The sequence below is a fragment of the Ricinus communis genome, chromosome 9 (assembly GCF_019578655.1).
Source record: "Ricinus communis isolate WT05 ecotype wild-type chromosome 9, ASM1957865v1, whole genome shotgun sequence".
Lineage (NCBI taxonomy): Eukaryota > Viridiplantae > Streptophyta > Magnoliopsida > Malpighiales > Euphorbiaceae > Ricinus > Ricinus communis.
Genome location: NC_063264.1, coordinates 21,165,283 through 21,237,371, shown reverse-complemented (window position 1 = coordinate 21,237,371; position 72,089 = coordinate 21,165,283). Strand labels below are relative to the sequence as shown.

At 34.5% G+C, this 72,089-nt stretch overlaps 4 protein-coding genes, 1 long non-coding RNA gene and 1 other non-coding gene across 12 annotated transcripts; 5 read left to right on the top strand and 1 right to left on the bottom strand.

The window, feature by feature from the left end:
• Positions 1–17,636: 17,636 nt before the first annotated feature.
• Positions 17,637–17,743, top strand: LOC125371238. The gene has a single exon (XR_007217535.1). It is a non-coding gene; the product is annotated as a small nucleolar RNA R71 (small nucleolar RNA).
• Positions 17,744–22,377: 4,634 nt separating this feature from the next.
• On the top strand, positions 22,378–23,013 carry LOC125371214. Its single transcript, XM_048379748.1, has 2 exons — positions 22,378–22,686; positions 22,783–23,013. The coding sequence occupies exons 1-2, from the start codon at positions 22,378–22,380 to the stop codon at positions 23,011–23,013; spliced, it is 540 nt and encodes a 179-aa protein (XP_048235705.1).
• A 15,886-nt stretch (positions 23,014–38,899) lies between these two features.
• LOC125371147 lies at positions 38,900–40,348 on the top strand. The gene is made up of 2 exons (XR_007217437.1): positions 38,900–39,651; positions 39,732–40,348. It is a non-coding gene; the product is annotated as an uncharacterized LOC125371147 (long non-coding RNA).
• Positions 40,349–40,973: 625 nt separating this feature from the next.
• Positions 40,974–44,098, bottom strand: LOC125371159. 7 transcript variants are annotated; one of them, XR_007217478.1, is made up of 6 exons: positions 43,970–44,098; positions 43,741–43,899; positions 43,154–43,661; positions 42,938–43,021; positions 41,800–42,831; positions 40,974–41,330 (listed from the first exon to the last, which is right to left on the bottom strand). XR_007217478.1 is itself a non-coding variant. In XM_048379655.1 (3 exons), the coding sequence occupies exons 2-3, from the start codon at positions 43,497–43,499 to the stop codon at positions 42,660–42,662; spliced, it is 708 nt and encodes a 235-aa protein (XP_048235612.1). In that variant the 5' UTR covers positions 43,500–43,661; positions 43,741–43,882; the 3' UTR covers positions 41,794–42,659. The 7 variants fall into 7 exon arrangements, 1 of the variants encoding a protein (XP_048235612.1); XR_007217476.1 differs by having other exon boundaries at positions 40,974–41,333; positions 41,800–43,021; XR_007217474.1 differs by having other exon boundaries at positions 41,800–43,021.
• Positions 44,099–44,117: 19 nt separating this feature from the next.
• Positions 44,118–54,386, top strand: LOC125371160. The gene is made up of 2 exons (XM_048379656.1): positions 44,118–44,544; positions 54,162–54,386. Exons 1-2 carry the CDS (start codon positions 44,118–44,120, stop codon positions 54,173–54,175), a joined length of 441 nt encoding a protein of 146 aa, XP_048235613.1. The 3' UTR covers positions 54,176–54,386.
• Positions 54,387–62,229: 7,843 nt separating this feature from the next.
• On the top strand, positions 62,230–62,706 carry LOC107261489. The gene has a single exon (XM_048379747.1). It carries the CDS (start codon positions 62,230–62,232, stop codon positions 62,704–62,706), a length of 477 nt encoding a protein of 158 aa, XP_048235704.1.
• The last annotated feature ends 9,383 nt before the right edge of the window (positions 62,707–72,089 follow it).

Sequence of the window (72,089 nt, the reverse complement as noted above, 5' to 3'; positions counted from 1 at the left end):
GATATCACTGACTCTTCCAAAGAGGTCGTGTTCATAGCCTGCCTAATTTCCGATGAGAATAATAAAAATAATAATATATAATAAATAAATTAAGAGATGTAATTGCCTTTGCTTGATTATGAAATATACCTAGACTAACCCAATGCTAATCCACCGATGTGCCATGATAGTTGAGCAAAAAAGGACTCAAACCAAACAAGCACAAATAAGTAGAAATGAAGACCCAAGCTAGCCAATGTGGTTCTGATCCAAAAAAATGGAAAGAAAAAAAAAAGGTGTAGATCTAATGGGAAACCCCCCTCGTCATCAAGAAATTTTTTTATTAGACTGCTTAGCTAAGCTAAAAGGATTAGATGAATGATGAAATGATTGAAATGAAAAGACAAAAGAAAAGAGAGTAAAAACCGCTATGCTAAATAATCCAACACAAGAAGATGACCTAGGCAAAAGTTAGGGCATTTAAGAGAGAAAATAGTCAGTCAGAAAACCTGAATAGGCTGACTGACGACGGGAGTTCAGTCAGGTGCTTGGACACGACAACAAATCTATTTGAATTTAATTGTTTGATGACAACACATTGAATAACAACATGCTTACTGTATGATCTTTCAAAATGTTAAATTAATAAAAGTGCAAAATATCTTACAAGCAAACGCAATAAGAAACCGTAACCATCAACTAAGAAGTCATCATTATCAAAAGTAATAAGGGGGTAAGTAACTCCTACTCCTCTTGCACCATACTCTCAAAAAAAAAAGAAAAAAAAAATAAGTAATAACAAAAAGAGAAAATCACTAAAATAGATATCTGCTAAGTCGAAAACCCCTAAAGGGGCGGCTTAGGCAAAAATTAAGGCATGCATTCTAGATTGAAAACCCACAAAGGGCGATCTAAACAAAAATAAAGGCAATACTAGCTTACTAAATCAAAAAACCCAAAAAGGGTGGTTTAAGAAAAAATTAGAGCATGAATAAAGAAAAGAGAAATGAAAAAATAATAAAACAAAATAAAAAGGATATGGGAGCAATAAAAACTTGATGAATGAGCAATTCACATTAGAGACAGTCACTCTCTTCTCCACAAATTTTGGCTAGGACAAATATGAGCTTAGCTAAAATCAAACGGGCAATGGTAGAAGAATCTAATATCGCGCATGCTTGAAGAATCTTGGCACATTTTCTGGACTTAACTAGCTCGCATAAGAGAGGCTATATCTCATATTTGGACTACCGATCATAATAGTATTTCTGATGACAACATATGCATCTCTATACATGATGTATGTTCACTGCTACTAACTAAGCAATAATCCAAAAACCAATACAAGTAAGGATATCCGTTTAAGGCAATAGAGAGCCAAACACCTAGTAGATAAAAACAACAGTAGAAAGATTAGACAGAGGTGACGTTGCCATTATCAAGCAGTTCTTCTTGTCGTCTGACCAAGCCAACACATATACACATATATTAACTAAGATATCATTGCACATCATGCATACATGCATTTATGAATAAATAAGACTTGATACGAAGCACCTTATAAGCACAACTTAAATAGTCCACTACCTCTTAGGTAATCAAATCATCACCTCCCAGGCCAAATTCATATTGTTCATTCATTCCAGCTAACCTAAACCCATGATACCACTCTTGAGGCCAAGTTTTGCAGACAATTGCTTTGTTCAACTTCACTTTGTTCACTTTCCAAAGCAAGGGGGCAAAGCCTTCATCATCTATAAACAATCACACAAACAATGAGATGGTGTCTCCCACAATAAATTCTTCATCCATTAATAATCACACTAACAGCAAGATGGTGTCTCCCACAATAAATTTTTCATCCATTAATAATCACACTAACAGCAGGATGGTGTCTTCCGTAATAAATTCTTCATCCAAAAGCAATACAAATGGTAAGATGGTGTCTCCCACAATAAGTGTAGATAGTGAGGTGGTGCCTCCTATTCTACTAAGCAGATATCATTCATAAACAATCACAAAAACGGTGAGATGGTGTCTCTCATAATAAGGAAAGACAGTGGGGTGGTTCCTCATGTTCTACTAAGCAACTCGAGCAAATAGCAAGATGGTGCCTTCTATCTTAGCAGCAAGATGGTGTCCTCTCTAACAAGGGCTCATTTATCAATGCAGTAGCGAAATGGTGTGTCCTATAATTTTAACAATATCGGCGAGATGGTGTCTCTTGTAATCCGAGCAAATAGCAATATGGTGCCTTCTATCCTAGGAGCAAGATGGTGCCTTCTTTAATGGGGACTCATTTATCAATGCAATAATGAGACGGTATCTCCTACAGTTTTAATAAAATCAGCAAGATGGTGTCTCTTGTTATCAGAGCAACTAGCAATATGATGCCTTCTATCCTAGAGGCAAGATGGTGTCTTCCCTACAAGGGCTCATTTGTCAGCAGCGAGTGGTGCATCCTGCTTCAATTAAAGTAATGAGATTATGCTCCTACAACTCCAACAAACAACAAGATGATGTCTCCCGTAATAAATTTAGGCAGTGAGATGGTGCTTCCTATCCTACCAACCAATCAAAGTGCCAAGATGGTGTATTCCATAGCAAAATGTTAATTTCCACAATATGCATGACATGGTAAGGTAGTGCCTCCTATCTTGAGGTAAGATGGTGTCTTCCCCATAGAACAATGTACATTGCAACAGTGAAGTAGTGCTTCCTGCCTTGGCAAGTGAAACTTCAAATCGAAAGATTATCATTGGGTAATATCTAGCCCATTATTGCTTTGATTCAAACTCATTCTATAAAAAACTAATTTTACATGCAAAACTAATTTTCATAAGAACTCATTTTCTAAAGCAGGGGGCAAACTGTTATTACCTAACTTTTTCCTTTCCGTTATGTAAGCCTGATGACGAGACTAGGACAAGTCCAATATAGTGAAATTTGAGTAGTGAAGGGAAGAAAGCTCTGAAAGACACCTAAGCACACTAGAATTCTTTATAATAGACCTTCAAAATAAAAAGAATCTTAAAAGAAATCCCTTAACCTTCAAAAGCATAAAACCGAAACTCGAAAACCTCACCTAACTCAAAACCCTAGTGGACTAGTTTGAACCCACGTAGGGTAAGGCCAAATCCACGTAGGTTTAGCTAAGCCCATGTGGCCTAGGCGATAAGCTCACATAGGCTAGCCTTCATAATGTAATATTCCTTAAAGTTTATGCATTTTGGTGGTGGTATCCATATAGGGATAGGTGCCATCATCTAAAAACATTCTTTAACTCTTAAAAATTGATCTTTACCATCCATTTCATCAACCAATCACCAACCACCTCTCTAAACCCTAAAAACCCTCACTTTATCATATATAACCATCTTATTCTTTACACAAAAACCATATGACAACTAGTCATATACTCTCTCAAAAAAGGAGCAAAAACTTAAAAAAGAAGACCTAATATCTACTACCCACCTTCTTCCTAAAAAAATCCTAAAAGACCCAACTCAAATCTCTATTACAACATCAAGAAGACATTTTCCATAACCCACATACACTACACCATCTAAATACTCTTTACCACCTTTAAACCGTCTCCTTTAAGCTTTTCCAGTAACTCCCAAAGCACTAGAGAACCCCAAGTCTCCATTTTACTCCTTAAACACCAAATACAATCCATTTCATATCTTCTCCATCTTTTATCCTTTATTCAAAAGAAAGTCTCCAAAAATCCATTTTAAATCCCTAATAGTTTCAGTTTTATAGGTCCTTCTATCAACTCTAGAAGTATTAAGTGTCCTTTAGTGTTCTTAGGAGCTTAGAAGTCCTTTCTCCTACTCAAAGTCACTTTTCCTTTGAAAATCATCAAAGGTAATACCCCGAGGGCCTAATCTATAGAGTTTACGCTGCTTTTGTGCATATTAATCACCAATTTCATTATAGACATCATCTTTATTGAGTTTTGGGGGGTTTTCCATTGAAAACCAGATAAAAAAAATGGAAGTTTTAGGGCTTCTGCAAGCTTTACCCTATGTGGGCTTTCACTTAGCCTATGTGGGTTAAGCTTACCCTACGCAGGGTAAGCTCACAGAATGTTTGAACTAACTTCTTACCTTCATAGTATAGGTGTGGGCCCTTTGGAGTTGGCTTGATCCTCTCTAATAAGGATCCTTTAAGTCTAGGGTTAAATTGGGATTAAATAAATGTTACATGCTTATATGATTTTGTGTTAGAATTTGATTAGGATATTAGTTCCCCCATTATATTTGATTATCTGTTTTGTACCCCATTAATGTCTTCCTTCCCCTTCTTTATATTTTTTTTATTTATTACTCTAGTATATTTAGATTTCATCTTGCATGGTAAAAGTAAATCGAACTTAAGTTGATTGCTTGTATTACTATTTACTACTTTCAACAACTTTTCCAATCCTTTTACCCTACTCAGCTTCAGGATGTCACAATATGTATGCTTTCTAGAGTTAATGTGGATGACAACAATATATTAACTCAACCTACTAATGGATTAGAAATTAATTTTGTGATGTATTTTATTTATACTGATAAGGCCCCATGTTAGGATGGATTTATATGCAGGTTTTCTTAACAATATTGGATACTATTGGTTCGAATATGCTGGTTTATTTCATGTTTCTTTGCAGAGGGCACTTACTCTGGCGCATCAATCATATTGCAATCTCATTTGTTCTTAAAATTTCAAATCCAACTGGTATTTCTCACTCTCAACCTATGAGCATTTATATAGTCTACTATAAAATTATCTTGAAGATCTTAGTTCATTTTCTTTAACAAATTATATCCTACTTGATTAGTCATTCCCAGAGTGTCGTTCAATTACAAATAACATTATTATTAGGGATGAAGTGATGCATCATCTTAAAGGAAGATGAAATGGTAAAACATGTTGATAAGATATGAAAGCAGACATGGCGAAGACTTATGATAAGCTGGAATGGAGCTATATATGCCATATTCTATAGGTCTTTAGTTTTTGAATTGCTGGATTGAATGAATTATGGAATGTGTGACCATCATATTATACTCTATCAATATTAATAGTTCTTCTTAGGATTATTTTCGACCTTCTTGTAGGTTATGTCAGAGGACCCTCTATCCCGTTTTTGTTTCTCCTTTATGCGGAAGTTCTTTTACATCTTTATGCTTAAGCTCAATTGTCAAGCTCTCTTGGAGGTATTCACGTTGTCTGAGTTAGTCCACTCATTAATCACTTGATCTTTGTAGATGACTCCTTATTCTTTTCCACGATATCCATAAATAATGTTGCATGTTTATAATCCATTTTAACAATTTATGCTCAAGTTAATGGTGAAAAGATTAATCCTTCAAAATCGGCTATTTATTTTAGTTCAAACACTCTGCTCACTCTACAGCTTCATTTGGTTAGGTTTCTTCATACCTCATATATTGGGACACAAAAGATCTTGTGTTTTCCTTACTCATGGACACATCCAGAATATTTTTTCTAATGTTAATAGGAAGTGCAAGGCTAGAAAGAATGCTTTTTATCTCCTACAAGCAAAGAAATTCTAATTGAAGTTGGTATTTGTTTTAAGATCCCAATTGGAGTATGCAAGGAAATAATTAGTTGATGGCTAGTTTCTGATAAGACCAACAGTTTTTAGGTTTCTTAGTCCTTTCTATGTGGAAGTAAGTATCCTAGCAGTCTGGGATTCAAGGTTTGTATGGATTTAATTTAACATTCTTTACCAAATAAGGGTCCTAAAATAGTCTGTTTATTAATCACTTGCTCTTCGCAGAGGATTCTTTATTCTTTCGCAAGGCAACCATGGATAATGTCGTGTGTTTACAATCCATTTTGACAATTTATGCTCAGGCTAGTGGTTTAGAGATCAATCCTTCCAAATTTACTATTTATATTAGTTAGAACATTCCACCACTCTACAATCCATTTTGACAATTTATGCTCAGGCTAGTGGTTTAGAGATAAATCCTTGTCATAACCGAATTTATTTTATTTTTTAATTAATAATTAATATTCATTAGCATGTCATTAAACATGTCATTTGCATCATAATTATATATGACCTATTTTATTTTATTATGTGGTAGATAAATAAATTATTTAGTTACAAATTTGATTTAATTGAAAAGTAATGATTTTGGACTAAATTGGAAAGTTAGAAAGAAAGAGGATTAAATTGTAAAATTTCCAATGTTTACACCAATTTACCACCTCTTCATTTCTTCATTTCTACATAGACTTCCTATTGCCTCTTCTTCTTTGTCTCTCTCATTCTTCTCCTTTTCTTCTTCAAACCTTGATTTCCTAATCAAACTCTACAAACTTTTAGTAAGTGAGAATCTATTTCTTCTTATAAGTTTGAAAGATTTGGGCTTTCATAATCAAGGGAAACAAAGGTGAGTAATTTTAATTTCTTTGTTTTGCTGTAAATTAGGATCAATGATATGAAATTATTGATGATTATGTGTTTTAGAATTGTTTAATCAAGAGTGAACATGCTATTACTTGTGATCTTGAAGCTGAAATTTCTAGGCAGAATTTTTCACCTATGATTTCGTGACCTTAGAGGCTTAATCTCAAAAATTTCCAAATATGAAAGTTGTAGGTATATGTTTCAGGAATATTTTGTAAAATGGTTTTGCAAAACGTTGAGTGAGTATGAACTTATAAGGTGACGATTTGCTGCTGCTCTGTTTGTGGTTCAATAGGTGACCTGGTTTTTGTGATGACATTTTGAGGCATTTAGAGGCTGAACCAAGCAAAGAGTTACACATGAAAGTTGTGCATTTATATATCTAGTATATTTCTGTAAAATTTCATAATTTTTGGTTGAGTATAATGTGAGATATATTGAACTTAATATGGCCTGCTCGAAACTGTTTTAAGCAGAAATCGGACTTAGGATTCAGAAATTTGTTACTAATTATGTGTTTCTGATGGGCTACTTATGCAACCTACACTTAAGGCAGTGAAACTATCGATGCGGTCTAGCACTAGTGAGTATCAAGGTCGTATCCCTAGAGATCGGGTAAACCTAAAGTTACTATTGTTCGTTATGTTATTTAATCTGAAATAAGGTGTGAGAAGTCTAAATTAATTAACTAATGCTTATGAATGCAAATAAAGGAACAACAGCAACTGACAATCGAAAGACAACCGTAACAAAGAAGCAAACCTAAAGGGGACCTAAGTGATGGAATTCTAAGGTTGATTTTATAAACTGCCAATCTTGTTACCCGTGCCTAAATCCTGAATCGAACTCCGCTCCTCTCTCGAGCTCACTGAGTTCCTAAATCTGCACTAACCTAATGGAATCTCTTCCTATCAGATTATTACAAATTAGCATTAACCGTGATTTAGAACTATTAAGAGTTGTTAATTCTTAATCCGGCGAGTGAATTAACCTTATCTCTAAGTGTTAACTACTAGTTCTTACTATTTAATTTCCAGTTGTAAAAAGCATTTCTCAATGTCAAGGAACAACCCAAAAGATAATTAATTTAACGTCTCAAATTAATTGAATCAAATTATATTACTAAACAGTAAGAAGATTACAAAAATGGCAGATAAAAATCTAATATTTAAACACAGACCATCAACAAAGATGAACCCCAATAGGTTCGGCAGTCCTAGCTACTCATAATGAAAGAAACAAATACAAAAGGAAATAAATAATAGAAAAGAAAATGGAACATATAACCGCTCTTCTATCGAATCGGAGTGGGAATGTCGCAAGTGCCAATTCTGAAACCAGCCTCAAGTATGGATCTCAGATGTCTCGGTCAATCGTCTAGAAACTTCAATCTTTGCTTGAATCCTCCAAATCAATCCTTTGAACTGACGCTGGTCTCCCAAAATGTCAAGAACAGAGGTGCAGAAGTGAGGGTCGCGGGCGTAGAGAAGTCTAGAAATCAGAAGCGGAACCATGTCTCATTTTACGTGCGCCTATTTATAGGCAGAAGTGCCATAGCCGTGCCATGGCTAGTGTAAATATGCACGGCCCGTGCCACGGCTCGTGCCATGGTCCATGCATATATGCACGGCCAGTGCAGATATGCACGGCCAGGGCAACGGGCATCAACCTCCATGAAATGCCAAATTTCCAAAATTGTCCAAGGTCGTGCAAAAGCCTCGAAATGCACGTTAACAAGAAATCGACTCTGATAATATCTAATATGCATAAATCATCCAAATAGCTTTATTTCTACCCGTAAATCAATCAATCTCTATCAAAGAGTCTGAAAACCTGAAAAATTCATAAACATACCAAAATGCAATCAAACAGGAATAAATATGACTTAAATACGCGAATAAACGACTGATAAACAGTCAATAAACATGCATAGAATCATCTATATCAAACTACCCCACACTTGAAAGTTTGCTTGTCCTCAAGCAATCAACAACTCTCTCCTCAAACAGATACCAAATGACTCGATCAAATATATTGCAGAAGGTTAGCTCAAAACAAGTCTCAAAACTCCGTAACGAATTTCCTCAAAATCCCCAAATCACTAAATCTTTGAAAAAGAGAACAAAGTTAACAAAGCTGCTAAAATTAAAATGATAAACTATCTAAGCTGAGAATTTGAGAGCCATGCCTTCCAAGATGTCACTCAAAACACACAAGTGTATATAGGTGAAAGAATATCGGTAAGCTCTCAACACAAAAATACAGAAAAATGTGTTTACCATAAGCTTGCTCATAGATACAATCTCCACTACTGTGAAATAATCAATAATCATAATCAAAGGGTCTCGAGCCAGGTTGTAATGGGGTTAAGGTAAGGTATGGAGAAATATGGAAAGTAGGTTAAAAGTTGTTGGAAAATTATGCAAGTAATGCAAGAAAACAACCAAGAATCAAATGTTGTACAACACTAAGTTGCTCCCATAATAAGATGATGCTCGAAATGAACTAAGAGAAAATTATATATACATACATTATTTTTATTAATATATTTTTTTTCTTTTTTTTCTTTTTTCTTCTGTTTTTCTTTTTTTTCTTTTTTTTTTTCTTTTTTTTGCAATAGCAGGATGAAGTAATACAATACTCAATCAAAAGTGGTAAAATGATAATGTACCATTTGGATTAAAGGGAGCATCTACGAAAATAATTCTAGGAACTTAATGAATATATGCAAATTGATCCAAAATGAAATGCAGCATAAACTTATATAATATCCAACAACAATGGTAGAAAGAATGGTGGAATGAATAGAAGTGATAAAATGAGTGTCAATGTGAATTACAATGGAAGAAAAGGCTAAGGCTCAAAATTGGTTTACTAATGGAGAAACAGGCTTAAGCTTTTGGCCAGATTGTGTAAATCCTAAGTGCCCATATCATCTCATGACTGTTAAAAATTCATGTAATCTCAAAAGAAATCACAGAGCAAGTTCTAGAAACAAAGATTTTGTGCAATGCTCACTCAACAAAAAGAAAAGGAGCATAAAAATAATGATGCCCAATTTGGCTCAAAACCTCTCCATTTGAGTAGGTAAAAATTGCATGTGCTGTCAAACCAAAGTTTAAACAATCAATCATAATAATAAGCATCAATATTAACAATGTTCTATATCTAAAGATAAAGTAAAATGAAAAAGGAAAAACACCAGTTTTACCTGGCTTGAATGAAACTAAGAGATTCGTTCATCGCCTTCTTCCCAACAAGATTCGATAAAAGCTATAAGGGTCCATTCAAAAGAAGAAAAAAAATCAACTACTCAATTAAAACAAAACTCAAGATAAAAATAATAAGAATGAATGGACTCGATCAGTTAAAACAAATAAAATTAAAATAGCAAAATACCATCCTTCCAGAAATTCGAGATAACAAAATAAGTACCTGCACAAAACTCAAATACCTACCCAACACTTGAGAAAAACACTGTCCTCAGTGTAAAACAGGTATAATACCCCACATGATCCAAAATAACGTTCAATAATTACAATTAGAACAGGATTAATACCATCCATAAATAAAAAGAATAAATAAATAAATAAAAAGAAATTAAACTGTCCAATAAAAAAACTAGAATCCTCAATCCTCAACATGATCAGCCCGACCACCCTAGTCCTGCTGGGTGAAATCCGGAGTGAACAAAGGATCATCAAGCTGAGGAGACATCGGGACATCAGCTCTGGTAGAAATACTCGGAACTAGGACTGGAGTAGGCGGCAGTGGAGGAGAAGAAACGGACAAGTGGGTATCACCAAAACTGTCAAAGAAACCCTCAAGGTCAAAGGGTGATACCGGCACAGACGGTGGTCGAGGCGTAGGCCGCATGTGCTGGCACATGAGAACTAGATACTCGCATCCAAACCAACTGCTGAGAGATATCCTGTAAAGAAAAATGAAAACTGTTATGGTCTTATCTCATCTCGGTGCGCAAGGCCACAAGGTCATCTCGAAGAAGTTGGGTGGCATGCAATTGTGTCTGAAGCATCTCACGCAAGACTCTCACTGAATCTCTAGCCTCAGTATGGGAAGTCTGCGTAAGATCCCACTGCTGTGTCATCCGGGCCTCCATCCTATCCAATCTAGATGCTACTGATGTGCCTGCTGATTGATTAAAGAACATAGATGGGTCAAGAACATCGGTGGGCCTAGATGAGGGACGTGGTAGGGGTACAAGCTGCTCCTCGGTGATGTCAACATCATCATCATCACCCTCATCAACACCATCGCCACCCGTCTGGCTAGCTGAAGTGGAACCTGTCAAGTGGTACTCGAAACCGCCTGAGGTAGACTCGGTCCGAGTAACCATCCGCATGTTGTACATTTGCTGTGTTCCAACAGCCAGCATAGAACCTGATTCTGTCATACTATGAACAGCGGCTGGAGTCAACACCCCTATATTCCTAGCTAGCCTAGTCACATAAGGTCCAAAGCTAATAACTGCCTTCCTAGCCGATCTCTGAATCCCATCCATCTGTGCAGCCATCAGAAACCCTAAATCCAAATAGGTCCTCTGCCGAATATGCCAGAGTAAAGCAACATCAAGCTTATTGAGAGCTCCCCAACTCTCACCCCTACCAGCCAATGTGTATGCTAAAATATTGTGGAGGTATCTCAAACTATCTGAAATACATGAAGCCTTGGTCCGGCTCAAAGAGAAAGAGCTTCGGACCACCCTAATATCCTTCCAATACGAATCTATATATTTCCCTAAATGTCTAACTGCTTGATCAAATAAATCGGAATCCACCTCCGCTCTAGTCCATATCCCTAAAGCTATTCCAAACTCAGCTAGGGACATCCTGTAGGTTCTGCCAGTTACCTTGAAAGAAACTGTGTTTGGCGAAGCAAAGTCCCTAACAGCTGGTTGAAGCCAAAAGGTGCTGAAGAACTCCAAAGTTAGCTCTCTGTAAGTAGGCTCTCTAATGTCAAAAAACCTATTCCATGGTACTGTCTCCAGCAAACTAGAAATTTCTTTAAAAAGCCCAACATCTCTCAGGGCCTGCCAATCAATGCACCTCCCAGTCAGAAGTGTCTTGGTCCTTACCACTCGAAATCGATCAATATGCGCCTGGTTGGTAAAAATCAAGTAAGGATGCCTGCCAGCTGTAGGTGTAGGGACAAGTCGAGCTTGGGTTCTCGGATGATCGGCTGCCCGAGGTTGTCATCCAGGAAGTAGTGTAGCAGTTGTCTGGCCTGAGGTCTGGTGACTAGAAGAACCATCCTCAACTCTAGCTCGGTTCCCAGCGGCTCTCTGCTGATCGTCGACCATACTTTCCTGATAAAATGCAATGTTAGATAGCAACACAAGTAGCAAAACACTGTAATAGATCGACCATGTTCAATTTACATAAAATTTAATAGAAATTCGGTAGTATATCAAATTGGTTGTTAACCCAGGAAGCTAGGGGTAAGGTACCCTAACCGCCGAAATCCTGCAAGGCTGAAAATATAGGGTGCATAGGGAGAACAAAAATAACAGATAATTACAGATACAATGCCCAATGGCATTTCAGTGCATAACATCACAACGTACCCAATAGTAGCACATCCAAAACAGAATGAGGACAGAATAAATAAAAAGTAATATGAAAACAAAAATGAAATATAAGGGCAAGAAGAACAAAATTAAAATAACACAAATAAATAATGGAATATGCATTAAAGTCGGAAATGACATACCTGAGGTGAAAAGAAAAAAATGTGATTCACGGGAAATGAAACTAGAATGAGAAAGCAATGATACAGAAATCAATAAAAGTATAAGAAAGACTAAATGACAATCATGTATGAACGGAAAAACAAAACAAGCAAGATTAAGTGTAAAATACAGATTACTTACTGCGATTGTCTCTGAGGAAGTAGAATAGTAGAGAAAAAGTAAGTAAGGAGAGAAAAATAGGCCAAACCAGTGAAATGATGAAAAACTTCATTTTAAATAGGGTTCGTGCACCAGCCGTGCAATAGATCGTGCGTATGCGCACTGGCCGTGCAACAGGCCGTGCAAATGTGCACGGGTCATGCAACTGGCCGTGCAACGAGGTGTGCTAATACGTGCTGGCCGTGCAACTAACCGTGTGTATATGCACAGGCCGTGCATGATCCCGAATGCGCATATGGGCCCGAAATTGCCCGGAATGCTGGTCCAAATCACCTTTTACACATAAAAATATTTATATTTTTTGACACTAAATATATTCAAAAATTTCGAAACAGAGGAATAAAAACAAATTATTAACATACTCAAGCAAGTAAATCAAAATAAATAAAGTCCAAAGATAATAACGAAAAAACAAAAATTAAAAACAAAAACGTAAAAGCATCGCCAAAATCGAATGTACAAAAATGCTTATTTTTGCTGAGTCCTAAGCTTGACTCATCTGAATCAACCCTCCTGTGCATACAAAACTAGGTCAACTCGTTGCTCACCATCCAACGATTACCATGGTAAAGTTTTAATTGATGCCCATTCACTTTGAAATTTCCCTTCTCGGGAGGATGCAACTCCACCACTCCATATGGAAAGACCTGTCTGACCTGAAATGGTTCAGACCACCGACTTCACAGCTTTCCAGGAAACAGATGAAGGCGAGAGTTGTACAGCAACACTCGATCCCCGACTTGAAACTCCTTATGCCCACGAATCCTTTGATCATGCCATTTCTTCGTTCTTGCTTTGTAAGATAACGAGTTTTCATACGCCTGCTGGCGCCACTCATCTAGCTCACTCAGCTGCCACTGTCGCTTCTTACCTACAGAATCAATATCAAAGTTACAAGTCCTAAGGGCCCAAAGTGCCCTATGCTCTAACTCAATAGGTAAATGACATGACTTTCCATAAACAAGGCGATAGGGCATAAAACCTATAGATGTCCTAAAAGCAGTCCTAAATGCCCATAATGCATCATCTAACTTAAGAGTCCAATCCTTCCTACTGGTACTAACGGTTCTCTCTAAAATACGTTTAATACCCCTATTAGTTACCTCAACCTGCCCACTAGTCTGGGGGTGATAGGGAGTAGAGAACCGCTAAGTAACTCCGTACCGCTTAAGTACCTTCTCTAATTGGGTGTTGTAGAAATGTGTTTCTCTATCACTAATAAGCGCCCTAGGTGTGCCAGACCTAGCAAACAATCACTTAAGGAACCTACAAACAACCTTGGCATCATCAGTGGCCAAAGCCTAAGCTTCAGGCCACTTAGAGAAGTATTCAACAACAACCATAATGTACTTATTACCATATGAAAAGGGAAAGGGTCCCATGAAGTCGATGCCCCAAATATCAAAAATCTCAACGACTTGCACACTAGTTTGGGGCATCTCATCACGAGAAGAGATATTACCTATGCACTGACAAGCGTCACAAACCTGAATAAATTTCCATGCATCTTGGAAGAGCGTAGGCCAATAGAATCCTGCCTCTAGCACCTTCCTCGCTGTATGGTTTGCTGCTTGATGACCTCCAGTGGGTCCCTCATGGCAGTGCCTCAATATTTGGAGAGTCTCTGCGCCATAAACACAACGGTGAATCACCTGATCTGCACAGACTTTAAACAGAAAGCGATCTTCCCAAATGTAGTACTTCAAATCAGCAAAGAATTTCTTCTTTTGTTGATAAGTCATACCCTTTGGTAGAACCCTAGCAACCAAATAGTTAGTGTAATCTGAAAACCAGGGAGTATTAGTGTATACCTGAGTGACATATAAATGCTCCTCTAGAAATCGATCATCTATGGCCGTCTCATCAAGTGCATCCAAGTGAGGATTTTCCAATCTCGATAAATGGTCCACTGCCAGATTCTCCGCGCCCTTCTTATCCTTGATCTCGACATCAAATTCCTGCAATAAAAGAATCCACCGAATCAATCTTGGTTTCGCATTAACTTTCAGGAATAAGTACCTCAACGTCGAGTGGTCCGTGAAGACAATGGTTTTAGGGAGAACGAGGTATGATCTAAACTTATCGAAGGCATAAACAACAGCCAACAACTCCTTCTTTGTGGTGGTGTAGTGTTCCTGGGCTCCTGTCAAAGTCTTGCTAATGTAGTAAATGGGTTGGAACTTCTTTTCAATCCTTTGTCCAAGCACAGCTCCAACTGCATATTCACTAGCATCGCACATCAATTCAAAAGGCAGCCCCCAATCACGAGAAACCATGATCGGGGCTGTAGTCAGAAGTTTCTTAGGTAACTCAAAAGCAGCCAAGCATGCATCATCAAAAATAAAAGGTACATCCTTAACTAACAACTGAGTGAGAGGCCTAGCAATCTTAGAAAAATCTCTAATAAATCTCCTATAAAACCCTGCATGGCCTAGAAAACTCCTAACAGCCTTAACAGAACTAGGAGGAGGTAGCTTAAATATAACTTCTACCTTAGCTCTATCCACCTCCATCCCAGCCTGAGAGATCTTATGCCCTAAAACAATCCCCTCTCTCACCATGAAATGGCATTTTTCCCAATTCAATACCAAGTTAGCCTCAATACACCTAGCTAACATGCGCTTAAGGTTTGCCAAACAAAGAGAGAAAGAATTACCAAAAATAGAGAAGTCATCCCATAAATACCTCCATAGACTCCTCAATTATGTCCTCAAAGATAGCCATCATGCATCGCTGAAATGTAGCCAGTGCATTGCACAGTCCGATTGGCATCCGTCTATAAGCGATCGTCCCAAAAGGGCAGGTGAAGGTAGTCTTCTCTTGGTCCTCAGGTGCAATAGGAATCTGGAAATAACCTAAAAAGCCATCAAGAAAACAATAAAACATGTGACCTGCCAAACGTTCAATCATCTGATCAATGAAAGGAAGAGGGAAATGATCCTTCCGAGTTGCATCATTAAGCCTATGCTAATTAATGCAAACTCGAAAGCCTATTACTGTCCGAGTCGGGATCAACTCATCCTTCTTATTCCTTACCACTGTCATGCCTCCTTTCTTGGGTACAACCTGCACAGGACTCACCCATGAATTGTCAGAAATGGGATATATCAAACCTGTTTCAAGAAGTTTAATTACCTCCTTCTTTACCACTTCTTTCATGTTTGGATTGAGTCGTCTATGAGGCTGAACAATCGGCCTGAAACTGTCCTCCAATGAAATCTTATGAGAGCAGAAACTTGGATTTATGCCCAAGATATTGGCTATCTTAAAAGCAAAGGCCTTCTTGTACTTCCTTAGAACTTCCAATAGCAGGGCTTGTTCTTCAAGAGTTAGATCGGCTGCTATGATTACTGGTAAGCGCTTCTCTTCATCCAGGAAGGCATAAACCAAGTGGCTCGGTAACTCCTTCAGTTCTAAAACTGGTGGGTCCTCGAATGAAGTCTTTACATTCTGCACCCCAGACCTGTCAAGAAAAAGATAAGGATCAGTTGACAAGCTTGGCTCAGAAGCCAATAAAACAGCGAGTTGCTCCAACACTTGCTCGTTGGACAACTCCTCCTCATCCTCAGCTAATGCTACCTGCAAAAGGTCAGAACATAAAATTTCTTGCAAATGGGACTCAACCACATCATCAATCACATCAATAGAATATAAAGTATTATCATAGTCTAGTGACTGTCTCATGGAAGTGGCTAGGTCAAAGGTAATAGTCTCATCATCAACTCTAAGCTCAAGCTTTCCATCGCTTACATCGATAATAGCCCTCGATGTAGCTAGGAAAGGCCTACCCAGGATAAGAGGCACAGTGCTCTCACCCTCCATATCCATCACCATAAAATCCACAGGAAAGATAAATTTATCTACCTGTACAAGTACATCTTCAACAATACCTCTAGGAATTTTAACAGTCCTATCTGTCAACTAAACACTCATCCTAGTAGGTTTAGGTTCATGCAACCCTAATTTGGCAAATAAATTAGTGGGCATCAAGTTAATACTAGCTCCTAAATCAGCCAATGCACCACTAATTGATAAATCGCCAATCATACAAGGGATAGTAAAACTCCTTGGATCTCGTCGCTTGAGTGGCAGTTTGTTCTGGAGAATAGCTGAACACTCCTCATTAAGCACTACCTGACCAAGATCCTCCAACTTCCTCTTGTTGCTCAAAATCTCCTCAAAAACTTGGCGTACTTCGGCATCTGCGAAATTGCCTCAACAAAAGGTAAGTTAACTTTCAGCTGCTTAAATAAGTCAAGAAACTTACTATATTGCTTGTCCACCTTATCCTGCCTCAACCTCTCAGGATATGGAACCGGGGGCTGATGCTCCCTCACAGGGCTCTTTTGCCTGTCTTCTTTCCTTCTCTCATTCTCTACCACCTCAAGGTCTGGTCCTTCCTTAGCTGGCTCATCCTGTATAATTATTTTATCTTTATTAGCTAAAGGCGAAGAACCAGTCAATTTCTTACTTGATCACAAGGTGATAGCCTTGCAATGCTCCCTCGGGTTTGACTCTATAGTGCTGGGAAACGATCCTGAAGGTCTTTCTGAAAGCATCTTAGAAATTTGGCCAATTTGAGTCTCTAAGTTCTGAATCGAGGCCTGCTGATTCCTAAGTGCACTATCAGTCTGCTGGAATCTCGTCTCCGTAGACGTCACAAACTTCATCAAAAGCTCCTCTAAATTTGACTTCTTTTCTGATGGATGAGCTTGTGTAGGCCCAGCTGGTTGTTGTTGTGGCTGTTGATGAAGTCTTTGAAAACCTAGTGGACCCTGGGCATTATTGTTCCTCCAACTAAAGTTGGGATGATTGCGCCATCCAGGGTTGTATGTATTGCTGTAAGGGTTATTCTGCTGCCTTGGGGCATTCCCCATATAATCAACCTGCTCAACATCAGAAGACACAGCAGAATTAGATGGAAAAATAGTAGAGGATGAAGCAAACATACCTCCCGCAGTACAGTTTGCACTGAAATGTGGGCCACCATAATACTCGCAGCCAACATTCACTGCATGAACCGGCATCTGGAGTTGGTCAATCTTCTTGGCTAGAAGCTCCACCTGAGCTGCCAAGGCTGCTGTAAAGTTCACTTGGTTGACCACTCCCTATCTTCCTGGTCGGCTCCTAGAGGATTGCTACTGATAGTTGTTCATGGCCATTTCCTCTATCAAGTTTTGAGCCTACTCAGGCGTCTTACTGTTTAGCGCCCCACCTACTGCAGCATCCACCATCTGCCTCGTTGCAAGGTTCAACCCGATGTAGAAGGTCTGAACCTGCATCCACACTGGCAATCCGTGATGTGGGCAGCATCTCAAAAGATCTTTAAACCTCTCCCATGCATCGTACATACTTTCATCATCAAACTGCACAAAAGAAGATATATCATTTCTAAGTTTAGCAGTTTTAGCGGGAGGAAAATACTTATATAAAAATATTTCGGCTAACGCCTTCCAAGTAGTAATCGTTTATTATGGAAGGGATTGCAACCATCTTTTAGCTCTGTCCTTCAAGGAAAATGGAAACAATCTCACCCGAATGACGTCGTCGGTTGTTCCATTTATCTTGAATGTGTCACAAATCTCCAAAAAATTAGAGATATGTGCATTGGGATCCTCGCTGGGCCATCCTCTAAACTGCACGCTCTGCTGGATCATCTGGATAACGTTGCCTTTTATTTCAAAATTGTTGACCGCTACAGCAGGTCTGACTATACTAGTTTTTGTCCCATCCAAAGATGGTCGAGCAAACTCGTACATCGTCCTCTGATCGTCATCGGCCTGGGGGTTGAGGTTCTCCATCATGTCAACTCCTTGAACCTGAATCAGAATTCGCCCTCCTCCTCAACCGCCTCGCAAACGCTGCTTCAATAATCCGAGAGCGCCTGGTCGGAAAAGGGTGCTATAGGATTAGGGTTAGAGCTCCTGGTCATAAACTAACTGAAACGGAAATCTAAATAACCACCAATCAACAAAAGTAATAAAATAAAATAATAAAAAAATTAAAGAATAAATGAATAAACAGATAATGACTAAATTAACACTGAAACAATTCACTCTAGTTTATCGTTACTGTTCCCTGGCAACGGTGCCAAAAACTTGATGGGCTACTTATGCAACCTACACTTAAGGCAGTGAACCTATCGATGCGATCTAGCACTAGTGAGTATCAAGGTCGTATCCCTGGAGATCGGGTAAACCTAAAGTTACTACTGTTCGTTATGTTATTTAATCTGAAATAAGGTGTGAGAAGTCTAAATTAATTAACTAATGCTTATGAATGCAAATAAAGGAACAACAGCAATTGACAATCGAAAGACAACCGTAACAAAGAAGCAAACCCAAAGGGGACCTAAGTGATGGAATTCTAAGGTTGATTTTATAAACTGCCAATCTTGCTACCCGTGCCTAAATCCTAAATCGAACTCCGCTCCTCTCTCGAGCTCACTGAGTTCCTAAATCTGCACTAACCTAATGGAATCTCTTCCTATCAGATTATTACAAATTAGCATTAACCGTGATTTAGAACTATTAAGAGTTGTTAATTCTTAATCCGGCGAGTGAATTAACCTTATCTCTAAATGTTAACTACCAGTTCTTACTATTTAATTTCCAATTGTAAAAAGCATTTCTCAATGTCAAGAAACAACCCAAAAGACAATTAATTTAACGTCTCAAATTAATTGAATCAAATTATATTACTAAACAGTAAAAAGATTACAAAAATGGCAGATAAAAATCCAATATTTAAACACAAACCATCAACAAAGATGAACCCCAATGGGTTCGGCAGTCCTAGCTGCTCATAATGAAAGAAACAAATTCAAAAGGAAATAAATAACAGAAAAGAAAATGAAACATATAACCGCTCTTCTATCGAATTGGAGTGGGAATGTCGCAAGTGCCAATTTTGAAACCAGCCTCAAGTATGGATATCGGATGTCTCGGTCAATCATCTAGAAACTTCAATCTTTGCTTGAATCCTCCAAATCAATCCATTGAACTGATGTTGGTCTCCCAAAATGTCAAGAACAGAGGTGCAGAAGTGAGGGTCGCGCGCGTAGAGAAGTCCAGAAATCAGAAGCAGAACCATGTCTCATTTTGCGTGCGTCTATTTATAGGCAGAAGTGCCATAGCCGTGCCACGGCCTGTGCCATGGTCCGTGCATATATGCACAGCTCGTGCAACGGCCCGGGCAACGGGCACCAACCTCTATGAAATGCCAAATTTCTGAAATTGTCTAAGGTTGTGCAAAAGCCTCGAAATGCACGTTAACAAGGAATCGACTCTGATAACATCTAATATGCATAAATCATCCAAATAGCTTTATTTCTGCCTGTAAATCAATCGATCTCTATCAAAGAGTCCGAAAACCTGAAAAATTCATAAACATACAAAAGTGCGATCAAACAGGAATAAATATGACTCAAATACGCGAATAAACGACTAATAAACAGTCAATAAATATGCATAAAATCATCTACATCAGTTTCACAACTTGAGCTAGAGAAGTCCAAATTGAGTAAAATGTCTATAGAAACTTTAGGATGTTAACTTTATATCTGCAGAGTTTCATCAGAAAATTTATTCATTTGGCTGGTCATTTAATAGGGAAATTTTTTACTGTTCCGTTTAAATGGAAATTGGAGCAGTTGTATTGGAAATGCCATAACTATTTTTATACAAATGATTTTGAAGTGATTCTTTCTGCTATGGTTTCTATAAAAATGGAAGTGTAATTCTGCAAAAGATGAGATTTTAATTAATTGTACATAAGTTTTGGTGTAATTTCTAATTCAGTACCTACAAGCTGCCTTCATCAACAAATATGTTGATTTATTGTCATTCATCTCATGCATCATATTAACATCAAGGATATATGTTATTTTGTTAAAATGTGATGTTTTATGGATAGTAAAGATATGTATATTTATGCCTTGTGATTGAATTATATTTGTATTGAACATGTGAATAGGTTCGTCCAAAGGCAAGGAAGTGGTAAGAGAAAAAGAATAAGATTACTTTGTTATCCTATAAATTTTGGTAAGTATTTAATAGACTAAACTTTGTATATATTGAGTAGGAACTGCTATTTGATTACTTAATAATCTCTTGGTTGACTCAGTTGATATTGGCTATGTTTTTGGCCTGTTGTAAAGTGAATTGATTGTGATGCGTTATAAAGTGAATTGATTGTGATTAAGGATTGATGACTCTTGAATGGATATTGTGTGATCGAGAAAGCTGAGCTGGGCCAATAGCTACCCGAGTATGTGAGATGGCAAGACTGAGCCAGGCAGATAGTCTTGTCAAGTGGTTACTGAAATTTGAAAATGTGAGGAAATGTGAGGATGAGTCATCTGATCCTAATTTGATAGAAATAATGTGGAATTGAATTATTTGACTTGGTTGAGTTTGAGATTATTTGTATTATGTAAGATAAAATTATTTATTTATGAGAATAATTGAAATGGTTGATTTTTTGATTGTCAGTTAAGTGTTGGTATAATTTACTGTATTTGATAAAGACTTGATAATTCTAGCCTAATATACTATAGTTTAGTAAATTAAATGCTTATTGAGTTGCTAGCTCATTCCTTAGCAATTTTTTTCAGGTTAGTGCAGTTGTAGATAGCTTTAGCTGTGCATTGCTCTCTTTGCATCAGTCAATATTATCAGGTGGGCCAGAGGAGTTATCTCAAGCATTGGGGCATTTTGGGTACTTATGTGAATTAAACTAATGTATAAATATTCCTTATATATATTAAGTATGTTATGCCACTTAAATTGTATGAATGTATATTGTAACTAAGTAATAAATTATGTTTATAAAGTTAATTATATAAATTGCTATACAATTGGATGTTTAAGTCTGGGTGCTACAGTTTTTGGTATCAGAGCGGGGATTAGACCGTTGGGACATAAGTATGAGTACTTTATTTCTGTTTATGTTATGTTATATGAAGGTGTTTATGTGTTGTGATATGTTAAAGTGAGTTAGAATTTTAATATATTCCAATGTGTTAAATGCTTGTGTGATTGAATTGATGGTAATATAGGGGATTAAAAGCATAACATGCAAGCATATAGTAATTATGCACAAACCATTTACTGTTGAAAAGTTTGTTACTGATATAGGCATGAATGAGCACTCCACTAGCCCAGTAGGTTCATATGAGTCAGTTCATGCACATCATATTGAACAAGAACAAATGCATGAAAATGAACAGTCACTCTGAAGGGTATGCTCAGTAAATAGCTGAAGAGTTAAGAAGATTAGCTCAACAACTACAACCACCACCTCTACTAAACATACCTGCATTGGATGCAAACTTTGGAAAGTTAAGAAAGCATTGGGGGAAAGAGTTTGAGGGAACAACTGATCCAATTGTAGCAGAGAAATGGCTAAAGTCTGTTAAAAGTATGTTTACACAATTTAATACCCAACCGACGATCCAAATGAAAGTGAGGTATGCAACCTCATTATTTCTTAAGGATGCTAGAAACTGGTGGGAGACAGTCCCGGTAGCCAGATATAACCATTGACCATGACATGGGAAGAATTCTTAAAGGAGTTCAAGGTGAAGTATATGCCACCAATATATCAAGAGAGGAAGAAACTTGAATTCCTTGAATTGAAACAAAATGAGATGTCTGTTGCTGACTATGAATTACAATTTACAAGGTTATCCAGGTATGCACCAGAGGAAGTGGCAACTGATGAACTTAAGAGAAATAGATTTGAGAGGGGTTTGAGATTGGAGATACGTGAAAAGTTGGCAGTGCAACCACCTACCTTTATTGCTTTATTGGAAGCTGCAACAAGAGCAGAAGAATTACTCTTAGAAAGAAATATATTAGAAGTAGAGAAAAAGAAGATAATTGGGACATTTACTCCATCTTTCTCTAGAGGTGCCTCATTTACACCTAGAGGAGGATAAGGAAGTCAGCGAGGAGGTTTTAGAGGACGGGGCAGTTATCAATTTAGAGGGCCAAGTAGTATAATTTTGGGTAGAAGTGGTGGATCAGCGAACATGCGAGGTAATTCTGGGTTTAGTAGTAGAGGATATAGACCTGTTGATGGCACTTGGGGAAGGACCCATTTAGGAGAATGTTGGGGACCGAGAGTGCAGGCTTGTTATAGATGTGGGAAACTTGGGCATTATGCCAATGAGTGTGTAGTAGGTAGAGGAGCATCGAGTACCTACCATTCAGGAGGACAAAGTAGTGTTGGGGATAATGTAGTACCTACACCGACTGGTCGTGGAAGAGGTAAGGGAGGTAAAAGTGCAGCTACAGCAGCATATGTCCATATTGAAGATGCGAACCAATCCTTACCGCAGGTAAGAGTGTATGTTGTTACGAAACAGGAAGCAACTACTTCTCCAGAGATATAACTAGTATAATTCCTATTTGTAGGCATGATGCATATGTGTTAGTTGACCCCGGATCTATATGTTCATTCATTTCATGTGATTTTTGCATTGAGAATGCATTGTGGCATTGAATCTTTAGGTTATGATATTTGTGCTTTGATGCCTGCTAGAGGAGTAATGATGGTTAATACTATAGTTCGGACTTGTTCTGTGATGATTTGTGGTACAAATATGTCAGTAGACCTAATTGTGATCAATTTGCGAGATTTTGATGTGATATTGGGAATGGATTGATTGTCTAGAAATCATGTCATAGTTGACTGTTTAACGAAAGAAGTAAAAATGGTTATAGATGGGGAAATAAAAATAGTGTTCACGGGTGACAGGAAAATTGTGCCTACATGTTTGATTTCCGCTGCTACTACTTTTCATTTAATGAAATCTGGGTGTGATGCTTATCTTGTGAATGTGGTAGACACTGGAATTGTTAGTCCAGGGGTTTCAGAGGTACCAATAGTCAAAGAATTTCCGGATGTATTTCTAGAAGAATTACCTGGATTGCCACCTTAACGAGAAGTGAATTTTGAAATTGAAACTATTCTAGGAGTTGCTCCTATTTCTATAGCACCTTACAGAATGGCACCAGCAGAATTATAGGAATTGAAAAAGCAACTTGAGGATTTATTAGAGAAAGGTTATATTTGACCTAGTATATCACCGTGAAGAGCTCCAGTGTTGTTTGTGAAGAAAAAAAAGATGGAAGTATGAGACTTTGCATTGATTATAGGAAGTTGAACCAAGTTACTATCAAGAATAAATATCCTTTACCTCGCATTAATGATTTGCTTGATCAACTCAGAGGGGCAGTTGTATTCTCCAAAATTGATTTGAGATCTGGGTATTGGCAATTAAAGGTTGGAGAGACTTCTATACCTAAAACGACATTTTGAACACGATATGGTCATTATAAATTTGTTGTTATGCCATTTGGTTTGACTAACGCACCTGCAACATTCATGTCTTTGATGAATAATATTTTTCAACTGTATCTTGATCAATTTATGATGGTCTTCATTGATGATATTCTGATATACTCCAGTAATTCTGAAGAGGATGAACATCATTTAAGAACAGTATTACAAACTTTGAGAGAAAAGCAGTTATATGGTAAGTTCAGTAAATGTGAGTTCTGGATGAATAACATTGCATTTTTGGGGCATATTGTATCTGCACAAGGTGTTCAACCGGACCCATCTAAGGTGAAGGCTATTCAGGAGTGGGAATCACCAAAAAATATTTCAGAAGTTCATAGTTTTCTGGGATTGGCTGGGTACTATAGAAGATTCATAAAGAACTTCTCCATTTTAGCAAAGCCCTTGACTAATCTGTTGAAGAAACAAGTGACTTTTAAGTGGAATGATAAATGCTAGATTTGAGGAGTTGAAAAATAGATTGATTATAGCACCTATACTTACATTACCTATACAAGGAGAGGAATATGTAGTCTATACAGATGCTTTACTTAATGGTTTGGGTTGTGTATTGATACAAAATGGAAGGGTTATTGCTTATGCTTCTAGACAACTTAGACCTCATGAACAAAATTATCCTACACATGATTTAGAATTGGATGCAATTGTACATGCTTTGAAGACTTGGAGACATTATCTTTATGGAGAGACATTTCAATATTCACTGGCCACAAAAGCTTAAAGTACATACCTACACAGAAAAAGTTGAACCTCAGGCAACGAAGATGGATGGAATTGTTGAAGGATTATGACTAATACCATTGATTATCACCTAGGAAAAGCAAATGTTGTAGCAGATGCACTTAGCAGGAAGACTTTAGAAAGGGTTGCAGGTATGATTTCATATCAGATGAGTTCCTTAATTTCGCTAAGAGCTATGGATATGCATTTTTCAATAAAGAATGGGGTATTATTAACTAGAATGAAGACTAGTCCCCATATACTAGATGAGATCAAACATGCACAAGGTAGTGATGCATACTTAAAGAAGTTACAGAAGAAGGTGCAAGATGGTAAGACAAATGAACTAATAGAGCAAAATGATGGAATGTGGGTTATGAAAACCAGAGTGTATGTACCTAATGTAGCCGCATTGAAACAAAAGATTCTTTGGGAGGCTCACAATTCTCCTTGTTCAATGCACCCAGGGAGTACAAAAATGTCTAACAATTTGAAGCCACATTATTGGTGGTCAGGCATGAAGAAGGAAGTTGCAGAATATGTAGCTAAATGCCTAACTTGTCAACAAGTGATAGCAGAACATCAATCACCTGCAGGTAAATTACAATCTTTAATTATACTTGAGTGGAAATGGGAAAGAATTATTATAGATTTTATCGTTGGTTTGCCTCGCACTTTTAGGAGAGATGATGCTATTTGGGTAATAATTGATAGGTTAACAGAATCTACACACTTTTTACCTATTCAACAGAATGATTCATTGGATAAGCTAGCCAACTTGTATGTGAAAGAAATTGTTAGGTTGCATGGTGTACCTATCTCCATTTTTTCGGACAGGGATCCTCGGTTTACTTCTCATTTTTGGAAGAGCTTACAAGTAGCAATGGGAACTAAATTGCATTTCAATACTGCTTTTCATTTACAAACAGATGGGCAAGCTGAGAGAACCATTCAAACTTTTGAAGACATGTTACGGGTTTGTGCATTAAAGTATAGTAGAAATTGGGATGAATAGGTACCACTTATGGAATTTGCTTATAATAATAGTTTTCATTCTAGTATTTGTATGCCACCATACGAGGCATTATATAGGAGAAAATGTAGAAGCCCTATATGTTGGGATGTAAAAGGGTTGAGACAATTGGAAGGTCCTGAAATTATTCAAGAAACAGTAGACAAGATACAAGTTGCGAAGCAGTGTATCAAGGCCGCACAAGATAGACAGAAAAGCTATATAGATAAACACATAAGGGAAATTGAGTATGAAGTTGAGGATAAGGTTTTCTTGAGAGTATTACCATGGAGGGGTATCCTTCGATTTGGTAAACAAGGTAAACTAAGTCCTCGATATATCGGGCCGTATGAGATTTTAAAGCCGGTTGGTCCTTTAGCCTATATACTTGCATTACCCCCAGAGTTAGCTCGAGTACATAATGTTTTCCATGTTTCTATACTTCAACGATATCGATCTGATCCTAGCCATATTATCAGGATACCAGAAATTGAAGTTTCTGATAAACTCACATATGTTGAAGAACCGATTCAGATATTAGACCGATAGATTAGAAAATTAAGAAACAAGGAAATTCCTATGGTAAAGGTGAAATGGAGTCAACATTCATCTAAAGAAGCAACTTGGGAAGTAGAGAAGCATATGATGGATAAATACCCAAGCTTATTTGGCATGTCTGTTGGCGATTAGTTAATTTCGAGGACGAAATTTTCTAAGTGGGTAGGAATTGTCACAACCGAATTTATTTTATTTTTTAATTAATAATTAATATTCATTAGCATGTCATTTGCATCATAATTATGTATGACCTATTTTATTATATTATGTGGTAGATAAATAAATTATTTAGTTATATATTGATTTAATTGAAAAGTAATGATTTTGGACTAAATTGGAAAGTTAGAAAGAAAGAGGATTAAATTGTAAAATTTCCTATGTTTAACCAATTTACCACCTCTTCATTTCTTCATTTCTACATATACTTCCTATTGCCTCTTCTTCTTTGTCTCTCTCATTCTTCTCCTTTTCTTCTTCAAACCTTGATTTCCTAATCAAACTGTACAAACTTTTAGTAAGTGAGAATCTATTTCTTCTTATAAGTTTGAAAGATTTGGGCTTTCATAATCAAGGGAAACAAAGGTGAGTAATTTTAATTTCTTTGTTTTACTGTAAATTAGGATTAATGATATGAAATTATTGACGATTATGTGTTCTGAAATTGTTTAATCAAGAGTGAACATGCTATTACTTGTGATCTTGAAGCTGAAATTTCTGGGCAGAATTTTTCACCTCTGATTTCATGACCTTAGAGGCTTAATCTCAAAAATTTCCAAACATGAAAGTTGTAGGTATATGTTCCAGGAATATTTCTATAAAATGGTTTTGCAGAATGTTGAGTGAGTATAAACTTATAAGGTGACGATTTGCTGCTGCTCTGTTTGTGGTTCAGCAGGTGACCTGGTTTTTGTGCTGACATTTTGAGGCATTTAGAGGTTGAACCAAGCAAAGCGTTAAACATGAAAGTTGTTCATTTATATATCTAGTATATTTCTATAAAATTTCATAAGTTTTGGTTGATTATAACGTGAGATATATTGAACTTAATATGGCTTGCTCGAAACTGTTTTAAGCAGAATCGGACTTAGGATTTAGAAATTTGTTACTAATTGTGTGTTTCACAACTTGAGCTAGAGAAGTCCAAATTGTGTAAAATTAGTGTCTATAGAAACTTTAGGATTGGCTGGTCATTTAATAGGACAATTTTTACTGTTCTGTTTAAATAGAAATTGGAGCAGCTGTATTGAAAATGTCATAACTATTTTTATACCAATGATTTTAAGTGATTCTTTCTGCTATGGTTTCTATAAAAATGGAAGTGTAATTCTAAAAAAGATGAGATTTTTATTAATTGTACATAAGTTTTAGTGTAATTTCTAAGTCAATACTTACAAGCTGCCTTCATCAACAAATATGTTGATCTATTGTCATTCATCTCATGCATCATATTAACATCAAGAATATATGTTATTTTGTTGAAATGTGATGTTTTATGGATAGTAAAGATATGTATATTTATGCCTTATGATTGAATTGTATTTGTATTAAACATGTGAATAGGTTCGTCTAAAGACAAGGAAGTGGTAAAAAAAAAAGAATAGGATTACTTTATTATCCTATAAGAATAGGATTATGTTTTTGGCCTGTTGTAAAGTGAATTGATTGTGATGTGTTGTGAAGTGAATTGATTGTGATTAAGGATTGATGAATGGATGTTGTGTGACCAGGAAAGCTGAGTCGGGCGAATAGTCTTATCAAGTGGTTACTGAAATTTGAAAATGTGAGGAAATGTGAGGATGAGTCATCTGATCCTAATTTGATAGAAATAATGTGGAATTGAATTATTTGACTTGGTTGAGTTTGAGATTATTTGTATTATGTGAGATGAAATTATTTGTTTATGAGAATAATTGAAATGGTTGATTTTGTGATTGTCAGTTAAGTGTTGGTATAATTTTCTATATTTGATAAAGACTTGATAATTCTAGCCTAATATACTATAGTTTAGTAAATTAAATGCTTATTGAGTTGCTAGCTCATTCCTTAGCAATTTTTTTCAGGTTAGTGTAGTTGTAGATAGCCTTAGTTGTGCATCGCACTCTTTGCATCAGTCAACATTATCAGGTGGGCCAGAGGAGTTATCTCAAGCATTGAGGCATTTTGGGTACTTGTGTGAATTAAACTAATGTATAAATATTCCTTATACATATTAAGTATATTATGCCACTTAAATTGTATGAATGTATATTGTAACTAAGTAATAAATTATGTTTATAAAGTTAATTATATATATATTGCTATACAATTGGATGTTTGAGTCTGGGTGCTACAATCCTTCTAAATTTAGTATTTATATTAATTAGAACATTCCACCACTCTACAATTTTAGCTGACTAGGTTTCCTCACATCTCATATTCTGAGGCTTAAGATTGCTATATTGGACTTACTTTGCTTGTTGCCATATCTAAAACACAGGCTTTCTTGGGGTTGATTTCTAAAGTTAATAGGAAATTGTAGGTTGTGAACAACGCTTTTTATCTCCTACAGTTAAAGAAATTCTAATCAAAGCTATTATTTATGCCACTCTGATTTTTTTAATGAGCTATTTTTATATCTTAATTAGAGTAAGCAAGAAGATAAATCGATTACTGACTATTTTCTAGTAGGACCAATAGTCTAATGAATAGCACATCCATTAGGTTTCCGGGTCCTTTCTATGTCGAAGCAAGTCCTTTAACAGTATGGGATTCAAATACTTGTGATATGCATAGTTTTACACATATTTGCTTGCATATTATTGCGTATTTTCTTAGCAATTATTGTGCTTTTATTCCAAGATCACCCATGTTTTGTGTTCTTTTGCATTTCAAAAGAATTTATAGGACCATCATCAGTATTTGAGCAATTATAGATCAATACATGTGAAAATGGATGGGAATTCATCAAGATCGGATAAGAGCTCACAGTGCATACATTGAGCACGGCCTAGGTCAAGGCCGTGCTGATCACCACGGCCTGGACTCTAGCCGTGACCAACCATGAGTTTTTGGTCTTCAAAACATGGCACTTTGGGCACGGTTTCCGTAGCCACCACGGCCTCCAACACGGCCCGTGGTGGCTCAGCACCAGCGGGGGCACGGCCATGTGGAAACCCGAATTGGTGAGATCCGAATGTTCAGTCCAGGCCGTGCTGACAGGCACGGCCTTGACCATGACCGTGCTGAGACAATTGTATAAGGAAAATTGTTTTTTTCTAGGGTTAAAAAAGCAAGGAGTGAGAGAAAGACCTGGTGGCTGGTTCGATTTTTGCATAGTGTTGAGTTCAGGAGAGAGTTGCAAAGAGGAAGAACCCTGGAATCACAAGGTTCCAAGTGCAAAACAGTAGTGGAGCAATTCAAGGGGCAATTGGGGGGATTAATCATAGTGCAGATCCAGATTTGGAGTTGTTCATCCACTTCAAGAGAAAAGGGTGTACATGTTTCATTTTCATTATTCTTCTATTGTAATTGATTTCCTAGTTGTTTTAAACATGAACATGTTTATCCAGATTGATTAAATCCATTGGGATTTCTTTACTATATTGGCTTAATATTATATTGTTGGATTGTTTGAGTTAGTTTTGTATTCTTTTTGCTTTCAGTATTAATAAGATAATGCATTATTCATAAGACGTTGTGAATTGTGGTGTTTAGATTGCTTTATGAGATTAAGAAGTCCATTTGGCAATTGGAATTTTGAATAGCAAGAACTGATTAATAATCACTTAGAGATAAGGATAATTAACTAGCCGGATTAAGAATTAACAAAGCTTAATAGAGGCGGATTAAAGCTTAATGCTAATTTAAAAATCAATTGTTAGGAAGAGATTCCAACTTTAGGTTATTAGGTTTAGGAATTCGGTTATCTCGAGAGAGAAGCCGAATTCGGTTAAGAATTCCTCCACGGGTAGCATAATTGGACTCATCAATCCCTTATCTTTTGTTTGATTGCCAACTAGTTTAGGTTTTCTTTGGATTTGCTTTCTTGTCTTGGTTATTTCATTTATCCATTCATTCCTGCATCTCCCTTAGAACTTAGCTTGTAGCTATTAGTTAGTTTAGAAATTATTCATCATTCATTTTAGGTTAATATAACAAAGAACAAAGAAGTAGCTCTGGGCTTTCACTTTTCCGAGAAATACAACATTGATACTCGCCATGAGTGCTAGACTGCATCGATAGGTTCACTGCCTTAGATTGTAGCTAACACAAATAGCCTATCAACTTGTATGGATATAATTTAGCATTCCTTGCCAAATAGTTATGATGTATCCTTTCCAATCCTGATTCTCTTCTAGATCGAGTCCTCAAAAGAAAATATTTCGCCAGTCTTGATATCCTTCATAGCTCAGTGGTGCCTAATCCATATTAGGCTTCACACAACTTAATGGTTGTAAACAACTTCTCCAACAGGGTCTTCGTTCGGAGTTGGAAATGGCATATAGATTTTTGCACTTCATAATGCATGGATTTCTAATATATATCCATTTAAGGATCCATTTCACAATTCTGACTGAGTTACTGATCATCCAATTACTGGTTATATTCATGTTGTTCTTAATTCTTGGAAGATATCTTCACTATTTTCTATCTTTCTATGAAATTAAGCAAAGGTCATCATGAGAATTTCAAGTATTATCATTGATGTAGAGGACTCATTAATTTGGCACTTTCATTGCGTTGGAAATTATATGGTGGGTTCTGTTTATTATGCTTGGATTTATTCCTTTCAGTTAATTACTAATTTTGCAACCAATCCAAGGCCTCATTCAACTCATATTACATCTAAGGAAACTTTAGGTTCCAATAAAATTAAAATTTTCATTTGGAAAGCATTGCAAAATGCTATGTCAGTAGGTCCGGTCCTACAACTTCGACTTGGTTACCAAGGCTCCTGTCCTCGATCTGAATCTCTTGAGACGGCTATGCATTTATTCTTCCATTGTGATTTTCCTGAGCAAGCTTGGTTTCTTTCACCTTTGTGAAATCATTCTAGCAAGGTATATGCTTTAAGCTTTGCAAATTGTTGGATGGGTTTAACAGAGGATCTTCTGTGCATTGACAAGTTTGATGACATTATGATCCAATTAGCTTTTATGATGTGGCATCTATGGAAGACAAGGATCTAATCTTTAATCATTAGGCTGTAAGCAGAGGATGACTGAAACCACCTTTTTGAATTGGCTACTTCCTTTCCTGGGTTTCTAAGGAACATTCTAATCTTTAATCATTCTCACCCTCATAATATGAAATGATTTTCAAGGCCTCGAAGGATTGGGAAGAATTAATTAAAAATTCTATAAAAATTTTATTTATCTAAAATATATTCAAAAGTTATTAAATTTAATAATAAAAATATAATCAGCCAGTTCAATTAACTATTTATTTCTTAAATTAAAAAAATAAAACTGATTAATTAATCAAAAATCTTTTTAAATTGAACCTACTAGTTCAATTAACTAACTTTTCAATTCAATCATTAAGTTAGATTTTTTCAAGTTTTTTATCTTTTACTATTCTCAAAGCAGGAGACAGAGGTTCCTACTTTTTTTTGTGATATAAATCATAAATCTTTCATTTAAATCAAAAGGTATAACTTGATCAATAATAAAAATAAAGAATAATACAATTAAGAAATATAAAGTAAAATTCTTACTTAAAGAGTAAAATTTTATATTCATATTTTCCAATTATATTAACAGAGCTCTGTTAATTTATAACTCGACAATTTGCACCCCCCATTCAGTGGCTATTTTAAACCACAAACTAGGTCTTTGATCTTTATACGAGTCTGATTATAAGAACATCAAAAAAAAATTCTTATTATTAATATTGCATATTTATGAAATTCTGTAAATAAATCTATAAAGGAAGATTCAAATCCCATAAAAAATATAATCAAAATTTCCACAAAAATCAAATAGGAGGCATGTGAAAAAGTATATAATAGATTAGAAATTTTCTAGGACAAAGAGTGAAACTGACCCATGAATTTGTGTATAAGGGTTAACAATAACTTTTATTTCATTATTTTATTAATTCAATCAAAACCTATAAATCTAATCTATAAATATTTGATTTTTCATAATTCAATTAAAATTTAAAAATCTAATGTTATTTCACTTTTAAAAAAGTTTAAATTGGATGTATTTGACCTTTGGATGCAAATTCATGGAGCTATTGCTGAATAAAATTTAAATTAGATGTGTCTAACCTTAGATATAAGTTCAGAGGACTAGTTATTGAAAACAAATTTAAATTAGATGTATCTAACTCTTGGATATAAATTCAGAGAGCAAATTGACCTTTCATCCAAATTTTTATGTGGATAATACGGTAATAATTTAATAAAAACTAATAATTTATACGCTCATTATACAATGGCTATAATTTTTTATTATAAATAATATATAAATAATAATATAAATCAAATTTATAAAAGTTTAATATAATTTTAATATTTTCTATAATTATTTATAATAATAAAATAAATATTCTTAAATGTCTTTCTAAGATATTTTTTTAATATTTTAAAATTTTATTAATTTTAAAATGATTTCTAATGCAATAGTATAGAAACTATTTTTAAAATATTTATTAATTAATTTTTATTTTTATATAGATCAATGCTATAAATATAATTAATACTACTATTTTTGGATTAGAATTTATTGTTAATTAAAATGATTAATTTAGTATTAAAAAATACTATTTTTAGAATTAAAATTATTATTTAATCAAAATAATTTATTAATTTATTAATATAATATTAAAAATATAATTAAAAGAGAAAATAATAAAATTCTATATAAATTTTAAATTTTATGTGTTAAAAGTAAACTGTCAAAATAAATATTATATCATAAATATTAAAATATTTTATATTTAAATTAATATAATATATATTAATAAATATAGATTTAATATACAAAAATAAATAGTCTCTAAGTAATTAGTTTATTAGTAGATAATTTTTACTTCTTAAATTACCTCTTCTATATATTGATAGTATATGCTTGTTATCATCTTATATCAGATAATCACATAAAACAATTTTCAATTCTTTCTGTAGAAATTCTTTTCCGTTGTGCACCTATTCAACTCTGCCAGCTCATACATCTAAGCTTAAGACAGGTATATTGGAAGCAACGACCTGTTGTTATAGATTTTGTTTACACGTGGCCTCTAATCTCTTTGCCGACTAAACCTGATCACATTTCATTTTCCTTGTTTTTTTCCGATTTTCATAATGAGAAATCTGCTTATGAATTCAATGACTTGTAGCAGTGCCACATGGGTTATTATTCGATTTCACATTATTTAATTTTCTCAATTAGATTTGAATCATTAAATTTGTCCTTTTAAACGTCAAGTCGCGGAAGCAATACTGACGTGTGTTTAAAATGAATTGAATTTTTTGAGATTTTGTAGAATAAAAATAATAATTATTTTTTATATATGTAATAGTAAAATTTTTTTATTGTCATATAATTATAATTAAATAAAATTTATAATTATAAAAAAATATAATTTAATAAAAATTTGAGTATTAAAATATTTTTTAACTTAATATTTAATTATGTTAAGTAAAATGATAGCAATTAGACATAAGATATATTAATGTCATATACAAATAAAATTGATAAAAATAAGAAAGTATGATAAAGTATAGCATAACATATATATTTTTTAAATATCTATATATAAATATTACTATATAAAAAAATATTTTTTTAAAATGGGATTTAAAGAATTTATAATTTATTATAATACAGAGTCTATTTTTATTTACAAGTGATCTAAATTAAGACCGAAAAGATTAACACGCTACAAAAATAGCTAATAAAAGAAAAATAATTAAGAAAGAAAAATATGATACTTTAATTCTTTATTAGTAAAGTAATTAAATTACAACTAAAATTAAAATTTAATGATTGAAATGAAATAAATTAAAATTTTATGATTAAAATAAAATTAAATGTAAAATCTAGTGACTATTTATATTATTATTTTTAATAATAAAAATTATTAAATAATAAATTATCTTGTATAATTGAAAATGATTGATAATTAAAAAAACTGATAGTTCAATAATAAGATGCTTATAGTTGTTTTCTCTTCTTCTTTTTTTTTCTTAATCTACAAGTTATTTGCTTCTAATCCCATAAAAATAATATTGTTGTACAAAGTTCATAATAGTTTATCATATCTTATTATATTATAAGTCAAACTATTGGGACAACAATTTTATAGAAAACCGAATCAAAAGCTCTTGAAATTTGATCATTTCAAATGCATTAAAGTAGTATTTACAAAGAAAGAGTTTCATTTTCTAAAAATATGTCAATCAATTTTTAGTCTAGCCTTCAATATTCTTATCCAATCACTTGATCCAGGGATTCTTTTCTAAAAAAAAATAAAGTGCTGATAAAGGAGGTCCAAAAACATGCATTTTAAAATGATAATAAATATCTAAGAATCACTAATAAATAAAAAAGAAGGATTAGATTAATGAAGAAATCAAAATGGATTTTCTCCGTTGGTATAATTTTTGGTTTTATAATTATGTAAATAGATACAATTTTGAGATTAAACTATTAAAATTAATCCTAAAGTGACATTACGTACCAATTTTACAAAAATGGCTATTATTGAAAAAAATAATATTATATTTTATATACTTTGTTTGTCTGAAGTATATTACCAAATGTGGTATTTAATTGATTTATTAATAAGCAAAACCTATTTCACTACTTCTTTTTCTATTTCTTTATAATATTAAAGTTGTTCTAAATTCTCACCATTGCCATAATCTTCTAACATGCTTTCCGCTTTATCAATTCTTTTGATAATCGTACCTCCCACCTCTCCATCAGCACTGCCACTCAAATCTCTTTCAAACTCAAGTCTTCCAATTTAATGTCGTTTTTAGTGGCTATGATCTTATAGGTTTCATTAATGGAATTCATCCCCATTGAATCTTACCACTACCATTGACATTACTTCAACTCTAGAATACTTAGCTTTACATTAGACAAGATCAACTAATTGTTAGCATCAGAATAATAATTTAGATGATTACTGAGTTTTATTTAAATTATAAAATTTTAATTTATTTTATTTCAATTATGAACTTTAATTTTGATTATAATTTAGTCATTTTATAATAACGAATTGACATGTCATATTTGTCTCTCTTAATTATTTTTTTATTTGATTATTTCTGCCATGTGCCTATCTTTTATTTAAAAATTAAATTAATATACTATTAAAATTAAATAATTAAAATAAAGCATATTAAAACTTATTACTAAAATGAAAATAAATGAAAAGTTCGGTAACCATTTATATCATTATTGTTCTTAGCGTTATTACTTTTTAACTCACACTCAAATTTATTGCAGATACAAAAATTAAATCATTAAGAGGTTGCACCACACAATTAAAATAACAACTATGAATCATCAACAAAAGCAAACAATTCATTCGTAAGTACTAGTAAAATGCTAAAATTATGTCGATGAACTTATCATCCTTAAAATTCTTAATAATGAATATAGGAATCTCTACTTTGTCATTTGAGTTTGAGAAAGCTTGGTCCTCGCTCTATCAACAACTTATTAATCATGAAGCATACCTCCAATATAAATTTAAAGGAACTCAAAGGTCTCACCAGAGATAATCTTACTTATAAACCATTAAATTGCTCAAAAGCTAATACACTATCATAGTTATCCTACGTATCTATTTATAATCTTAACAAAAAAATATAAATTTGGTGTTTTAACTTTTCTGTTTTTTCTATCTTGGTGTCTAAACTATTGTTTATTCAATTAAGTGTTTGAATCTATAAAAGAAGTCAATATAATATTTATAGGCAGTTTTACAAGTTAAAATGTTTATTTGACTTATTTTGAATAGTAAATTGAATTAAATACTATTTTTTAAATTAATATCATATTTTCTCTTCTTTTTCTTATTTTTTATTTATTTTCAGCACTATTTTTTAAAATTTTATTTCTTTCTCAAAAGATTAAAATAAAAAAAAAGTAAAATTATTTTATTTTTCTCATTCATTCAAATAAAAGTTGAAATAAAATAAATATTATTTACTTATTCTTTTATTTTTTATACATTCACCTCAAAAAATAATAAAAAAAAATTATATTATATTTTTTCACCTTAAAACAATAAGAGAAGGAAAAGGAAGGTATTAAGTGTTCTAAAATAATAATTTTTTTAGAAAAAAAAAGATGGTGAGTAATTTTAAAAAGAAATAAATAAAACTAAAAATTTAATCCAACATTTTCTTTAGTGCTAAAATAAGATTTAATAGAAAGTAGAAAAAAAGATTAAAAAAATTAAAAATAAAAGAGAAAAGAAGAAATAGAAAAAATTATAAGTAAGGATAAATAAGGATATTTACATCATTTCAAGTGTAAAATAAATTAAATTATTATTTTAATATATAAAACCTATAAGAGATTCCATAATATATATAAATTAGCAGGTTTATACATTTAAATAATTCAAACACTAAAATTGAAAAAGAAAAGTTAAGAGACCAAGTTTATAATTATCCCTAATCTAAACCACCAAAATCATCTTATAAAATACCACGAACAAAATTCTTACCACTTCCATCCTTATCTATCCACTCATAAAATATAATAATAATATAAATAGTCATTGGATTTTGCATTTAGTTTCAATTTGGTCTCAACATCTTAATTTGTTTTATTTCAATCAATCAACTTCAATTTGGTCACAATTTAATTATCTTGAAAATAAGAAATTGAAATGAAATAAATTAAATTATCTTAATTTCTCTCTCTCTCTCTCTCAATTACTCTTTTTGATTGGCTATTTTTATTATGTGTCAATCTTTCATTTCCGAAATGACTAAATTCAAACGTTATTAAAGTTGAATAATTTAAATAAAATAAAAAATTAAGTACAAAGTTCAATGACCATTTGTACCATTATCCCATCATAAAATATATAATCCAACTTATAACCGTGCACATATACCTCAACAAATGTAGTATTTATAGTAAACAAGGTCATATAGCTAAATAATACACCTCTTTGAAATATATTCTTTAGCTTATTCTCTAATTTCAACCCCACCTCATCATTCTAACCTTACTCTCAGAGCTCATTTTACTACCACCACCAATCCCATCACTCTTGGTTAGGTAATTTTACTCGAGTGCATCTCACTCTATCATAACTGACCTTTAAAATCTTTCCCTACAAGATAACTCGGTCAACAAGATGATCTATCAATAAGATCTTCAATGGCTGACCTGATCTTCGAAGTACTTGTAAGAATGGTTAGAAAGTGCTGGACAAGGTTGTCTGGCCACTTACTCCGATGATGAAGTCAGTAAGTTGTAAAGGGTGGCTAAAGTGTATTGAGTGTGTCAAATAGCATGTACCTATCAATAATGTATTATGATTCCTTATATAGACGTTGGAGGTCTTCTCATCCTATTAGGAGAAGAACTCTGTAGATGTAGATCGTCCTAATTATAAAACTTGTCTTTTTTACTGTTCATAGAGTCCTAGGTCGAGTTGGGCTCTTCGATTAAGACCGACCATGAGACAGTCTCTTAGACTTCCTGTTATAGTGGAATACAAACTTGGTCAACCCCGTCTTTCTCGATCATAATAGGTTGGCTTATAATTCTTGGTTATCATTAGTCCTCCCCTCTTTCCTGAGAGTATTTATGCTCGATAGTTTTTGCTTTGCTCGTACTCGGTTAACTCTGCCATTTAACAAGCTTGATACTTTATAATAGACTAGTTCAAAGAATGTTTCATTTGTGTTTGACCAAGTCTTTAGGAAGAGGTGAGCTTGATTGTACTGTTTAAATGTTAAACATTTGAGACGCTTGACATGCCCACTGATTTTTCGTACATTCTTTCCATAATTAAGAGGACCGTTTTCTATTTATGACTTATCAATTGTCGGTTATACCCTTACGCTCTAGAATTTTGGTAAGTACATGAAGGCTTATAAGTTCCTCTTTTTCTCTCTTCTTACCACTTTTTGGCTTTTTTGCATTTCATCCTCTTCGTTAGTTTGATATCTCTTTCTTGCTCCTGGGTTTGTTGCGAGTTTTTGCCTTCTTTCCTACTCTCGACTTCACTTCTTTATGCATTTATCACCAGTAAGTTTTGATTCACTTTTCTTCTTATTTTTCTTTGTTTTCATTTTCTATTTCCATGGAGTCGTCCCAGCCTCCTTCTTAAAACTTATTTTTTATGTCTATTGATGGGGATGAGTTTGTCCAAACTCGTTCCCGAGATCTTCCTAATAGCAGTACTGTTGGGAAGAGGCCCTCGTCTTACCAATAAGAGGTTGAGGGTTCTATTTCTTCCTTCGAGGATGGTGAGAATGATCACTATCTTTACCTTTCCAAAATGACTGACCTGACTTGATTATGTCCAAGCTCTGTACAAAATCCCAACCTCTTATACTTTAAAAGAGGTACCAAAGGACTTTCTAGGTAATAGCGTTCCCAAGTTCGGGCATATAGTCCTATATGAGGAGTACCTTAAAGTCGGACCTAGGCTTCCATTAAACCCTTTCATTAGGTTGGTAATTCTTGCCATTAGTATGTCTATAGCCCAATTTCAGCCGGATTCAATTTCGTCTACTTGTTGCTTTTAAGCAATATTGTAAAAATTCTAGTATAGTTCCAACTCCTTACTTTTATCCAGTTCCTTAGTCTTCTGAATATTCTTTCATCTATTTAAGAATCCGAGCTGGGTCCATATTTTTAGATGGACTTATCTTGTCTGTTCATAATTGGCGTCACCATTTTTTCTTGGTCGTCCATAAAAGCAATTTTATTGATCTTCCGACAAGATGGCATATTCCTCCTCTCAAAAAACCTACAAAACTTACTCTAAAAACAAACCTTGTAAATAGGGAAACTCTAATGAACATCATAAAGAAAGGGATCGATTTACCCGTCTCTCCCTTGATTGAGAAATTCCTTTATGTGCTCGACACTACTAAACAAGGAACCAAGCTAGGTGTCAGCTATTTAGGTATACCTACTCGGTACTTCTTGTTCAATGTTTTTTCTTTTATTTTTATATACGTTTTTATGAATTTGGCCTCAGCTTTTCTATTGTGCTTTTTATAATAATTTATCTGAAGCAACTAAAGAAGATTAAGCTTAACAAGGGCAAAAGATCTGCTAGCTCTTCTTCAGCTCCTCTTGTTCTTCCCTTAAGTCATGGGCAACGTGAAATGGCTGAGGACAACACTACCATCTTTGACCTGAGTTTGGGAGCTTCTGCTTAAGTTGCTGGGCTATCTTTAGTGCTGCGCTCTTCTTCTTTTACTATGAGCTTCGAGAAATATTCTCAATTGATAGACGAGGACGATTGTGTTGAGGTGGACACTCCTACCTTAGGTCGATGCCCTGTTCCTTGGCCTTACTTGGAGAAAAAATACAAAATTGGGTCGACCGTCTAGACACCTCCATTGGTCGAGGAGCTTGGGAACTTGATAAATTGTTGGGCCAACTTGAAGGAGCTCGAGAACGTCCATCCTTTCGAGCTTATGCTTAGAAAATGTCTCTCCTCTTACAGGTAGACTTAGCTTTACTAATCTAAGCTTTTTTATTATTCTTAACTATTTAACTTTGGACTAATATGGTGCTTTTATATAGGTTGTGACCTTGGTAATGCTCGAAAGCATTACAAGAGGCAACTGAGCGAGCTAGTCTCTTATGATCGGATAAAGGCTGAAAATGTTGAGCACATCCTCAAAAGCAATCTGAAGAGTTTGTTGTGAAAGAGCGAAAATGGGAGGGTGAGCTCCAAGCCTCCAATGGTCAGGCTGAGAGCACTATAACCCAATTCAGCTCGATTACGGTCGAGAAAAAGAACGCCAATCTTCGGATCGCTAAGCTAGAGCTTGAATATGCTGCCATCACTTCAAGGTTCACTGATTAGACCTTGGTTAGCGAGAAACTAGAGGCTGAGAACGAAGGCTTCTACTCGGAGATGTCATCTCTCTTTTCCAGCTACGAGGAGGCAGTCAAGGAAGCTCTGAGGGCTAAGTTTTTAGATGCTGATATGACCTTCCTAGAGGAGCTGGACATCGAAGAGATTGGCAAAAAGGCTCGGGAGAGAGCTGATCAGGAAGCTGACGAGGGTGAGCAAGCTAGGGCTTGGCGAGGTTGCCAATATAATTTCTCTTTTGGAAGATGATTTTATTGTAGAGGGTGACCTCAATGAAGCTTTGTAATATACTTTTTGAATAATAATGAAATATTTTTCTTTATCTGATATGAACTCTTCTATTTTCTGTTTTTATTAGGAATAAGGTTTATTTTAGCCCCTGAACTTGTAGCTGAAGTTCAAATAACCCCTTTTGACCTTTTTAGGCCATTTTAACCCAATACTTAGCAGAATTAACTCAAATTATCCCTTTTTTTACAACAAAATAGAAAGTGAATTGCACTTCCCATTATAAGCCCGTGAATGTCATAAAAAAGAAATTTTAATTTTAATTCTTAAACTAAATCTAATAAATTTATAATTATTTTTAAAATTAATTATAAATATTACATACTAAAGAATTTATTAATATTACCTTCACATTCAAACCCACCACCCTTTTAACACCGTGAACACTGCCACCATTGTCAACATCGGCAAGTAGCAGCAATAACGACACCATCAACAATAATAATCCTGCCATCCTAAAAATAATAATACAATCAACATCAAGGCTATCAATAGTAGAACTCATTAACATCAATCTGAAAGTCTCAGCAATTGTACTATCAACATTAATAACACTACCACCGCTACTGCTATTCTTACCACTACCACCGTTATTAATACCACCATCAACAATAACAAAACCACCACCCCAAAAATAATAATATCATCAAATAACAAGATCATCAACAAAAGAAATAACCATTAATAACTAGAATAATACAAATCGTAAAGAAAAAAAGAACTAAAAAATTGCCATCATCATCAAAGCCACAACTATATCCACAACTATATCCACCACTATGTCAGTTTATTTTCTAAAACAAATCAAAAAGAAAAAAACCAAAAAATTGGAGAATCAATGCTGATGCTTCAGTCACCATCGCACAGTACTTCAGTCGATGATGTCGCCCGGTGTTGCTGCTTCATTCGCCGCTGCTGCTTCAGTTGCCGTCACCAGAAGCTACTGCTTCAGTCACTGTCGCACAACTATTGCTTCAATTGGCATTGCACAACTGCTTCAGTCAACATCGCCAAATCTACTTCAACACCACCCATAATTTTAATGGTGATGATTTTTCTCATTTTTGTGTAGGACTTGATTTTCTTAGTTTTTGTTCAATTTTATTTGAATTGTTTGTTTGTTTTGGATAGAATTTGTTTCGTCAGGATTTGAGTGGATAGATTTATTTATTAGGAAAATAAAAAAAAGAGGTATTATTTTCTTTTTTCTAGCTATTCTTATTTTTAATTTCAAAAGAAAAAAATGTATTAGTAAAATAATCAAGTGTATTTCACTCTCTTTATTTGTTCAAAAGAATGGTTAAAATGAGCCAAACTTGCTAAATTTTGGGCTAAATTGACTAAAAATGTTCAGGGGCCAAATTGAACCTTATTCTTTTTTGTTAATTTGCTCATGTAGTGAAACACATATGTTTTGTCTTTTATCATAATCTTTTACTAAGTATAAGAACTCAGTAATATTTAAGACAAGATGAAATATCATACCTGAATAATATTTTCCAAAGTGTAAGAACTTGGTAATTGTTAATACTTTGTGTTGTATGCTTTGATTAGAGCTCGGTGTGCCTAGAGTGTCGTCTTTGATATGGTCACTGACCTACAATACAATCGGGCTACCGCTGAACTAACCACTCTCACCCCTCTTAACCCGATCTAACCCAGTCAGTTTATCCGCCAACACGAGCGGGGCAATGGTTGATGAGGTGCACATTTGGGCAAGGACAAGAATTAGTTTCAAACCTTTGAGCCCGTCATCTTGAGCAAATAGGAATTGAGCCATCAGACCTAATTGCAAGACATAGAGACATGTGCAAGAATTTGGGGCAAGCTGACTCATGAGTCCGATAAAGGAAGAGAGCTCGAGGCCGGGCCCCTGAGATGCGCCCGAATGATGGATATTCCCAAAGAAAAAAAGAACTTGAGATCTCATGCAGCAAGGAAACCTCCAAAGGGGCTAACATCAACTCGTCAGTTGACTTCAGGTAAAAGCTAAGGATGGATGAGAACTCCTCAAACAGAAGGCATACTTCCAAAATGCCAAACTGAAATACATAAGCCTCAAGATCCTAAAGGTTGACAGCCACATGGAGAAAAGGGAGATACAGGCAGACATCCCGGAGATATCTCAGGCTGGCGAGTGGCAGTTGTAGTAAGGCCCATGAACTTTTCTTGAATCGCTTCAATAGAGGGAGCAAAAGGTCTTCGGAAGCCTCACTCATGGTAAGAGAAAGAGATGGCTAAATAGAGGAAGTCACCCAAAGGTTATGTAGGAAATGAGCACCCAAATCGACCTCGTGCAAGCTCAACCTTATCTTTATGCGAGCTTAGGCTAACCTGACACAAGCTCAGTGCCATAATGGACAGATAATGGGATTTGGGGCCAGTGCAAAGTGGTTTGGGCATCCTTGCAGGCACTCAGATCGGACGAATGTGGCAGGGAAGATGTTATGGAAGTCCTCAGCATCGTTATTCACACACCACATCTCGGTGATACGGGTGCTCTTAGCTTCCCTCTCTCTTGAAGATGGTGCTCCGTCCAAAGCAGCAAAAAAAATTACAATTAGCAAACATTCACATATCAAACATATATACATAACATTCATGATATTCATAATAGACGCACCTGATAGTCCGCATGCCAACCCAAGGCGAGCGCCCAAAACCCCTTCGTGATCCGGTACGACTGGTCCACCTATTATCATGGAACCTGCATGCAAATAAACATGTTAGTGAGTCATTAAAAGCAGAAAATCACGATGCTCACCAAGTAGGGCACTCAAATGAGAGGTCCCGCTGAGACTATAGGCTGGAAGGAAGTCAGGGTCGATTAGGGACATACGGAGGCGATGCGCCCGCCCCGAGGCATAGAAATGATCACCGAGTGAGGGGAGAAAAAATCTCTGATCACCATGTGCAGTGACGGTGCAGTAAGAGCAGCAAGTGAACTCACGCCTGGGCTGCGCCCTCTTTCGGCTTCCCTCCGTCGGTGGTGGCGTCCCACCAGTCGGCACATCTCCACTCGGACTAACCCACCTGAAGGGTAGGAGCGCAACAAAATCAATGTAAGAGACCTCCAAACTCCCTGCTCCCTCAAAATAGGAGACTGCTGGGACCTCCTCTAGCAGCATATCAGCCAGCCTCCCTGGCGTGATGACTGTCCCAAGATGCGGCAATGGGAATAGCATAAGCTTAGCACCTAGTCCAACTCTCCAATCGCATATCCGGTTGCCAAAGTACTAGTGCCGGTACATAGAGCTCTCCATCAAGAAGTGACACTCGTCAAAGGCTGTCGCATCTACCATGGTGGTAGACCAGATGGCGAACTTACCCCACGGGTCCATCCACACCTGTACAAATAACGAAGATAAAAAAGAGATACGCAATAATTATGAAATTGATTTCAAATGATTAATTTCTTATTTTTACCTCTATCTAGGTGACCGTGTTCAACCGCTATCGATATTGATCCAGTTGATAGGAGCTCTCTAACTCTAACCATGCATTTACACAATGGTCCATAAAAGGGTATGTCTTGGCGCTAGCAGGAGCACTAATCTGTAGCAGGTGGTACTCATGCGCCCAGATCTGAAAGAAAAAAGACAAGACAAATAAGTCATAAAATAGGCAAAGGAAAATAACAGATCAATAAACTTACTAGGAGCAAGTTAGCGAAACCGCCAACCCTCGCACCACCACGACAACTATGATCCATGAAGCGGTACAGCTGGCAAAAGGCCGCCCAACCCCAAACAAATGACGCCATGGAGTTCAAATTCATCAGGCTCATCAAAAAGCTCAAATGAATGGTTGACTCTACATCAGCAAAGAGAGTCGCTCTGAGCAGGTACATCAGGAAGCTTTTGGCATACTGGTCTACCTCATTGCCAAAAAAAGTGAAGAGCGCATGGGGAAAATTTGTGGCTCCCTCTAAAAGACCTCGGCATCATGCTCGAGGCACCTTCAATAAAAGACTTTGGTATTGCACCGAGGTACCTTTAATAAAAGACCTCGGCGTCGCGCCTAAGGCACCCTCTAAAAGACCTCAGCATCGCGCCTCAGGCACCTTCAATAAAAAAGACCTCAGCGTTGTGCTCGAGGCACCCTCTAAAAAGATCTTAGCATTGCACCCGAGGCACCCTTCAAAACACCCCATGGTATGGCGCCCACAACGCCTCTTGAAGGTCCGTGATAGTGCACTGAAGCATCCACCAAAAGGCAACAGCAACCAAGGTATGATTCTCATAACTCTTACTTTGATCAAACTCATGCTTTTCAAACTGCTTCATAAGACCATTTTTCCAAGCATTCTTTCTCCAAAGTAGGGGGAAAACTATTATTATTAGAAATCAAAGACTAAAGTTATATAAAGCCCGATAATAGAAGGTCTAGTTGGCTGTAGAACCGAAATATGAAAAGGAACCGTAACCTTGACTCTTAGGAAAATTGCCTAAGGAAATAATAATAAAATAATAAATATTAAAATGACCAAAAATGCCAATTGAACAATGGTGATGGATCTACAAGGTTACACTCGCTCGGGCTCAGCCTAAGTGCGTGCGAGCTCAACCTAAGCTCACATGAGGTTGTCCAAGTAGTGCGCGACCTGTGACCTCGCGCCCTCCCAAGGTGAGCTCGCACAAACTCAAACTAAACCCGGGCGACTTCAACGTGTGATGCGCGTGAGTCTAGTAGATGACATGTGGGCATGGGCTCTACATCTGACCTCACGCATGTTCTTCCTTGAGCTCGCATCATGCAAGCTTAGCCTGGATAGAGGTTAGCTCTTACCTAACATGTCGCTCATCCATTGGCTGGCAGATTTAGGTGGATTTTTCCCTCCAAAAAGGGGACAACACTTGGCAAACTCTATAAAAGACAAAGCGGAACTTTATGTCAAGGGTTGGAACTATTTGGATGTGAAACTAGTGCCAAAAAATCAAATTTTTTGGGAAAAGAGAGCTTTTGGTGATTTTCTAAAATTTATTGCCAAAAAAAATTTCTTCTTCAAAAGACGAAACTCAAAAATTAATTTTTTTTTTTTGGGCAATCTTTCTTTAAGCAAGGTTATTTCATTTTTCTTTTTAGATTTTGGGAAGATTAATTCGTTCTCAAAGAAAAATAAAGTTAGACACTTGAGGGCCAAAATTATTCTTAACTCTATTTTCTTATATATTTCTCGCATTCATCGCATCTAAATTTGGTCAATTTTCTTCTATTTTATTTATCTAGTTTATTTATCATTATTGTGTATTTGCTCTATCCCATGCATCATAATTGTTAATTTTTACCCACGCACATGTTTCTTTTCTCCATATAAAAATCTTATTTGAAAAAACTTATGCCATTTCTCATTTTCACCATCTTTTGAGTAGGTTGAGCTCGTGCGAGTTTAACCCGTGCTCATGTGAGGTCAACCTCTTTCCCCATATATTTTTTATCATTTTATTTATATGCCTCTGTGTTTTGACTGAAACGAGATCGGTAAATGGCCACAAGGATTTGAACCATTAAGCTCGCGTGAGGTTAGGGAGCCCAAGGCCTTAAACCGACATCGTTTAGCCCTTAGATTCATGTTTGGTGTGCTCTAGGGACTAGGCTCTAAGCGCGTGCAAGGTCACCCTTTGCTCACGCGAGTCCAGTGACCATTTGAACTCAAACAGAGACTCCTGGGGTTAAACAACATCATATTGATCATGGGTAGAGTTTACAGTCTGACCTCGCACGAGCTCAACTTGTGCGAGCGCGAGTTCACTCTCTCTCTCTTCCTCAGTAAATGGGTTAGCTTCAAAATGACATCGTGAGCCCCCTTCGTGTCATGAGGGACTAAGCTCGCGCGAAATCAGCCTATGTGATGAGACAAAAAATATATTCTTAAAATTATTTCAGTATGTTGCTCTTATTTTTATTAAATTTTATTCTTGCCTACTTTATTTAAATTGCCTGTCCATTTAACTTGCTTCATTGTGCTTTTATTATGCTTTAGTTCTAACCCTAAATGCAGAGTAGTTAGCCCATGGAAGTCTGTTGCCTGAAGAGGACCAAGATTTTATTTGCTTACCTTTTTTATATTTAATTTGTGATTTGTACTAAGGCCACAAGGGCCATTTTCATGCGTAGTATTCCCCTCATTACCCCTGTTTTTGTTAATCCCTTTTTAGTTCTATTCTCCTCTTTTTTCTATATATGTTTAAATTCATGCTTAGGATCTCCTCACATATAAATAAAGGATAAAATTAGACTTACTAAATGATGTGATCACCCCACATGCAAAGATAATAAAATTGAAAGCTTATCAAAGTAAGCCCCCGCGTCTCGCATGTTTTCACCTAAAATGCTAAGGCTAAAATGAATCTCACACTATATTAGGGTTAATAAAAAATGTGAATAATTTGGACGTCATGGCATGCCAAGATAAAACCTAAGGCACCAAAGTGCCTCCCTACTAGGGTTAGTAAAGGCACCAATGTGACTCCCATATAGGACTAGTTAAGGTACCAAAGTACCCCCAGCTTAGGCTAGATTCTTGGCTCCTCACTTCACATGCTAAGAAAGATAAAAAAGGTTGATCAATAAAATGAATATAGGATAAACCTAGACTAAGATAATTTTATTAGGATCGGCAAAAACTCATCTACTCTAATGGAGGCTAGCTTCACCTAGGCTTCACCGCCTAGACAGATAGGGGTGCTTTCAAAAAACTTCCCTATTCGTACCTAACTTTTCGAACCTAGAATCTCTAATTTTAGGGAGGAGGAAACTTAGGCTCTCTGCAAGGGGTACAAAGCCGTCATCCTCACTCCCAAACTGTGCCGATCTCATCGGGTGGCGACTCCTTCTCCGAATGGTCTTACATTTCATAGTCCCTTAGGCTCTCAACTGAATGGCTCATTTCAAAACGGGCCTAGTACAAAGATTGGACCTTGTACCAGCAGTGGAAAAGCCATTTGAAAAAGTTGGCCGCTCACACCTATTTTAATGTTAAAATTATGAACAATGACTTAGTGAATCCCCCAAACTATCATAGAACTCCAAAGGTGGAAAGCTCAGCTTTTCGGAGAAGTTTTATACTAGGATATTCGAACATAGAGGGTTACCCTTAGAGAGAACCTCATCTCTCATTATTCTTCTTATACGGTACTTTTCTTGAGATTCATTTATTCTCTTATTGATAGTCTCTTCGATCCATGCTGAACCATGAGTTTGAGAATCAAAACTCTCCTTCTCTATGTCTCTAGCTCGGTTATACGTTTTTTGAGATCTATTATCCTTTGTTCAAGTATTTGTTATCCTTATAATTTATATGGTCGGTGGTGGACCAATATCAATAATATGCTCAAATTGTTGCAGAAACTAAACTAGTGCTTGTTGGCATAGTTTTCCTTGCGAGAGTCTGAGCTAGGACACTCTCATAACATTTCTTTATCTCCTCCACCTGCCGATTATACATAATAACATCCTTTGGCGATGCTTTTCGAGGACTTTAAGGAAGACCAGGTGGTGGAGGTCAGCTTTGCAATGTAATAGGCAACGAGAAGAATGGTGGTTGAGACATAGATGGTGGATATCACTGCCCCATCTCCCTTTGCCAAACAACTGAAAAATCCTCCATGGGTGGTGGACCTCTCTAGGTATAATATCATTGAAGATTTGCTTGGTATGGGTTGCTATCGAAAAGATTTCTTCCCCAAGGCTGGGAAGACGGTTTAATCGGTTTAGGAGGACTTAAGGATCGTTGATTGATTTATTAAGAGATTGAATGTTTAGTAAGTGAATCATTGGTTCCAACCCAATGGTGGAGAACATCCCCACTTTGATCTTGGCTAGATGCCATTTAGCTTGATGAGGTAGGAAATATAGCTTTTTGCATAGAAGTTTCCTATGGAGGATGCTAATTGATAACTCAGTCAACAAGATGAGCTATCAACAAGATCTTTGATGGCTAACTCGATCTTCAGAGTACCTGCAAGAATAGTTAGAAAGCGCCAGATGGGGTTATCCGGCCACTCATTCTGGTAATAAAGTCAGTAATTTTTAAAAGGTGGCTAAAGTGTATTGAGTGTGTCAAATAGCATGTACCTATCAATAATACATTATGGTTCCTTGTATAGACATTGAAAGTTTGCTTGTCCTATTAGGAGAAGAACTCCATCGATGTAGGTTATCCTAATTATGATAAGACTTATCCTTTTGGCTATTTGAAGAGTCATAGGTTGAAGAGTCTGACCATGACACAGTCTCTTAGACTTTCTATTATAGTAGAATGCAAACTTGGTCAACCTCATTTTTCTCAGTCATAACAGGTTGGCTTTTAATTTTTGGTTATCACTACATGACACCTCAGTTGGAAGTTATGAAATATTAAGTGGCGATGATACAAGACTTCCTATTACGCATAAAGGCTCCACTACTCTTTCCTCCATTTTAACTCTTTTGTTCTCTCTAACGTGTTATATATAAAAGAATTTCATATTTGTTGCCATATTTCACTTATAAAATAATGTTACTATTTAGTTCTTTAATGATAATTTTTATGTAAAATATCGATCCATAAAGCCAATACTTCTATAAGGCATGGCTAAGAATTGAATCTTTCTCATAACGAGTGCCTCAGCAGAACCCTAACTCCAATACTAGCAGCATTTCGGCTCTATTATTCTAATAGGTCTGGTGCCTAGAGAGCGAAGCTCAACAAGGGTCCTTAAATTCAATCTGGACACTTGATTCCCAAATAAGTCGGCATAGAGAGAGCAACGCTCGACCAGGGACCTTCCTCTGGCAGTCAAATTTTCATAGCCGAGAGAATTGTACTCGACCAGGGCAAATCCCAAAAATAACCTTTTACTATCTGTCTCTGATTAATACCGGTGCACACACGGTCATGATGCAACCCACCAGGTGGCATGCTCTACTGCCACCTCATCCCAAAATTACAATCATAGCATCAATAATAATTATAAATAGTATAAATCGTAAGCAAACATAATAATTTAATAACATATTAAAAATTAATTAAATAACCTCGAGTATAGCAAACATGCAATTTATGTGTTATAATAATAAATAATAATAATAATAATAATAATAATAATAATAATAATAATAATATAACAATAAATATGATAGCAAAACAATGATAATAATAATATTAATGATATCGATAATAACAAAAATAAATTTACTAATAATAATGCTAATAATACCCATAATAATTATTAGTCGAATGAAATTACTAATAATAACGATAATAAAATTAATAATAATTATTAATCAATTAACATCGCATTTAATTTAGACATGACAAATGTACAATTGATTATATAACTTTAACACACAGTTTTGTTGCGCTCTGCTGTCTGCTCCTACGCCTCGAGTGGAGCTAGCTAGACAGACGGATTATCTATTCATGAAAATACTTAATTAATAATATATTTTTAATTTTTCCTAGGCCTAGACTCATAGATTAAACTGCCTAAGAAATTTAGACTCGAAAATTGTACCAAAAATTCGGCAGAACCTCCTCTAAAATATAGAAGTTTACTCCCCCTATACCTCCTAGATACACTTCAAAAATTTCACAATTAATTAACGGGAGTCGGGCTACCAAAACTATATTATTTTTATTCGACTCCGCAACACACCATGGATCATAATTAATTACAGGTGGTCCATTATAATATTTATTTCACAACCACCTCTATCACAAAATAAAACAATAATTGATCATACCAATTAATTTGTAATATTTATATCTAAATCATAAGTAATTTAAATTAAATTATTTATAATTGATAATTAATAGTAACAATATTTTTAAAGTTATAAGATAACTCTTAAGGTCCAAAAAATTTATATCGAGTCGAAAATCTGAAATCCTGCGTTTCCAAAAAACACCAAGGTCCGAAAGTTAGTACTGCCAATTGTGTCGGATTTCAAATCCTGATGCGCCTACATGGAGCTTGGATTGCAAGAAGTCTGAAATCACGGCCAAATCACACTGGAGGACGTTGGAGCGCGGCCAAAAAGGCACTGCTCCAGTGTGACTACACCTAGGCTTCTAGAGACGATGAAGGCTGGAGGAGGAGCTGTCCTTGGGTTTCAAAGGGTGGGGAACACAAATCCGCCGTCGGATTTAAAAGGAAGAGGCTACAGGTGGCTGGTTCCATGGTGGTAACGGGGAGGAGCAACTCCACCCACAAGCCGACGTCAAACATCGAGAAAAGGAGAAGAGGAAGACGACGCTGGAGAGGAAAGGATAAGAAGAAAATTTTGGTGGCTTGATTGGAGGTGCAGGCTGTGGAAATGGAGGTAGGGAGGAGGAGGAGGAGGAGTGTGACGTCGTGGAGGGGGGGGGGGGGGGGGGGGGGGCGGTTTGTGGGGGCGGGGGCTTGAGTGAAATTTTCCACGAGGTGGGAGATGGAAAAATGTATATAAGCCCCCCTCCTTAAAGTATATTGTTATAGTAAAATCCTTTTATTTTAATTATTATACATATGTATGTATTTACACACATATACACTTAATTATTAAAGTAACAAGTAAATGCTAGCTTAAACTCTTAATAATAAAGATAAGTCTATAGAATAAATAATTTTTTAATATTTAGTTTAAATTAAATCCAAGTAAAAGATAGACAAGTATTTTCAAATAAAGCTAGTATAAATATAAATAAGATTAACTTACTCTTTTAAAACCACAAATCTAAATTTAAAATCTACCAAAATCAATATTCTTAAATTATTAGATAATATTAAATTAAATTAAATGGTGTGCAATTTAACTCTAAAAATATTTATTTACCAAAATTCCTCTAAAAATATATTAAAATTAAAATTTAAAAATTATAAATATTACATGTGTGAACTTACTAAATATTTACAATTGAGTACATATAGAAAGTTGTTCAAAACTAAATACCGACGAGAAATATTAGATTTCATATCATTGATTTGAGTAGATTAAATAAAATAGAATACTAAAAAATTTTTAAATATTATTGACTTCCAGTCGAGTTATTATATCATTCCACCACTACCATCATTATATTTTTATCAGTTTTTCTTAAGAAGATCTTCTCCAACATTATATAATATTATGCCTTACAAACCACCTACCACCAACATTAATTATTATTAAGAATGATAATCTTAATGATTAATATTTTTACTTATAATATATATAATATAAATTATCTTATTATTTTTATTTATTTTTACAATTTTAGAATTTAAATAAAAAAAATTTCCTCTAAAAAAAAAAGATTTTCTTCCATTCTAAAAATATATTCACATAACTTTTTGTTATTTAATAACTATTTCGCACAGATATATTAATATATGTTTATTTTTTATACTTAATTATACCTATTAAATATTTAAATATTTTATTTTTAGATTTTAATAAAGTTATACTTTTTTTATAATTCTTGATCTCTCTCAATATCTCTCTTAATTCGAGAATCCAAGATTTGAATCGATGTCATTTCATTGATTCCTCCTAAATTGCATTGATTTATTCTAAAGATTTCATTTCAATTAGAATTTGTTTATACCAGAATCCTGCCTAAACATCCATGGCTAAATGGTTTATCCAAAAGATAAAATTGATATAAACAACTTAAAATCTATAATCGACTTATTATATACACTCGACTATAAATATTTATTAACTTTATACAAATTAATTTTTAAAAATGTAAATATTTGATTATTTAACAAACTCATACATCATTTTTTAATTATTTCAAAAACAAAAAAATGTCTTATTTGTTTAGCGCCCGTGGTCTTACCGTATGCTTCAACTTTATTTCTACTCTACATTACCTTTATTATTCTTTAAGGGTCAATCATAATGGATCCATTGGATTGTTCCACCTCCACTTGTAAGTTGTAAGTCAAAGAACAACCCAGCAGCCTATACTGCTATTAAATTAAAGAAAATATTATGAAAACGTGGCACTAGTTTGACGTTTATTTAAACAATTATAATCTTTTAATAAAAAAACTCTGCAATTTGATCTTTTTATATCTTTATTGTCTAATATATATTATATAACTTATTTGTATAAAAGTATTATTATTGATCAAGTGATATAGCTAATAATTACCGATTTGAACTCATATTAAAATTAATTTATGTATTTTAATTTTATCAAAAGTAAGATGATTTAATTTTCAAAATAAAAATATAATAGTAATTATCTAGAAAATAATCTTATTAAGTAATAGAATATTTTATTATAAAAATAAAAATAATAATAATCAGTAATAAAATATTAAATTTAAAAAACTTAAATATAAAGCTTTTATTGTCTAAGTAGAAAAGCAACAAATCACTTTACCATTGAATTAAAGCCGTCTTTACTTGGATATGACAAAAGATTGCCATCCAAAATAATGATAGTGACTAATTCTTTAGCAAATAAATCTTGGAGCCGACTTGGCATAAACTTAGTCTTTCAACACAAAAATAATATTAAAAAAATGATCAAGCATGTCATGCCACTCTTATTAAAAGTAAATTAAAAATATACTACTTTTTCATGTCTATCTTTATTTTCTATATAATTATTATTTTTATTTTATATGTAATCTCTTTAAATTTTTTTAAAGAAAGATTTTTCACATTTTTATTAATTAACAATAATTGATGAGTGAAAAATTTTAAATTTAAATTCTTTATTCCGATAGAGTGGATTTCACTTTTAAAATGAATATAGAGAAGTAATGACTTTTTATGCATTTCAATGTCCATTGGCTCTTTTAAAAATAAAAATATTTATTAATTTTATTTATTGACTTAGCATTGAGATTCTTTGACTTTCACAAATTAATAATTTTTTGATTTTTAAGTGAAAGATATAATTAATTATAAGATAATAGGTGATTTCCGGATCGGATAGATAGATCAGCAGGCATAACGCTTTATGGAGTAAGGGGGGAAGTATATTTTTAGACTAGCCATTTATCTTATTTTTTATATGTTTTAAAATCAAGAAGAAATTTAAGAAAGAAATAATCTCTCTTTCAAAAAAAAAATTATCACAATTGCTCAATCAAAGGGCGTTAAAGTTGCTGATTAGATTTTCCATCTCAAACTGTTTTGTCCACATCCATTGTCATCAATCAATGCTTTTGTTGATTCTTCGTTAAGAAGATGGTTGATACTTATAATTTGCCAACTGAGGCAACACTATAAGATACATTATTTATTAAAACACATAAAAGAAAAGTCTTATGTTTCTTGAATAATTACTTAAGAAAAAGAAAACCAACAATAAGAAAACTATAAACTTACCAAACCAATGAAGGTGGATTCGAATGCTGGCCGTGAGCAGCATCTTATCAAACTTGAAAAGATCAAGGCGAACCAACCGGTTCAGTTCGATTGTTTTTTTATTTAATTTCATATTTTAAAATTAAAATAATTTTTATTTGATTTTATTTTATTAAAACAATACAGTTAATCCGAATTCACCAAATTTAGAGATGATTGGCATGGTAAGTCGGTTTGATTTGTCCAAAATCTAACTTGCCTAGATCTTAGTCGTTATAAAAAGTAAAAGATTTTGAAGAAAATTTTACTAAATTATCCTTTGGTTTAACGTATTTTCATTTTAGCATTTGTGATTTGATTTATGTTATTTTGATTTATTGAGAATATATGACAATTAGCAAATAAGAATCATTATTGAATGCCACATCAAAATTTTTTTAACGGTATAGTGTAATTTAACCCGTATTTTGATACTGTGCATTTTATGCATACTAATTATCATATTTTCTTGGATATTATTGAAGTATTTATGCTTAATTATGGATTTTAAATGTGATTATTGATTTTCATGTTAGAAGGAACGCTTTGATGCAACATGAAGCTGAAAGGATGATATTTGATGAGTTTTCATAGAGATTGATGCTTTGGGAATTTTGGATAAAATAGAGAAAAGATGGCAGAAGATCACTTCAGTTAGAGCGTGCCCACGGCATATTCCAGAAATCCGAATTTGTGAAAAGAAGCTTAAAGTGATACTATTTGCCATGTGACTTTTTAATTTATTTTTGGGAATGTTTATTTACTAAAAATCCCTCACAACTTAAGGTTATTTTAGGAATTCTCAGGAACCAAGTTTTTCTATGAAAAGAAAAAGATGAAAAGAGACAAGGAGAGTTTTTTTTAGGTTTTGGAGAAAAGGGGGCTGCAATCTAGTTTTCTTCCTATCATCCATTGTTTTCCTTCTTTGCTTTATTTTCTCTACAACAATTATGTGTGGCTGAACTCTTTTCTTTCCAACTCAAGGTTACTTAAGGTTTGAATTCATATGGGTTGTGAGATTTAATTATTCTTTATTATTTTCTTAAATCTATTAATATTCATGTATCTTCTATGTCTATTAGGAATTCTATTTTTGTTGATTGTGTAAAAAGGCCTATTACTCAATTATCAAGATAGTCTATACCAAATTAGAATATTAAATCCGTAATTATTTAATTATTCTAACGATTAGTGGTAGAATAACATACCCATGTTATGTGGATACATGATGTAGTCTAAATGAATTCATCTTATGTATTTGTTGGTTAGGGTTGGGTTTCTCTAAATTGCATTGCTATTGGTAAATTAAATCTTGGAAGCTTTTCTGGGTTTGTTTATTCAATAAGAGAATTAATCAAATGGCTTCCATTGATTAATGAAAAATTAAGGAGAAATCAGGTTGTTAGAGCTTCTCAACAACTATAACCAATTTATTAATGGATTTGGAAATTATATTTGCATCAATGATCAATTCAATGAATTAAAACTGAGATTATACATTGGGTTGGAGTTTTCTCATATCGATTTATCTTCTCAAATTTTATTATTGCTTCTAATTAATTTTTAATTTAATTTATTTTGATTCCAAATTTAAAACCCCCCCTAATTTTATTTAAATTTTGTTAAAGAAATAAATCTTGCCAATCTCTGTGGATTCGACCCTACTTGTCACTATTTACAAGTTGTTTTTATTTGAAGAGTAGGAGTTTATTTTTGTTGGATTCGACACCCACCAAATTTTGGCGCCGTTGCCGGGGATTGGTGTCACTTAATTTGATTTATTTCTTTTATGCCTCGTTCTTCTCATACAGAAAAATTTGAATTTGATCCTGAGATTGAGAAAACCGCAAAAAGAATAAGAAAGGAGACTAAAGAACGTCGTAAGAATTCCAAATCTTCTTCACCTTTTGCACCTCTAGAATTGGAAACAGATTTTGACTTGGTTGATTCTTTAAGTGATTCTGAATTAGAAGAAACCATGAAAAATCAAGGAAGAACTCTAAGGGAATTGGCGGCACCAAATGTAGACCGACAACCATTTTGCATTCAATATCCCGATTTGGAAGTAACCTTTGAGCTGAAATCAGGTTTGATACATTTATTACCCACTTTTCGCGATCTTGAGAATGAAGATCCTTATAAGCACTTAGAAGAATTTCATGTGGTGTGTTCGAGCATGAGACCACAAGGGGTATCCGAAGAACAAATCAAAATGCGTGCATTTCCATTTTCATTAACCGATAGAGCTAAGGATTGGCTATTCTATTTGCCATCTGGTTCTATCACCACACGGGCGGATATGGCAAGAGCATTCCTTGACAAGTTCTTTCCCGCCTCAAGAGCCGCAAGTATAAGGAGGGAAATATGTGGAATCAAGCAAAACAATGTGGAGACTCTCCATGAATATTGGGAACGGTTTAAAAAATTGTGCGCGAGTTGCCCTCAAACATGGAATTACCGAACAACTTCTCATCCAATACTTTTATGAGGGATTGTTACCCATGGAGAGAAAAATGATGGATGCCACTAGTGGAGGCACTATAGTGAACAAAACTCCTCAAGCTGCTAGGGACTTGATCTCCATCATGGCTACCAACTCTCAACAATTTGGCTTCGGTCAAGACTCAACACCAAGAAGAGTGAATGAGGTAAGTAGCAATTCTATCGAAACTTAATTGTCTAAACTAACCTCTCTTGTTCAACAATTGGCCTTAGGAAATGCACCAAAAGCCAGAGTTTGCGGAATTTGTACCAATCCAAGTCATCCAACCGACATGTGTCCAACACTTCAAGAGGACTCTAATGAGTAAGTTAACATGGTTGGAGGATTTCCAAACAGGAAGTATGATCCCTATTCAAATACGTACAATCCAGGATATAGAGATCATCCTAACCTTAGCTATGGATCAAAAAATCAAAATTCCTAAAACCCTCATCAAAATTTCCAACAAAGATCGGGAAATTTCCAACAATCACCTCCCGTAAAGCAAGGTATGTCTCTTGAAGATATTGTTAAAGAGCTTGCTAATAATACAAGTGTTTTTCAACAGGAAACAAGAGCAAGCATTCAAAATTTAGAGGCTCAAGTAGGGCAATTGGCATCTTCATTGAGCAAATTAGAATCTCAAGGTAAATTGCCATCACAAACAATTGTCAATCCAAGGCACAATGCTAGTGCAATAACCTTGAGAAGCGGAAAAGAATTGAAAGAATTTGATGATGCAAAAAGGCATGGACAAGCCTTAGAAGAGGAGGTTGAGAAAGAGGTGGCGACTTCATCGCAAGAAACCGATCAATCTCAAGTACCCAACAATGAGAAACAAAAGGTATTGGTGACAAAACCCCCTTTTCTTGAAAGATTTGCCAAATCTAAGAAGAGGAAAAAGAGATATTTGAGACATTTCATAAAATTAAGGTAAATATTCTTTTACTCGATGCAATTAAGCAAGTACCTCGTTATGCTAAATTTCTTAAAGAGTGGTGCACTAATAAGAAAAAGTTAGAAGGTATGAATGAGGGAAAAATCACAAGAAGAGTGAAAAAGAGTTTGAGAGAGAAAACTAAAGGAAAATGGATGAAGTGAATGAATAATGGATATAAGGATATATGTATGTCTTAGAAAGGGTAAAAATGTTATTTAGGTCCTCGATTTATCAAAATTGTATTTTAATCCAAAAGAAGTTGATGCAAATCCTCAGAAGACACATAGAAGGCCAGGCATCTCACAGTAAAAGCTTCATGAAAATTACAAGTTTAGTCCTTAACCCATCAAAAGTACATTTTAGTCCCTGAGTGGGTCAAATACCAGTATAGCTTCCAAAGGGCATCAAAATGAATTAGACCGTACACCAAGGCAGGAAATTCTAGCTAAAAGTACCCAAAAATGAAAAATTATTGAATCAACCCGAAGTAGCTAGAGTGAATTTTTGCAATCATGAAATCAACATACGTGGTTCCCAAATCAATGGAAAAGATAAGTGTGGGTGAGAATGTTTTGGTTATTCTTCAAAGAAAGCTACCTCCTAAGTGCAAGGATCCAGGTACGTTTACTATCCCTTATAAGATAGGCAGTGTTGAAATTAAGAGGGTGATGTGTGATTTAGGAGCCTCAATAAATGTCATGCCTCTCTCAATTTATGCATCTTTAAAATGTGGTAAATTAAAAGAAACGGGTGTTGTTATACAACTTGCAAATAGATCGGTTGTGTATCTTATGTGTGCTACTCGTGTTAGCTACAATCTAAGGCAGTGTACCTATCGATGCAGTCTAGCACTAATGGCGAGTATCAAGGTCGTATTCCTCGGGAAAGCGAAAGCCCAGAGTTACTTCTTTGTTTTTTGTTATATTAACCTAAAATGGATGATGAATAAATTCTAAACTAACTATTAACTACGAGCTAAGTTGTAAGGGAGATGCAGGAGTAATTGATAAGTGAAATAATCAAGACAAGAAGACAAACCCAAAGGGAATCTAAACTAGTTGGCAATCAAAACAAAAGATAAAGGATCGGTGAGTCTAATTATGCTACCCGTGGACGAGTTCTTAACCAAATTCGGTTTCTCTCTCGAGATAACCGAATTCCTAAACCTAATAACCTAAAGTTGGAATCTCTTCCTAACGATTGATTCTTAAATTAGCATTAAGCTTTAATCCGCCTCTATTAAGCTTTGTTAATTCTTAATCCGGCTAGTTAATTATCCTTATCTCTAAGCAATTATTAACCAGTTCTTGTTATTCAAAGTTCCAATTGCCAAACGGATTTCTCAATCTCATAAAGCAATCTAAACATCACAATTCACAACGTCTCATGAATAATGCATAATCTTATTAACACTGAAAACAAGAAGAATACAAAACCAACTCAAACAATCCAACAATATAATATCAAACCAACATAGCAAAGAAATCCCAATGGATTTAATCAATTTAGCTAAACATGTTCATGTTTAAAACAATCTAGGAAATCAATTACAATGAAAGAATAATGAAAATAAAACATGTACACCCTTTTCTCTCGAATTGGATGAATGACTCCAAATCCGGATCTATACTTTGATTAATCTTCCAAACTGCCTCTTGAATTGCTTCCACTATGGTTTTGCACTCGGAACCTTGCGATTCCGGGATTCTTACTCCCATGACTCTCTCGCACTCAATCATGCAGAACCGAACCACCGCTGTGGCTCTATGTCACTCTTTTTTCCTCCCTCCCTTTTTTCTAAAGAAAATTCATTTTTCTTATATATTTAACTCAGCACGGCCGTGTTCAAGGCCGTCTGGTCAAGATGGTCAAGTCCGCCGTGGCCGTGGATCTCACCAAGTAGAGTTTTACCACGGCCGTGTTTCTCCCCGTGTTGGCCACCACGGGCCGTGTTGCTCCCCGTGTTGGCCACCACGGGCCGTGCTGAAGGCCGTGGTGGCTACGGAAACCATGCCCAAAGTGCCAATTTCAAGAATCAAAGCCAATGGTTGAGCACGGCCAGAGACCAGGCCGTGCTCAATGTATGCATTGCGGGCTCTTGTCCGATCTTGATGAATTCTCGTCCGTTTCCGCACGTATTGATCTATAATTGCTTAAACAACGATGATGGTCCTATAAATGTTCCTGAAATGCAAAAGAACACAAAACACGGGTGATCTGGGAATAAAAGCACAATAATTACTAAGAACATACGCAATAATATGCAAGCAAATATGTGTAAAACTATGCTTATCAGTATCCTTAGGGTGTCTTAGAGGATGTTTTAGTGCAAGTGAATGAATTGGTATTTCCTGCAGACTTTTATGTACTTGACATGAAAGAAGATAATTCTCCTAACTCAACATTAATTTTGTTAGAAAGACCATTTCTTAAAACTTCAAAAATAAAAATTGATGTACATGATGGCACACTTAGCATGGAATTTGATAATGAGATCATAAAATTTAATATATATGATGCCATGAGATATCCTAGTGATGTATCCTCAGTTTTTGTTTTAGATGCTATTGACATTCTAGCGCAGGAAACTTTTGAGTTGGAACATGAAGACAAGTTGCAAGTTGCACTCACCAACAATCTCAATCCAAAAGAACTTTTATGCCTTTAAGCACTTTATGTGATAGATTCGCCTTTACAAGACACCATTTTTGCATTGGATGCACTCAAGCTTCTTATTCCTTCTATCATACAGGCACCAAAGTTAGAATTAAAAGCTCTACCTAGCCATCTAAAGTATGTACTTTTAGGAGAAAATGAATCCTTGCCGGTTATCATATCTAATAAACTCACTACTTTGGAAGAAGAGGTGTTGATTCAGGTACTTAGATAGTACAAAGAAGCAATTGGGTGGACTATAGCTGATATCAAAGGATTGAGCCCCTCTTTGTGCATGTATATAATACTTTTAGAAGAGGAGAGCAAGCCATCTAGAGAAGCCCAACACCGACTAAACCCTCATATGATGGAAGTGGTAAAGAAAGAAATTATGAAACTTCTTGATGCAGGTATGATCTACCCAATTTTTGATAGCAAATGGGTAAGTCCAATTCAAGTTGTCCGAAAGAAAACAGGTATAACAGTTGTAGAGAATTCAGACGGTGAGTCAGTTCCAACCTCCATTCAAAATGGGTGGAGAGTTTGTATAGATTATAGAAAATTGAATACTTCAACTCGGAAAGATCATTTTCCTCTCCCATTTATTGATCAAATGCTTGAGCGTTTAGCCGGTCGTTCTCACTTTTGTTGTCTTGATGGTCAATTAGGTTTTCACCAAGTTCCGGTGGCACCGGAAGACCAAGAAAAGACAACCTTCACTTGTCCATTTGGGACTTTTGCATATCGACGAATGTCGTTTGGTCTTTGTAATGCACCCGCAACCTTCCAAAGGTGTATGGTTAGTATATTTTCAGATTACGTAGAGAATATCATAGAAGTTTTTATGGATGATTTTACAGTCTATGGTAATTCTTTTAATGAATGTTTGGGTAACCTTACTAAAATTCTTAAGCGGTGCATAAAAATAAACCTAATTTTAAATTATGAAAAGTGTCACTTCATGGTTGACCAAGGTCTTATTCTAGGTCATGTTGTGTCATCTAGAGGAATTGAAGTTGATAAATCTAAGATAGATATGATCAAATCCCTGCCTTACCCCACTAGTGTGCGGGAAGTTCATTCTTTTCTTGGTCATGCAGGATTCTATCGATGTTTTATCAAGGATTTTTCGAAAGTAGCTCAACCATTGTGTCGCTTACTACAAAAGGATGTTGAGTTTGTACTCGATGTGTCATGCAAGGAGGCATTTGATAAATTGAAAGATGCGCTAACTTCAGCACCAATTATTCAACCACCAGATTGGACCCTTCCGTTTGAGATCATGTGCGACGCTAGCAACCATGCCGTGGGTGCCGTCCTTGGGCAAAGAGTAGGAAGAGCTCCACATGTCATTACTACGCCTCAAGATCACTAGACAATGCACAATGCAACTACACAACAACAGAAAAAAGAACTTTTAGCCATTATTTTTGCTTTAGAGAAATTTTGCTCATATTTACTTGGAACTAATGTGATTGTTTACTTTGATCATGCAGCTTTCAAGTATTTGCTTTCCAAGAAGGACGCAAAGCCAAGGCTTATTCGTTGGATACTCTTACTACAAAAGTTCAACTTGACAATAAAAGACAAGAAAGGAACAGAGAATTCGGTCGCGGATCACCTTAGTCGCTTAATCATAAATGAAGAGCCATCACCTTTAAAGGATGAATTTCCAGATGAGCACCTCTTTTCTATTCATAATTCTATTCCTTGGTTTGCCGATTTAGTTAACTACTTAGTTACTAGAACGCTACCAAATGATTTATCTAGGGCTCAAAAGGATCGAATTAAGAGTGATGCCAAATATTATATATGGGATGATCCTTACTTCTGGAAATTTTGCTCTGATCAAATCATTAGAAGATGTGTGTCACAACATGAAGTTGCATCCATTCTAACATTTTGTCATTCATATGCATGTAGAGGGCACTTTGGCCCCTAAAGAACGGCTCGTAAGGTGTTAGAATGTGGATTATTTTGGTCCAATTTATTTCGTGATTCATACATATTTTGTAAAGCATGCGAAAATTGTCAAAAGACGGGAAACTTAGGACATAGAGACTAAATGCCCCTTACCTCCATTCTTATTTGTGAAATATTTGATGTTTGGGGCATAGATTTCATGGGCCCTTTTCCTCTTTCTAATGGCAATATTTACATACTTCTTGTTGTGGATTATGTTTCGAAATGGGTAGTGGCAAAAGCTACTCGGACTAATGATTCTAAAGTTGCTGTAGATTTTCTTAAGTCTCAGATTTTCTCAACATTTGGCATACCGGGAGCTTTGATTAGTAACCGTGGCACACATTTTTGCAATAGAGTGGTTGAAACCTTATTGAAAAAGTACAATGTCACACACCGTACTTCTACAGCCTATCACCTGCAAATAAGTGGGCAAGCGGAAGTCTCCAATAGAGACATCAAATCGATCCTTGAAAAAGTTGTCAATCCTAATAGGAAAGATTAGAGTGCACGACTTGAAGATGCGCTATGGTCTTATAGAACAGCTTATAAAACCTCTATAGGTATGTCCCCTTATCGTCTAATCTTTGGGAAGCCATGTCACCTCCCGGTTGAATTGGAACATAAAGCATATTGGGCTGTCAAGCAATGCAATATGAAGATGGATGAAGTTGGTTCACAAAGAAGATTGCAACTACAAGAGCTAGAAGAAATTCGTCTAGATGCATATGAGAATGCAAGAATTTACAAAGAAAAGACAAAGAAATTTCATGATAATATGATTTCTAGAAAGAGCTTTTGTATCGGACAAAAAGTTTTTCTCTATAATTCTAGACTCAAATTATTTCCAGGTAAGTTGCGTTCTAGATGGAGTGGTCCTTTTAATGTCACTAATGTTTTTTCTCATGGTGTAGTAGAAATTCAAAGCCAAGACACTGGAAAGATGTTCAAAGTTAATGGTCAACGTCTAAAATCTTTCTATGAGGGATTTCAACTTGATAATATTGCAGAAATTAACTTGGGGTGTACAAGTTATACATAGCGTGCAGCCATGTCTAGTCGGAGACATTAAATAAAGGCGCTTTTTGGGAGGCGACCCAAATTTACTTTTTAGTTTGTTTTATTTTCTTGTCCTTTTGCAATTTTATAGTTAATTTTCATGCTTCCTTAATAATTTTTTTTTTATGAGTTTTGGGGCAGAAAAGAACTATGTTTAGAGCGCGGGCACGCCACATTTCGAGTTAACATAAAGATAACAGAGTGTGCCCACGCTCTAACAGAGAAGATCTTCTATTCCAAATTCTAAAGAATTGATAAAAAAAAATTAAAAAATAAAATAAAATAAAAAAATAATAATAATAAAAAATTCCAAAAAAAAGAAGAAAAAAATTAATCACCAATTTTTTTTTTCTTTCATCAAAATTTCTTTTACCCCAATATTTTCTGCAGCCACGCCTTGAACAACGGCAAATAGAAATGGAATTAAACTTGATAGCTTTTTTCAAGCACATGGGTTTTACTCCACCACATCCACCTCACTGCTAAACATTTTCGCTATGCCTAACATACTCAAGGAAGTTTCACCATTCCTATCTTTTATTTCCAATTTGATATGTTAGGCATTATATAAATACATTGGAGACAATGTATGAGATAAGTGTAGGGTGTTTATAGGCTGTTTTTGGGCATTGTACATGTATGTTAAATTTTTTTTTTTGGGTATTGTTCTATGATTGTGACTTATGAATCCATGATTTAAATTGTTGAGAATTACTTGATTGAGTTAAAATAAAATAAGAGATTTGTATAAATGATTGAGTTTTTATGTGTTGCATTATGAGTATTATTTTTATAATTGATTTGAATGAAAAAGTGCATAGAACTTAACACACAATCACTTTTTGCGAGCTTTTGAGCCTAAGAGCATTCATCACAATATGCTCCATATTTTTCTTGATTGTGTGATTGTCATGTGTAGATTGATTTTTCTGAACTTGCTTTGTTATACATATTAAGGTCACATTAATGGATTGAATGCATTAATATGATAAGGGAAATTAAGGATAACCAATTTGAACGTCTAAAAAACCACCCTGACTTTACCCCTAGCGAACCGATATTGAGCCTTAAACCCTTTCTTTATTTATTAATTCCCATTTAACCCATTATAGCCTTTTCTTTCATTTTACCTCTTTTGTAACCTAAGTTGAAGGATTTTGTGAATTTATATGCATGAAACTTTTGGATGATTATTAGGACTTCAAGTTGTAATTATATTGTGCTATTTATCAAGTTCTGGACGAAACTAAATAAAGTCTTCTTCAAAGATATAAAAAAAAAAGCGAAAAGAAGAAGCGAAACAAAAAAAAAAAGGAATAAAAAGGAGTTCATGAGAAATATGTTGTGTGTCAGAATGTAACTTGAATTGAATATTATTATTCCTAAAGGTTAAGTTTCATGTATATATGTTTTTGTAAAAAATTCTTCAACTTATTCATAGCCAAATTCTCTTATTTCCTACCCATTACCTAAGCCTCATTACAACCTTATTAAGACCCTTTGATTTTTGAATTTGATTTATTGTTTAGTGGTGGAGATTTTATATATAAGAAGCTTATAGTAAAATTCTTTCTACGTATGGACTTGAGAGTTTATAATTATCCTAAAATACCTTGAGTGCATTGAGAGAAATCCTTAGGAGGGTGTTAAAGTTTTATTGCACTTTGATTTTGAACTTATTAAGGAAATTGATACTCATTTGTGTTTACTTGAAAAGACTCATTTGTGGATTGTATTTATCTCTTGCTATATTTTGATTCGAAAAAGTGAGACGTGATAATTTATATCATGAATGAATATGTCATGAGAGGAGTTGAGAGAAAACCGAGTATGCTTGATGATTTTAATGAATACTTGAGGACAAGTATTGTTCAAGTATAGGATATTTTGATAGTGTGCATTTTATGCATACTAATTATCATATTTTCTTGGATATTATTGAAATATTTATGCTTAATTATGGATTTTAAATGTGATTATTGATTTTCATGTTAGAAGGAACGCTTTGATGCAACATGAAGCTGAAAGGATGATATTTGATGAATTTTCATAGAGATTGATGCTTTGGAGAATTTTGGATAAAATGGAGAAAAGATGGCAAAAGATCACTTCAGTTAGAGCGTGCCCACGGCATATTCCAGAAATCCGAATTTGTGAAAAGAAGCTTAAAGTGATACTATTTGCCATGTGACTTTTTAATTTATTTTTGGGAATGTTTATTTACTAAAAACCCCTCACAACTTAAGGTTATTTTAGAAATTCTCAGGGATCAAGTTTTCCTATAAAAAGAAAAAGATGAAAAGAGATAAGGAGAGTTTTTTTTAGGTTTTGGAGAAAAGGGGGCTGCAAACTAGTTTTCTTCCTATCATCCATTGTCTTCCTTCTTTGCTTTATTTTCTCTACAACAATTATGTGTGGCTGAACTCTTTTCTTTCCAACTCAAGGTTAATTAAGGTTTGAATTCATATGCATTGTGAGATTTAATTGTTCTTCATTATTTTCTCAAATCTATTAATATTCATGTATCTTCTATGTCTATTAGGAATTCTATTTTTGTTGATTGTGTAAAAAGGCCTATTACTCAATTATTAAGATAGTCTATGCCAAATTAGCATATTAAATACGTAATTATTTAATTATTCTAATAATTAGTGGTAGAATAACATACCCATGTTATGTGGATACATGATCTAGTCTAAATGAATTCATCTTATGAATTTGTTGGCTAGGGTTGGGTTTCTCTAAATTGTATTGCTATTGGTAAATTAAATCTTGGAAGCTTTTCTAGGGCTGTTTATTCAATAAGCGAATTAATCAAATGGCTTCCATTGATTAACGAAAATTTAAGGAGAAATTAGGTTGTTAGAGCTTCTCAACAACTATAACCAATTTATTAATGGATTTGGAAATTATATTTGCATCAATAATCAATTCAATGAATTAAAACTGAGATTATACCTTGGGTTGGAGTTTTCTCATATCGATTTATCTTCTCAAATTTTATTATTGCTTCTAATTAATTTCTAGTTTAATTTGTTTTGATTCCACATTTAAAACCCCTCCTAATTTTATTTGAATTTTGTTAAAGAAATAAATCTTGCAAATCTCTGTGGATTCGACCCTACTTGTCACTATTTATTTACAAGTTATTTTTATTTGAAGAGTAGGAGTTTATTTTTGTTGGATTCGACACCCAAGATATTTGTTAGTAATCATATTTAAAGAGTACCAAAATAACAAAAAGTAAACCACAAACTTTAAAATAAAAACACGTTTAACCATAAAATAATTTAATAATATTTTTTTAAAATTTTAATGGAATATAATGATTTGAGATAAAAATTATCCAAAATAACTTTGAGATCAAAATGACATAAAATTAGAGTGATCGATGATGAGAACAGTCAAAGATCAAAAATAATGTGAACTTAAAGTATTATGAACCTAAAATTTGACATTATCTGAATTTATAACTGATTCAAATTTATTTCAAAATACGAAGAGACCAAAATGTATAATTATTTAGTAAATAAAATAATATTTTTGTAATATTTAATTATCATATATATATAGTAATAAATTATAGTATTAATTTTTTAATATTTTTTATTTCTAATTTAAACTTTAAAAATTATTTGATAGTTTCGCTCTGTCTCTGATCTTTTAAAATTTGTTGCTTTATGAATTTTTGAATTATTAAAATAAAATGATTTGTTTGAATATAACTACATATCCAATAAATAAAAAACTATTACTAAATAATCAAATAAAATTTAAGTTAGAAAATAGATTCTTGATATTTATTATAGAATAAGTATAGATAGTTTCATCATTTTATACCTTTTAGTATGTATTTGTTTTGAGACAAAAAGGGGTATTGTGGTTATAATCATGACAAGAAAATGTATATCACTATTAAAAATTCTCGATTCACAAGGATTCATTTATCTTCATTCTGATTAGTCATTATTATTGTGTTTTTTGTGTCTATAATGTGAGTTTACAGTTTAACAGCTCTTAATTTTATTATTTGACTGTCAAATTACGGTTTAAAAAGTAATTAATTCGATGAGAACAATTTTATGGTCAAACAATGACGTTTTGAATTATTAAGCTTTATATCCATATTATTAAATGTGGGCAATATAATAATGTTGGTTGATCGAAGTGAAGATGGTTGAATCTATGTGAATAAATATTTATGAGATATATCTTTTATATTATGATTTTAACCACATATCTTTTTTTATTTGAAAAGACCGCATATTTAAAATTATCAAATAGTAAAACACATGATATTTCTTTTACTTAATCCTTTATAATATTGCAATTGACTTTAAGTGTGATGATGAATCTTTTTATGAGAAAAAAATAAAATAAAAAATAGATATTAAATAGTAATTATAATGAATTTGATAAAATATATAATTTTAATTGATTAGATGTTCATTAATAAATTACCAAATAATTCATAAACTTTCAACAATTTAACATTTTTATCAAAATTTTTCAAAATTTGAAAAAAGAAATATAAGCTTTCAAATTTTTTAATCAATTTTACGTTCCGATGAGATTTGTTCAAAATTCACAGCAGAGCTCTACACTATCGTGGCTAAAACATCAATGGAGGAAAAAAAGATTTGAGTTGGTAAAAAATTGTTGACTCATCTACTTAAGTAAAACGAGGCATTCTTGAACCAAAACACAACATCTAACAAAGCCAAAAAATAAACCACCTCCATCTTTTATCTTCTTCATCGACTACTATTAGGGTTAGGTTAGGGTATTCAAAATTATAAGTGGTCAATTTCGAGGAAGGTACGTACAAGCTTTAAACCATTTGAAATGTCAAGAAGAAGTAACACCCATTGTACCTCAACATTAATTTCATCATTTCCCAGGGTTGTTTGCAAAGATGGTCAATGTGTTTTGCTTTTATCATGGACTTTAGAAAATCGAGGTCGCAAATTTCTTCTATGTCCTCTAAAGCAGCAGGTTATGTTATCTTGTTGTAGTGATTTTAATTTTTCAATCTAGAGCATAATGCAAATAGACTCCTCAAAATTTATTATTAAACTTCAGCCTGGAGACTGCAAATACTTTGAATGGGTTGAAGAAAACCATACTCATAGGTGAGAAAAAAGCTAGTTGAAATTATCACTAAGAAACTTATTTTGGATAAAAAGTTGAAGGCCGAAGAAGCAAAGGATGATGCATCATAATAAATACTTGTGAATTTTGAAGTTGATAATCAAACCATCATATTAGAACTTTACGGTGCGAATGGATCGAAAGTAGACTGCTTCAAGGGTACCCGCCTCTTGGTAGGGCTTGGACAACGATTTTGTGTACAAGCCCAACCCATAAAAGCCCGTACTCCTAGGGCCGGGCTTGGAATTTATATAAAAACCCAATTCCGGCCCGGCCCGGCTCGATGTATAATTTAGTTAGAAACAAAAATGTCATACCTGAGACTCGAACTCGTGACCTTCACTTATAATTAAGTGTTATATACCACTTGACTACCTATTATTTCTGTTTTTAATTTTATTGTTATTAATAATATATTGGGTTTAAAATTTCAATATTTGTGTTGAAATTAGGTATAAATTTTGAATATTTGTATTGAATTGTCGATTTGGTCAAGCCAAGCCCGACCCGAGCCCGTCCAAGCCCGACCCAAGCCCGACCCAAGCCCGCCCAGGCCCGATCCGAGCCGCCCAGATCCGACCTCTGTTTAATGCCTAGTCGGGCTGACCGGGCTGGGCCGGACTTTTTATAAAATTTCAGGCTCGGGCTCGGGCTCTAAGATATTAAAAATTTCTCGGGCCTGGGCGGGCTCGGGCTTCTCCAAAATTAAGTCAGGCTCGGTCAAGCCCGGCCCGAGCCCGCCTAGGCCCGACCCATGAACAGGTCTAATCGAAAGTGATGGTGGAGATTGAGAGGAACAAACTTTTTGAAGAAAATAAGAAGTTAAGGCATCACTTGGAGCTTATAAAGTGGATATCAGGGTGTGAAAAATGGTCATTGTTGGCCTTGTAACAAACCTTTTCTTTGTATTAGTTAGAAGGAATGAAAATAGCAGGGCTAGTGTATTCTTCCTTCCATAAGATTCTAAGTTTACTTGAAATGAAAATTACATGATTATGTTGTTCAATATAATTTCTTGAACTTAATTGAAATGGTATATGGATTCGATAAAATTGAAATGTCTATGCAAAAAGATTGTAATGTATCTTTACATACCATTATTAAAAAAAGTTAAACATGATTAAATTGTACTCATAGTAGATCCCAAATGCTAAGCACCACCAACCAAAAAGTAATTCTAATGTATCACTAACAAAATAAGGCAAATACACATGTATCAAAATCACAATTAATTCTGACATGAAATAGCTAACACTGACTTAGGTATCATAATATCAAAATAATTCATTGGATATTGAAAGGTCCAACTTCTCCATCTTGAATGACAACTGATGATTGACTACTTGTAAGGTCTGTAGCTACTGCAAAAGTTGACCCTAGTGGTGCCTCATTACTCTGGGTTGGAAACAACTGTCTTGCCAGTTGTCTGGGCTATGTGCTTGTCAAAGCTGCAGCTACAGCTGCTGCTCTTGCCCTACTAACAGTGTTAACCCTGTAATCACTAAGCATCTGCAAGACAAACCCTAGACATCAAATTTTTAAAACTTAGATTACACACATAGGATCAAACATAACACTATGATTCTTAGCAGAACTGAACTTACTCTTATAAACATATCTTCTGATTTTGTAAAAATCTTGACCCCCCCAATCTAGTCTACAATGACAATAAACTTAAATTTTAACATGATATCTAACCTAACTAAATTATTCAAAATCAAATTTCCAAATCAGTAGTGTATTACCAAATTTCTTTCTCTGAATTCCTATTCCACATCTAGATATACTTGCCTTCCAGGTTTTCTTAGTCTAGGCTATGCGTTTCTTGCAGATACCCTATTAGCCTGGCTAGGTTGGGCAGGGCCACCTTTTTTGTCTGCGTACCACTTGGCCATTCCCCTAGGAGCAACTGTTGAGAGTTGAACTTTGTATGACCTCTTGTGTCGCCATTGAAAATATTACTAACACTTCATCTTAACATTAGTCTAGCCAGCTTATGGGGAATTGTTTTTCTCTTTCTCAAGCCCTTTTCTCCTTTTTTAGGCTTATCAGGTTGTTTTACAAATACTAAAGGCAAAATAGGAGCTTTTGTCACTTCAGGCCATTCTCTAAGTCCACTTAGCGGGGCTAGTGCATTTTGGTATGACTGTAGGTATGGTTCTTTAAAGTAAAAACCATCAACATACTTAATCGGGTCTTCTCTCATGCAATGAATATATGCAATTGCATGACAACAGGGCAAGCCTGTTAACTCCCATGCCCTATAAGTGCAAGATTAAAAACTAGGTCCACAAAATATGTTTCCTCATAATATTTCACCTTATACTTGTTCCCCACAGCAGGCTTGAGAGTGCAGAATTTTACTAGCTTTTCTATTTTCTATATTTTCTTTTTATGCGAGGACAAATGACATCTTTAGATGTACTAATCTTCTTACAAGCTTCATGCATCCTAACCATTAAATATTGCCTAATGATTGGCTTTATCCTACTTTTAAATATTTCATAATATTATTGTCTATAATGTCACGCTTGTTAAAGCTAGATATTAAGGACTTACAAGAACATGGGAATCTTTACTCACAAATGCTTCATAAGTATCAACACTTTCATCCTTCAGATCTTTGACTTTATTGTGAAACTATGATTCAGAAGTTGAGTCTGCAATCTTCCAAAACATCTTCTTCAACTTGGCGCTAGGATGGACCTTCTTCCGGTGGGCATAAAAATGCCTAGCACAGTTCTTATGTTTTGTATTGGATGCCAATTCCCTCATTGCGTTGATTAAGCCCGATCTAATGCATAAACATACAAAAAATACATAAAGTCAATAAAAAAGGTAGTTGAAAGTAAAAATGCAAAAATGGACAAAAACATATATATAAATTACTTTTTGTTAGTCACTTATGAAAGACCAATCAAGTCCATCACCAATATATAACTCCTCAAATAGAATGGTTAAAAACCATGTCCAAGTCTCTTCATTCTCTCTCTTAACTACAACACATATGCCATAGGATACATCTTATCATTGGCATCCTTTACAACAACTGTCACTAAACCCCCTCCCGACGTTTTTTTCAAAAAGCATGCATTAGACCCTAAAAGGATCCTATAACTATATAGAAAGCCCCTTAGTAAAGAACTAAATCCAATTTAAAATCTCTAAGAAACAGGTCTTCAATTATTATCAATTTCTATCTTCAACTCAAATCTATTCTCTTTGTTCATCTTTCTCCCTAACTTGATGCAGTATTCTTAAAAAGATCTTCTCAGTTTATTAAGGGCTTTCTACTGGACCTTATAACATGTCATTAAGGTGATATCTAAGTCATATGTCAACTTAACATCATCCAACATTGTCTTGGCAGTGTAGTTTGGGTTTCTCTTGAAATGCTCAAAAATTCCTTTGCCAACCATTCTGAATTTGCTTGTTTATTCCTTCATTCTCTTATGCAGTTATGCTCACTAATGTAAGTCCTTATCTCAAAAGTTTCTTCTATTTGCAGCTTGCTTGTATACATTTTTCATGGGCAGTCCTTCACACATCTAGCATCAAGCTTGCCACCCCACTCCTATATTATGCCCATTTTAGAATGGCCTATGTTTGCATTGCTTGCTTACATTTATTGGCATATTTAAATCTTAGTCCAAGTTCCAGCTTTAAATTCTTATGGCCACAATTTGGAGCATAAATTTTAGGCTTGTTTCTTCTTATGATTATTGGTGCCAAGTCCCCTTCCTCACTTGAAACTAGTGTCATTACAGAATCATAAGAGGAGGCATACTCTTTATTGTAACTACTTTTCTCTTTCTATGGTTCTTCATCAATAAAAGTTTCTTTTCTTAGGTTCAGATATATTGGCTTGCTTTCTAACATCCAATCTTTTTCTCTTTGCTCTTTCTTGAGACCTTTTCCCTTTTCTAGCCTAAAGCATCCTGTCATGATATGACTCAACTTTATGCACTTTAGGCCATCTGAGTTCTTCCTTGTCTCAATGTGTTAATAATCTTCTAAACTGAAATCTTCATTATCCATTTCATCATCTATATCACTCACTTGTACAGGTTGGTAATTAAGGTCATCACTATCACTATCATGTTCCTCAACCACTGCATGCTTACCAACACCAATCATTTCAAGAAAAAAAGAAGCATCAACTAGATAATCATAAATATCACCTGCCTCATTAGGTTGACTATCTACACCAACATT

Coding starts and splice junctions, on each gene's coding strand:
- LOC125371214 (XM_048379748.1), top strand. CDS start 22,378: ATGCGAGGTAATTCTGGGTTTAGTAGTAGAGGATATAGACCTGTTGAT. Junction 22,687..22,782: donor CGAACCAATCCTTACCGCAG/GTAAGAGTGTAT, acceptor CATATGTGTTAG/TTGACCCCGGATCTATATGT.
- LOC107261489 (XM_048379747.1), top strand. CDS start 62,230: ATGTCCCCTTATCGTCTAATCTTTGGGAAGCCATGTCACCTCCCGGTT.
- LOC125371160 (XM_048379656.1), top strand. CDS start 44,118: ATGGTTGACTCTACATCAGCAAAGAGAGTCGCTCTGAGCAGGTACATC.
- LOC125371159 (XM_048379655.1), bottom strand. CDS start 43,499: ATGCTATTCCCATTGCCGCATCTTGGGACAGTCATCACGCCAGGGAGG. Junction 43,022..43,153: donor GGGGCGGGCGCATCGCCTCC/GTATGTCCCTAA, acceptor ATTTGCATGCAG/GTTCCATGATAATAGGTGGA.